General features: G+C 37.9%; 4 protein-coding genes across 5 annotated transcripts; 2 read left to right on the top strand and 2 right to left on the bottom strand.

Annotated features, from left to right (window-relative positions):
- The first annotated feature begins 10830 nt into the window (after positions 1–10830).
- On the top strand, positions 10831–27344 carry supt5h (SPT5 homolog, DSIF elongation factor subunit). The gene is made up of 30 exons (XM_066663443.1): positions 10831–10981; positions 12700–12793; positions 13469–13628; positions 13725–13790; positions 14777–14788; positions 16150–16219; positions 16315–16383; positions 17566–17631; positions 17728–17758; positions 17844–17912; positions 18013–18264; positions 18429–18518; positions 18606–18676; positions 18903–19008; positions 19118–19211; positions 19297–19433; positions 19617–19772; positions 22023–22169; positions 22315–22461; positions 22773–22898; positions 23293–23377; positions 23475–23582; positions 23713–23815; positions 23982–24109; positions 24197–24302; positions 24559–24717; positions 24812–24980; positions 25642–25845; positions 26506–26601; positions 26907–27344. Exons 2-30 carry the CDS (start codon positions 12713–12715, stop codon positions 27045–27047), a joined length of 3249 nt encoding a protein of 1082 aa, XP_066519540.1. The 5' UTR covers positions 10831–10981; positions 12700–12712; the 3' UTR covers positions 27048–27344.
- Positions 27345–27358: 14 nt separating this feature from the next.
- Positions 27359–34901, bottom strand: rnaset2l (ribonuclease T2, like). Its single transcript, XM_066663456.1, has 10 exons — positions 34604–34901; positions 34381–34480; positions 32211–32268; positions 32055–32122; positions 31845–31902; positions 31680–31747; positions 30217–30330; positions 30068–30116; positions 29886–29960; positions 27359–27701 (listed from the first exon to the last, which is right to left on the bottom strand). Exons 1-10 carry the CDS (start codon positions 34611–34613, stop codon positions 27507–27509), a joined length of 795 nt encoding a protein of 264 aa, XP_066519553.1. The 5' UTR covers positions 34614–34901; the 3' UTR covers positions 27359–27506.
- A 1512-nt stretch (positions 34902–36413) lies between these two features.
- On the top strand, positions 36414–39231 carry cox7a1 (cytochrome c oxidase subunit 7A1). The gene is made up of 4 exons (XM_066663471.1): positions 36414–36506; positions 38362–38448; positions 38693–38777; positions 39080–39231. The coding sequence occupies exons 1-4, from the start codon at positions 36492–36494 to the stop codon at positions 39139–39141; spliced, it is 249 nt and encodes an 82-aa protein (XP_066519568.1). The 5' UTR covers positions 36414–36491; the 3' UTR covers positions 39142–39231.
- Positions 39232–40573: 1342 nt separating this feature from the next.
- Positions 40574–51461, bottom strand: chp2 (calcineurin-like EF-hand protein 2). Of its 2 annotated transcripts, XM_066663423.1 has the most exons (8): positions 51417–51461; positions 50204–50261; positions 47343–47415; positions 47182–47262; positions 46686–46810; positions 45693–45754; positions 44412–44534; positions 40574–43378 (listed from the first exon to the last, which is right to left on the bottom strand). In XM_066663423.1, the coding sequence occupies exons 1-8, from the start codon at positions 51456–51458 to the stop codon at positions 43325–43327; spliced, it is 618 nt and encodes a 205-aa protein (XP_066519520.1). In that variant the 5' UTR covers positions 51459–51461; the 3' UTR covers positions 40574–43324. The 2 variants fall into 2 exon arrangements, with proteins under 2 accessions (XP_066519520.1, XP_066519527.1); XM_066663430.1 differs by lacking the exons at positions 50204–50261; positions 51417–51461 and adding an exon at positions 51143–51332 and having other exon boundaries at positions 40579–43378.
- Between the last annotated feature and the right edge of the window lie 310 nt (positions 51462–51771).

Raw genomic sequence — 51771 nt, 5'->3', positions numbered from 1 at the left:
ATATTTCATTTCATTGCCCCATTGGCACTGTTAATGCATGATCAGTGCCACCAGTTCCATATGAACTTTAAATAATACATCATTGGCAGACACAATAACACATCACAGCACCCCACTCACCTGTCCTGTCCTCTTCATACTTACAACACATTTACAGTGTGTTTCCCCAACTACTCTGCTCTCCTTATCAACAGCCACTGCCTAGACCTTTGAGCTACTTCTGATAACTCCTTCACAGTTGCCTAATGCCAAATTGCACAGACTTGGCTACAAATCCCTTAACACCTATATAATATATAACCAGGACACCACTGGTTTTACATGCGCCTGCCACCTGCAGTTTTGTACATGCATCTGCCAGCAATTTCCAGTCATGAGCTTCACCCCATTTACCAATTTTTAAAGCCTGCACACCCTCCTGACTCTCCTGACTATTTCCCCCACTCACGCACAAACCTAATCACTTTATTTCTACAACTGCTCAGCAATATATTAACCCCTAGGTGTTTGTTGTCCAATAAACATGCTAATACCCTAAGTACCTGATTATGAAAAACGAAACTTAAAAGCTAATAGAATATGCTTCAGTGTGCCAACCCCTGTGCATTACCTACAGCTAAGGTCTTCACCTACCCACTGTCCAAGATTTTGTGGAGTTGGAAGGATGTTGTAAGTTGCTCCCAGCAAAAACTTAATATGACTTGCCTTCATTGCCCACAACTCTTGCCAACTGATCTTTTGCTTTCCCCCAGTGAAGCCACTGGCATTGTTTTTCCTTTGACGCTGCTGTTGTGCACTGTGATTCCTCTTCCTTCTTGCGACTACAACTCATCCTCATCGCCTTCTTTCTGGTGATGTGGCCTTACTAGTGGCTATCCATAAATCAAGGCCTGCTCTTCCTCATTGCACTTGGCCAATTACATACCTGCCACTAATGGATTCCACTTCATTCCTGCTTTTGTGACCACTGCTGCTTTTACCACTGCATCCTTGGATCCTAACAAAATCATCTTGTGACTTACATTCGCACATTTAAATTACTCTGTGGTGGTGGATTTTTGTACACTACAATTGGAAGAATTCAAATAGACCCAGGAGCTGAATTTGAAAAGAGTAGAATAGATTTATTTATTTTGCATACAAAGGATCCTGCAGCAAGTGACATGAAAGTTGCAAGCTCAAGGATACTGATAAAAGTTCACTGTGATCTTTTATACAGCTCTAGCTCGCCCCACCTTCTCCTTTAATGCTCACACTCACAATATTTCTGCATGTGATCATGCTCTAGGGCCAATGTGTCTCTTTTAGGAGCACATTCCTAAATGTGTTTGATGGTCGTCCAAACATTACTTCAAATGGTGATTTTTGTTCTAGATGACACTCTCTGTTTCAAGCTCATGCAGATTAATGGCAGGGCTTCCACCCAATTTAACCCTGTTTTCTGACAGACTTTCATCAATTTCTGTTTGATTGTTCCATTTGTTCTCTCTATCAGACCTGCACGTTATGGGTGATGGCACGTTGAAAACTTTGAAAACATGTCAAAGATCACAACAATCTTTACACTAAACATGTAATGTTCCCCATACTCATTCCTAATGTCACAACACACGATGTTCATGTGCTTTGAGGATTATTTTACCATTTATATAATTTTTTAATGGTACAAGAATCCTCAAAGCACAGTATCGCTGCTTAATTTGGTCCTGATCGACTACATGGTCGATGCTCTTAAGTTCTTTCACTGTTCACATCCCTTTCGAGCCAGCTCTAATCGTTTGTCTACCTAGGAATCACTGGACTCGGTGCCACACCGATCCTCAGGTGTCGGGCTGCCGCGATTGGTCGACGTAGTCGATGACGTCGACGCTGAAAACACGTCGATGTCAATATTTTAAGTTGACGCATCGGTTTTGTTTTTGGTTATTTTTTTATTTTTCAGTGTTTATTAACGTTCCCTTTTGATTCCTAAAATATGTCCGCTCAAAGAAATGCTTTTCCTAAACGCGCGTGACGTCAGTGAGTCTCAAATCTCATTGGTCAGCGCCACTCAAAAAAATGGCGGCTGCAGCGGAGAAAATGACGTATAGTAAAGAGTTTCATAAAAGTTTTCAAAGACCAAAAGCGTCCAAAGTATGGAGTTACTTTAAATTGGCTGAAGACAAAAAGGTTATTTGTACACTCTGCAATTCTTTAACGGCATATCACGGCAGCACCAGCGCGATGCACGAACACCTTAAATCAGTGGCGGATGCTGGTCTTTCAAGGAGGGGAAGCTCAATTTCGGCCTACATCATAAAATGTGTCAGTTTATTTATACGTAAATTCTACCCTCCGTTCCTTTTCAAGAAAATGATGTGTGACCCTGTCGTACCAACAAGGCGTCTTTTCCAGGGACTAGTGTCCTCTCAATGGCCAGCAGAGCTAGGCTGTTTAAACGGCCTTGGCCCATGTGAAGTATGTTCGCCTGTGCTCCCACAGATCTTTAAACCAAAGGGTCGCTGATTCGCTCATTTCGCTGTCAATCAAAAAGGGATTCAGCCTCAGACAGATCATCCAATTATCATGCAGAAGCTGAGCGTCCGGGCCAGCCGAGGCCAGCCCACTGCCCCATAGACCCCCAGAGACGCTGAGCGTCCGATGGGCGGGACAAAGCCCAGCATTTATCCAATCACTCGTCTCGTTTCGCTGCACTTCGCTGCTTCGCTATTGAACTCTCACTGTTTAAATCACTGAAGCTGCGGGAAAGCCGCGTCTTTAACAGTCATAAGAAGCTGTTTCTAAACAAGAGTTGAGCGCGCTGTAGTGCATATTTAATCACTGACATGTACACACAACAGTATATATTTGATAACTTATTTTTTGACATTTTAGGGGAAGCTGAGCTTCCCTTGCCTCTGCCTTAAATGGAAGCACACGGGCGCCACCGTAAGTGTTTCTATTCATGTTTTACCATTAGCAGGGAATGTATTTTGAAATATATTGTGCGAGTAAATGCTCATTATTAAAGCCATTAAGTCATCTGACTTCTCCTTTGAATTTTCATTAAATAAGTAGCTATTTGATTAAATGTTTAGATTAGATCCTGGGCTTATTCTGTGTCCTTGGTGCATGCTGGACATGACGAGACATGTCCCTTATCTGTTTTATTTTTGTTATTATTTTAAGTACATTTAATTGGGTATGAAATGTAATAGACACAAAAAATAGTTGTAATAAATTAGATAAAAATAATTTAATTGTTAATAATAATAATATAATTCATTCATTCATTCATTATCTGTAACCGCTTATCCAGTTCAGGGTCGCGGTGGGTCCAGAGCCTACCTGGAATCATTGGGCGCAAGGCAGGAATACACCCTGGAGGGGACGCCAGTCCTTCACAGGGCAACACAGACACATTCACTCACACTTTTGAGTTGCCAATCCACCTACCAACGTGTGTATTTGGACTGTGGGAGGAAACCAGAGCACCCGGAGGAAACCCACGCGGACACGGGGAGAACACACCAACTCCTCACAGACAGTCACCCAGAGCGGGAATCGAACCCACAACCTCCAGGCCCCTGGAGGTGTGTGACTGCGACACTACCTGCTGCGCCACCGTGCCGCCCTATAATTCATTATTCATTAATAATTATTTTTTTCTCTTTTCTTTCTGTCTTGATCTTAGTATAAGGCAAAGCCAAGTGAATTAATTCCTGCAAAGCAAGGATTGCTCACCAAAATTTGCAGCAGCTCTTACTCAAAGTGTACTTAACATGATCGTCAAAGACATGAGAGCCCTGTCAGTGGTAGAAGATGAGGGTTTTTGTGCTATGCTTAAAACATTCCAACCAGGCTACATTCTCCCAAAAAGAACATGCTTCACTATCATGATGGAGAAGATGTATGAGGCTAAATACCAGAAAGTCAAACTTGCCATCTCTTCGTCCAGTTCCATGATCAGTTTAACAACATGGTCAAACAATGCCACAGAAGCATACTTGGGCATAACCAGCCATTTCATTAACAATAACTGGGAGCTCATAGGCTATAATTTGACTAGCATGCCACTCAAAGAAAGGCAAATATTGCATTTTGGATTGAAACAGCAATTGAGAAGTTTGGAATTTCTGCAAGTAAAATCCAAGCAGTGGTGCATGACAAAATAAGCATGGGCTATCTTCAATCCGCTGTGACACACACACTACAACTAGTGGTAAATCATGCACTAAAGAGTCCCCAAATTTCCAAAGCAGTTGGAACGGCAAGGTGTTTGGTGGAACATTAAAAAAAAAAAGTGAAATAGCTAGCTCAAAGCCGAAAACAAATGGGCGACCCTGAACACAAACTGACTTAAGATGTTAATGTGAGATGGAGTAGCTCTTATTACATGATCGAGGGCCTGCTAGAGCAGAGGTGGCCTATTACAGCATGTCCGTAAGGCCCAGACGTTACACAAAGAGCAAAGCACTTCCTTGACCTCAAATCTAAACAGTGGATCCTGCTGGAGGAGTTTGAACAAGCTCTCAAACCATTTGAGTGTGCTATTGTTTATCTTAAGAGGGAGTCATATGTGATTTTCTCCTCTCTGCCTGCACTCATTAAAGGACTGATGAAATCCACACAGAATGCAGCTTTTGAAAACATTCATTTACAGGCATTTCAGGCTGCTGCAGCACAGGGAATCTCAATAAGGTGGAAGGATGAGATGGCTTTCAATAATGATGCTACAAACACCAGTGTAATTGCAGCTGCCCTGGATCCTAGATTTCTCAGACTGAAATTCTTACCCTCGGTGGAATGCCTGAGACTGCAAGTGAAAGTGCAAGTCCTTCACTGGAATCAAAGAGAACTGCGAATGAACAGCTGCATCGTACCACAGAGGCCCAAACATCAGCAGATGTTATAGAGAAGAAGCTTGTGTTTTTGCTGGACACTTTGCTTGGATCAGACTCAGAAGAAACAACCAGCGTAAATGACAGTGGGGATGAGGCAGATGTTATCAGTCATTCTGTAAGGGAAGAGATTGTCGGGTATTTTGACGAACAGCCTTTGCCCAAAAGTGCAGATCCTTTGCAATGGTGGCAAGCAAATGAGGCAAGGTTTCCATCTCTGGCTGTTCTTGCAAAGGCACACCTTCTGAATGTCTCTTTTCTGCAGCTGGAAATATTGTTTTCAAGAAAAGAGCTAGCCTGAGTCCAGAACATATAGACATGTTGACGTTCTTAGATTACAACACGTCTAACAGATGTTAGATTCTAATATTTGTGATGGACTTTAACTTCATACCTTACACTCTAAACATTTTGCACTTTATATAATATTCAGACATTTCAAAGTGTTTAAAAAGAAACTTGGATTTCGGTAGAAGTTGCACAATCAATTTAAGCCAGATTTTTTTTGTTTACTATGCTGAAGATGGCAGTTAAAAAGCAGTTTGCACTTTGTTTAATATGGAAAACATAAATTTGAAAAAGGGTTTAATAGAAACATGCATTTTTTTGCAAGTTACATGACTGTTTGAATATACCCTCTTTTTTGTTTATGTTTGCTATGCTGGAAAGTAAAGTTTTGCACTTTAATATAAATCTGGTTTACATTTTGTTTTGTGCTGCATTATTATGACAGTTTGTTATCAGAATAAAATTAACTTACATGAAATTATCAGTTTTTTTTCCTTTGGAAGAAAATTAATCGTTTAGAGTAGTTGACGAATCAATAAAATAGTCAATAGTTGAATCGATAGAAAAATAGTCGTTAGTGCCAGCGCTACATAGTAGTTATATTTCTCTTATACTATAACTAATCTTTATAACTTATATTATAACTATATAACTAAATTGTTCTGACAGTTCCATCACAGATGAATTTTTCCTTAATCTATATTCTTATATATAAAATCATGCTGCTTATACAGACAGATTTTAAAAGGGATCTCTTGTGAACCGAATGCCAGATATTAAATCATTTATTTATTTAACTTCCACTTACTTCCAGGTCCGTAGATGGGTGCGTCCCTGAGCAAGCACAGTCCACTCGTCTACTCCTGTACCTAGTGCAAGATCAGATCTCCTCGAGATCTGAGCCTGTTGCTCAGTGGAGCATCCTCCTCGAACCTCTTAGCCTTGCTCGGCGGTTCGCCTCATCCTGTTTGTGACGCCAAGTTTGTCGTGGAAGTTTTGAGTGTTTAAAAGATTACTCCTATTAAATCAGCACAATAGCCAGCTTAAATGCAATGAGGAGTCTTTTATTTCTTCTACAAATGAATTACCACAAGTCTGAGAGCTGCTCTGGTCTATTGCAGGGTGGTCCACGTTTTGTACCTTTTACTTCTGTAGCCTTGTACGGATATAAAATACACTTTCATTTCTCTTTTACTGAGAACTGCCATCAACCTGTTCTGTGCATGCCGCTAACAAGTGGAACACACAGAATAAGTTCTGCTACATGTCTCACTCAGAAGCAGATAAGAACCCCCACAGACTAGAATACACTTCAAAACAAAGACACACACACACAAACAACAGAAACATTGTGTTGCACAGCACACGCCTAATTAGTTGAAAGATTCTACTGCACACATGTTATATATATATGACCAAACAAGTTTCTCCTACGTTTCCCAGACAGGTTAAAAACATTTTGAAAAATTGTGTGCATTTGAAAAACCTTTTACAAACCACTTTTGTTTTGCTGCACATTTCCCTGGAAAAAACAGATTTAGAGTGGTAATCTTTCAATGCAGTGTTGAAGAAAGATGTTGACTCAGCATAGCCTTGTGGAACACAAGTGAAAGTATACAATTTTCCCTGAAAGAAAAAAGCAAACCAAAATTGTGAATCCTTGTGCATTTAAGACTAAAGAAGGGGTTGGCCAAATCAATCACACTGAACCATTTTGAGTCTTCTGGTACTTGACCCAATATGGTATGTGGATTTGGCACCTCAGGTGCTTGAGCATGAATGGCTTTGTTTACTGCTTGAACAAATCTCCACTGTGCAGGTTCTCCTGAAGGAGTGAATTTTTTTACAGGCCAGGTTGGAGAACGATACGGTGAGTCCGGACATTCAACAATAATTCCCCTTTTTAGTAGACTACTGAAAACAGGTGTGGCACTGGGGTGCAGCAGGTAGTGTTGCAGTCACACAGCTCCAGGAACCTGGAGGTTGTAAGTTCAAGTACCGCTCCGGGTGACTGAGTTTGGTGTGTTCTCCCAGTGTCCGTGTGGGTTTCCTCCGGGTGCTCTGGTTTCCTCCCACAGTCCAAAAACACGTTGGTAGGTCGATTGGCTAACCTAAAGTGTCCATAGGTGTGAATGTGTGAGTGTGTGACTGGTGCCCCCTCCAGGGTGTGTTCCTACCTTGCAAGGTGCTTGTTTTTGAGTTGGCTCCAGACCCACGATTTCAGACAATGAATGAATGTTGAAAACGGGTTATTCCATTGAAGCCAATATTTTTTTTTCAAAGGATATTGGCTTGTGCATGGTCTATAATCACTCTTAGGTGTTATGATTAGTTCTGGAGCTCCTTTCATTAGACCTTCATCATATTTATTTTTTGACCATAGCCATGGTTCTGTTGAATCAAGGAAATCAACTTGATTTGGAATATTAGTGTGACAAAAGAGAAACAGCATGAGCTGAGAAACTGTGATCAATCAGTGTCTTATGCACTTTCAAATGATCAGAATACTCCCAATTTTCACTTCTAAATATGGCAGAATGAAGTCTTTCCACTGTTGGTTTTGTTATTTAGTTAGAGAAATATTAGATACCTCCCCTTGAAACCACAGTTGTTGGTCTGATGTTATATTAACCGTACAACTGGCCCATTGTTCCCCTTTGAGCAATGCATCAACAGAGGCAGATCTCTATTTTGGAACAAACACATCTGCTCTAAATCAAAAAGCCAATCATAGACCCTCGCAGTACAATGAAGATCATTCACATGCATTACAACACTATTAAAATTCTCTAAAATGGGAGACCAGATGTTTGATGGATGCCATCCCATCCAGACGCATGTAGAACTGGATGAAATCTGTTGCAAATTTAAAGTAGCAATTTCAACACCCTTTGTAGTACACGACAGTTGCAAATTTAATTTACACATTAAATCTCTAACCAACAAATTGACATGACAGCTTGACAATAAAAGGAAAGAATGTTGTAGTTCTGTGTTACTTTCAGCATGATAACACAATAGCCCATAAGTACAAAACACTCAATGGAATCCCACCTGCTCCGACTACAAATGTTTGCTTCCCTGATAAATGTGGCTCAGGCTGTAGAACCCTGTTTTTAATACTGATATAGTAGCCCCACTGTCTACTAAAAATGGAATAAGTTAGCTTGCAATTATCAGCTCTAATGCAGGTAAAGCAGAGGGTTTTGTTAATAACATTTGATTGTTTAGAACAGTCTTACCAGATTCATGATGTGTAAGCAGTGTGGTATCTGGGAAATTGATTTCCTGTACTCCACCCCCTCAGACGCAAACTGGATTCACAGGATTCAGCTCTGTGTGGTTTCTGGCAGTATGCCTCATTTTCTCACATGTTTAGCACAAGTATTTGGAAAGATTTCTTGATTCATCAGGGCCAGGCTTGTGAGTGTTCATCCTTCCTCGATGCGCTGACAAAGCCCCATGATGTGAGCCTGATACGGGCTTCCTGCAACTGCATCAAATATAATATCAGCTGTCAAAAGCAATGTACCTTGAACCTTTGTCCAGTCCAGTTTCAATTCCTAGGCACAAACTCTTGCTAGTTCATTTATTGAAGGCTTCCAGCCATCAATGAATAGTCTCAGCTTGACCACAAACTTGAACCCCCTTCAAAAAGATCCTCACAAACAGTTCTTATGTCTTCCATGATCTGAAAACATAGGCTGGACTGTTTGGTCCCATGACTTGAATGTTAAGCATTTGAATTTTGGAGTCAATGTCCTGAAGCAGTGCTGGAGCTGTTGGCGTTACACATGCTGTCTCTGTCATGACTTCTTGCTCTCCCTTTCTATCTCTCAACTTGTCTATTTCTTTCTGCAACTGATGTTCTTTGTCCCTCAGTCTGTGTATTTCATCATCTCTCTCACAGCTCTTTGCTCTGGATAACGCGGTGACCCCAGTTCCTTCAGTCTGGGTAGTTGGATCTAGTTGTCCTGCTTCTTCTCATTCTCTGTCCAGTTCTTCCAGATCCTCCTATTCTTCTTTTGCTGATGAGGAAAGGAAGTACTTAATCCATTCATTTATTGGAGCGCAGCTATCTGGTTCCCTTCGTCTAATTTCATTTATTAATTTGCCATAGGGTGAAACACTGCAATGCACTATTGGGACCAGGAAAGGTTTTCCTTTCACATTTTTGGAACTTCCATTCTTAACTGTTTTCTTGGAACGACAAAGTAGATTTAGGACTGACCTATATTTAGCTTAGGTACCCTTCTTATGCTAGTACTTACAATAAACCATTAACACTTAAAACTCAAATCAGCTCACTGTTTGTTGTTTAGACAAAAACCCACCAAAAATTCTTTTTGTAGATTCCAGCACGCTGGGATGGGAGTTCTCTTCTCATTTCCCTTGCTCAAACAGGTGAGTCCAGACGGGAGGGGTGGGGGTGGTGATCAGTCCCTCAGTCCCTGGAGATGTCATCCACTCTGTGACGGTGTGGAATCCTGCAGACAACGCCAAACTGTGGTGGTGGAATTTTTTACACTACAATTGGAAGAATTCAAATAGTTGGGCTGAATTTGAAAAGAGTAGAATAGATTTATTTATTTTGCATGCAAAGGATCCTGCAGCAAGTGACATGAAGGTTGCAAGCTCAAGGATACTGATAAAAGTTCACAGTGATCTTTTATACAGCTCTAGCTCGCCCCACCTTCTCCTTTAATGCTCACTCGGAGAACACTTTGTTCTCAAAACTAGCCTAGACCAGAAATTTATGAAAAGGACAAATGGGTGCTATGAAGGTGCAGTGGATACTGAACGGTACAAAATATGTTTTGTACCAGCAAAGTTGGAAACCCCTCCCTTTTGAACTGACACATCAATTAATTTATTCCCTTTCAAGTATGCAGCCAGTCTTTGTGCTATCACACCAAAGAAAATCTTACCTACACATTAAGAAGACTACATACTCTCTTCCCCTGCTTGCCTCCACTGTTTTCTAAGGGACCCTACCTCCTTTGTCTATTTCTGCTTACCACCTTGATTTCACTGTTAATTACAGTTTTTCCTTTTTCTGTAACCTACCAAATAATTCCATATTCATAAATAAATTTACATACACTATTCAACTTACTCCTAATAACCTCCTCAAACCAGTCAGTATATCTTTTGGATCATCATTTATACTCTTGCAACCTACCTTATCTGTTTATCTGTGCACCTGGCCGACGTAACTTTATTCGCTGCACAATTCCTTTATTTAAATGGGGTTCACACACTTAGGGCTCTGTGTCGTCATTGCCAAAAGCACAATTCCAGCCAGTGCTGGTGTCTGAAAAGGTACATAGTTAGTGTTCTCCAGGCATGTAGAGCTGTTCAGTGACCTTGTTTTAGAGGCATTTAAAAAAATGATTTGCTTGGCCCCACCCTCCAATTTTGGTGTACTGTGACTCTGGGAGTAAAAGAAAAAGTGAGAGACGATTAAACTGGGCAGAATACTGGATCATTTTGGGAGCATGTTTGTTAGTTCGCATTCCTGTAAAACGTATTTTGGGATAAGAATAAATAAATCAATGTTCCTTATTACTGTCCATAGTGGAGTTTCATGTAAACTGGACAGTCGCCTCTCCCTGTCCCTGTCTTTAGGGAATGTCCGTTTTTCAGCTCCAGGGCGTGAGGCAGCGCTGTTTGCACTCAGCCCCCGATTCACAGAAACAGCGAAGGAGAGAAAATAACCACCGCTCTGCAAAACACAGCAGAACAGGGGATAAATCAGCACAGAAAACCGACTGGAAGGATCTCATTCACATCTGAAGAGCTTTATTAAAACGGTGAGTACGAAATGTTTCTAGTGTATATTTTTAACATGCGCTTTTCAGTGTAGTTAACTGGGACTGCGGTAAAGTAACGGTGGCTAATCCCTCTGGGTCTTCACACACATATCAGCGCAGAAACGCTTAGGGGATTTCCAGAATGTAGCTTGATTTCCGGCTTTTTACAGTCCCGTTGTGTTGATATTTAATGATACGTAGTGGCCTTATAAACTATAAGCTCTAGATACCGTTTGCCGCTGTAATAATAGCTAAAATGGTATAGCTAACGTTAGCCAATGAGGCTTTAACGTTGACGTCTCCATTTTGTTGGTCTTCCCCAATTAATTAAAGGCTTCCAGCGTTAAAAGGGTAAATGTAACTTGACTTTACGTTTGGAGAGGTTGACCTACGGCGTAAGTAAACACATTAACTAACATGAGTCGCATTCAAAAAGCAACCTCTAGCTTGTTAGCATACCAGAAGTGAAACCCTGCTAACAACACTGGTAGCTAGCTATCAAACATTGGGGAGAGAGCTTAAAGGGCCCATACCACGGAAAAAAAGCGCTACCCTCACGTGGTTTTCCCAAATGAAATATTTTAATGTAGAAGCAAGAGTGTAAAATGCATGTAAATGTATTAACAATATATACAGTTCAGTCCATGGGGGGGGGAACCCCTGCATGTTATTTCATTTTCTATGCGACATCATTAAACCAACACTTGTGTTCACACAATCACCACATACAGAAGTGTAGCATCAACATTTCATCAAAGTAATTTTTGCCCAGTCTGCTTTTAGATTGGCATTTTTTTTTATTTCAGCATATTACGAGGCAGCCGTATTTTCAGTTAAGTCAAAGTCAAATGTATTTATACCCATCAGAAATATTTATATTATATTTTGTATTTGACCAGTTATTTTCTTCTGGCTAGAGATGACAGGAACAAATAACAGAAGTCCATATGTTGTTGTACTTGATCTGTTAATTATAATCTTGAAATATATTTACAAATAAAATTTTACTAAATGTGCCAGGTCCAGATTTATTAATAGACCTTGAAATTGTTGCACATTATTAACAATCTTCTATGCAATTCCAAAATGCTGTGGTAATCTCTACCATGTTTTAGTGTATTCTAATAAACTATAAACTAAGAACAGCAAGTGTAAACGTTCTCTGGTCTGGTACCTGTCAAATGCAAGTCATGTCTATAATAACAAATAGCTTAATGAGGGCATTTTATTATATGTTGATCTGTGAAATTTATTTGAATGTGAATTATTTAACCCCTAAAACACCATTCCTGTGCTCATACAAGCGGTGTTGGTAATGTAATGCTTTGAGGTGTTTTTCAGCCAGTATTTCAATAGTAAACATCATCATGAAAATATCAGACTACATTAATGTATTTTGCATGTATGTCTTTTACAAATGAATATCAGGTCTGGAGATTGATGTAAACACAGCTTCACTACATTTTACTGATAATATATATGTTAAATATCATAACAATCTTATACTTCTCTCTCTCTCAAATATACACATGCACAGAGAGCTCCTTATTCATCTACTAACTCTAATAATTTACAATTTATTGCAGCAAATTTTGCAATTAATGTAATTCAATTTTATATAAGGAAATTGTCTGTATAGCAGTTGTTTTTGCAAGAGGGTATAGGGGATTAATAGTGTAATTATATAAGTATAATTAGTATTTGTATCGTGTTTACAGGTAAAGCAGAGAGATGTCAGACAGCGAAGACAGTGATTTTTCAGACAACCAAAGTGAGAGGAGCAGTGAAGCTGAAGAAGTGGAGGAGAATGAGGTGACATCTTTCACTAAAGCTTTAGATTTGTTCCACATCAGTGCTGGAATAGTTACTAAAATGTTGTTACAAATAACTGTTTTCTTAACTTGTTGCTTACTGGAAACTGTAGAAACTTTCACTACTTATAACTTTAGTACCATGCTACTTTGTAGACTCATCTACTGTTCTACATTTGCAACACTTCTCTGATACTAAGTTTTTTTTCTGTTTGAAAATCATGCTTTAAGACAATTCCTTATGACATAAACTTATATAATTAAATAATTGCAGCTCTGAAAACATGTTTGAGTGTGTCACTATTTACCACCCAAAAATTAGAAGACATTTTTGTAAGTAGGCATTTCACATTACGATTTGATAGATTAGCCTATATTGTGCCTAAGAAAACATGCGATACCAAGGTAAAGAAAAGGGGAAAATTTAGTTTTTTCAAACTCTAATTATCCCTCGTCCACTGTTTCACCTTTTTTCTCCGCACTATGCTTTAGTGCTCTTTGTTGTAAAAGCACACAAAATATATTTTTGCATTTTAGTACAGTTTGCAGTGAAATGTAAGGTGTTAGATTGTAGAGCGATGTTTTTTTTTTCTTTTTAAAAGCTGCAATGTAATACGTTATTGCTCTGGAAATTTCTTTTTGAATGATTGTCAGTGAAACTGAATTTTTCTTTTAGGAGGAGGAAGGACAGGGAAGTGTGGCAGGCAGTGACAAAGCAGAAGAAGAAGGAGAGGACTTGGAGGAAGACGAGGAGGAATATGATGAAGAGGAAGAGGAAGATGATGACCGACCTAGAAAAAAACCTAGACATGGAGGATTCATTTTGGATGAAGCCGGTAAAATCTAGCACCTAAATCCAGCACTTCTTGTCAAATTCCCTGTAAAAGGAATATTTGTATTAATTAATATTCTGGTTTCTGTCTTTTGCCTAGACGTGGACGATGAATATGAAGATGAAGATCAGTGGGAGGAAGGAGCAGAAGATATTCTGGAAAAAGGTGAGCTTTGATAAAGTTTATTATGATATTTATAGGGTTTGCTTGTTTTTGTTTTTAATATACAGTAGTTCTAAATGTACTGATATTGTTCAGATATTTTATGGTAAATCCTGGGAAATGCATTTTCTTACAATTAAAATGTAATTTTATTAGGTTTTAATATGATTACATTTTCATGTTTACTTATTAAATGGATAAAGTGGCATGCTGTATATAGACCTGTAGGGCTAATATAACATCTGTAATCAAGTTATAATTACAGCCATTTTAATCAGATGTTAATATTTAGCATGTCTAGTTGTTTACACATTGTATACCTTGTACTCATAATTCTTCGTCTCTTGTGCATGCCTTCTTCAGTTAACGGTAAACCAACTCCAGATTTTTCTGATCTTTATGTTCTCCCTGTCTAATTGACTTAATTCTCATCATTTTCTCACACTCAAAATCCATACCCATAGTATGCAACCCGTATAACATGTCTGCCGTGTTGTAATGTTTTTTGTAATGTTTAATTTGCACACCTTCTAATCAAGGAGCATGGATGGCAAATACATGTTTTGGCTTTTCTCTTTGACCATGGATATAGTCTTTAACTGTTATGACTGTTATGAATGAATAAAGAACTGAATAATTAGGCATGTAAAGTTCATGGTGAGTTCTCAAGGGAAACCAATTGTGATCGTTTGCCTGAACTGCTCCTTTTGGGAGAAAAATGTAGTGAAGTCTCTACATTTCTACATGAAGTCACATGCTTATTGTATTGCATTTGCTAACAATAACATGACATTAGCATCTCATGGTTTCCATCTCTAAAGTACGTATCACCTAGTGCCTGCTCATTACTGATGACTTTCCTTTTCCTTTTCTTTTTTAAAACAAATTGTTTCTGTGTACGATCTGTGCCCTTGCCTGCAATTGCTGTGCACACATGACATTGTATTATGGCTCATGTTCCTCCTGCTACCTTCGATGGACTTGAACAGAGGAGGCTGAAGGTATGTGTTTCCTTCAAATAAAATCAATCTATAGCAACTGTGTTTTTCTTGTCATAATGCAGTATACATTATGCAACTATTTTAAATAGTTTTTTTTCTAAATAAACAATTAGTTCCTAACAACCATAGAATTCTATTGTGTGTTAGGTGTGCACCACTGATGATTTTCTTTAGACAGTTAAGTTTGAGTCAGATTCAAATAGTTTAATTCTGTTTTAACCTGATTGTTTAATGTAACTTTAGGTTCCAAATTATCTGGATTTAGATAATTTACATAATACATGCATAACCTAGATGGATTTCAAACAGATATATATTTAACTGCTCAGAACACTTTTAAGAGGTGGTTGAAAACACACACTGCTTATCTTCATACTTAGTTCTTCAACTTTCCAAATCATATTTAACAATCAAAGCCCCTCATAATACTATGATGGCATCCTTCCCCAACCATTCTACATACATAAGTAATAGACCCACTGGACTAGGATTACTAACACACTTGAGTTCTTAAAGTGAAATTTATTCAGAAGACTCAAAATAGGAAAAATCATTCACTCAAAAGTCATAGTTTTGTTTGTTTTTATTTCTCTTCACCATTACTCACTGACAGGTTTTCCATCCACCAGGTTTTTGAGAATTATGAAAATTGGGAATAACAAACTGAATGGAGGCCCAAAATTTGCAGAAAAACCCAAATATTGAAAAAAGGGTTTACTCTCAGTCGAGGTGGAAAATTTATACTATAAGTTTTTTTAAATAAACAGATATTACAGCTGATTCATGCCTAGTCCAGTACATCCAGTATATCTTTGATCAAAAAAGGCATTCTAATTAAAGTAAAACCCTAATATATCAATCTCCATTGTTTCAGTGAATCCTAAGATCATGGGGGCCTATGTCATCTGAAATTGATTTGCAAAAGTGTATGAAATCGTGACTTATTTTGCAATAATGTTTCTGCCTATATTTCTTTACTGAAATATCTCACTACAACATTATGTTCATTCTTTCAAACTGTTCAGTTTGCAAGTATAAATTTTAATATGTTCAAAATCTTATGTCACAATTTATAAACAGTTTTCTTAAAGTAAAAAGGTTCTAAAAAGTTACTCAATTTAAGTTTTGTTGAAGCTCAATTTTCAGACTATGAATGCACAAATTTGAAACATTTAGTCTGGTGGGTAGGTTTAAATCTTAACACTTGGTGAGTCTTGTAACTTGTGTTATAAAGTCTTAAGAGCTTAATGGTTTTTGCTGGTAATTTGCACACTTGTAATGTGCATGCATAACTTTATTTATTAAATACTATTAATTAATTTATTAATTATTCTCATTGAGTGTCTTTTTCTTTCTTACAGTTTCTAACCTTGATCATGTAGCTTTGGATGAGGATCACTCTGGCTCCCGTAGGCTACAGAACCTCTGGAGGTAGGAGGCCTCAACAAACCTCTCTAACCTCTGTTTAAAGACAAATCTACAAAAACATGTTAGACTTTAACATTGGATTTTCCTTTTATTTACAGAGACTCTAGGGAAGAAGCTCTGGGAGAGTACTATATGAGGAAATATGCCAAGTCCTCAGGGGGAGAACAGTAAGGAAATCATGTGGTGTTTTTGACTTATTTGGGATTTTTCTCCTTATTTACTGCAATTATCACATGTTCCCCAGGGAGCCATTTTAAGTCCTATTCTATTTAAATGATTAATATCTAAATCAAGATAAGACAGATAAAGTTATCTTTAGAAACCCACTTCTGCTAATATCATAGCTGGGTATTTGGGATCTTTATCCACAAATGTACATTCTCACTCAAAATCTGGGTGTCTTGGCATTAGTCAGTCCAGCCTCTCACATCTGCAGCTGATACAAAATGCTGCTGTGAGGAGTCTGAAGTTCATGTGAAATAGGGGGAGCCTTACTTCTATTCTGTACTCCCTGCGTTGGTTGCTAGCAATATCCCAGATCAATTTTTAATGTTAATTTATAAGGCATTAAGTTGTATGGCACCCAGCTGCATGTCTGACCTGCTTAGTCTTCACTGCCCCCTCAATCAACTTTACCTAGATGTTTCACAGTTCCAGCTAATGTTCAGTGGTGATCAATCATCACCAAAACTTTGGAACAGCCTTTCATTTTATGTAAATCTTCCCCTCCAGTAGAAATGTCTAAGGTAATTGTGAAAAATGTTATTCTCCTTCTTAGTTGTTAAATTCCATTTCAAATTACTGGAAATTTTTTGATATAATATAGTTTTGATTTTTTTTTCTTGGGTCTAAATTTGTATATTTTTTTCTTTTAATCTAATTTATATTATTTCATTCAACATTTAGATTGCATTCTTATTGTTAAAAACTTTGGCTGACACTTGCTGTCTTTTTAAATGTGCTATATATAAGTAAAGCTGCCTTGTCTTATAAAGCCAGATATAACCATATTGTTTTCTATCTAAAATGAGCAGTAAACATACAAGTGCCTTATGATGTTTTAAATGTAATGCCAATTATGGCAAATCCTATATTATCTGTGACTAAATCCATTTTGTCTAACATGTATTTAAAAAAAATTGTTTATTGCAAACCTTTTGAATAAATATGACACCATGTAACATATTTGTAATCATGCACTTCAGTAGCTGTTCTTAAAGTTGTTCTTGCATTCCTATTACTACAGTCATATCAATATAATATATATCACTTTGTTTACATCTTAAACACATTTAATATTGTAAAATACAATTCACATTCTAATCTTTTACTCATTTTTTTTTTTTTAGTTTTTATGGTGGGTCGGATGATCTCTCAGATGACATCACTCAGCAACAGTTGCTCCCAGGGGTCAAGTAGGTTCATTCACTTTTCAACTACATCAACTGTGGAATGCAATCAGGGAGAGAAACTTTTTATAGCATGGTTAAAAAAAATGCTTTTGATTTTAGGGATCCAAACTTGTGGACTGTGAAGTGTAAGGTAAGTAGTGTGTTAGAATATTCAAGTTATGAGTAAGTAGTTATTACAATGCATTTATCAAATTGATGTTTGTGTTTCTGTGTAGATTGGTGAGGAGAGAGCTACTGCCATTTCGCTGATGAGGAAATTCATTGCTTATCAGTGCACTGATACTGTAAGCTATATGAGCTGTCTTTCTATCTACCTGAGCATTTACATTATGCAAAAATATCCTAGTCATGTTGAGCCAATTCCTGTTTCCTGATTTCACACAGCCACTTCAAATCAAATCAGTGGTAGCACCTGAACATGTGAAGGGTTATATCTACATTGAAGCATATAAACAAACCCATGTGAAGTCTGCCATTGAAGGAGTTGGCAACCTGCGAATGGGCTTCTGGAACCAACAAATGGTGCCCATTAAGGAGATGACAGATGTCCTCAAAGTGGTCAAAGAAGTGACTAATCTTAAACCAAAGTCCTGGGTTCGCCTTAAGAGAGGACTGTACAAAGACGATATTGCCCAGGTGTGTTGCTTAAATGTACTAGTTTGACCTTGCATAAGAAAAAGGGAAGAAAAACTTGTTCAATCTATATTTAACACACATCCAAAAATGAATAGACATCCCACAATGTTGGCAGGTGATGGTCACTTTTTTAGCCTTTTATATTTTTACAATTCTTATTTTAGGTTGACTATGTGGAACCAAGCCAAAATACAATATCACTGAAAATGATTCCTAGAATTGACCTGGACAGAATCAAGGCAAGAATGAGCATGGTAAGGACTGAATTTTTGTTGTTATTATATCAAAACAACTAATTAAAGTTTTATCTGACCTAAAGCTTTCCTGATAATAACTTGCAGAAAGATTGGTTTGCTAAGAGAAAGAAGTTCAAGAGACCACCTCAGAGACTCTTTGATGCTGAGAAGATTAGGTAAGAGAAGGTGTAGTGTCCAGTATCTTGGCAGAATGTTTGCGGCAGTTTGAAAAAAAGAAAATGCTAGTTGGCTTCACGTATTCACAAGAAGAATTTGCTAGCTTTTACACGTCCTGGGTAAATATTAGTGAGTTTTATTCTGGAATGTTTTTGCCTTAACTTTTTGGAAGCATGATCTTTGGTTTGATTTCTGCTATGAGTGTACTACTGTATTTAATTTCAGGTCTCTGGGAGGGGAGGTTAGCCATGATGGTGATTTCATGATATTTGAAGGCAACCGCTATAGTCGCAAAGGATTCTTGTTCAAAAGCTTTGCCATGTCTGCTGTGGTAAGTGTCATATTTGCATGGTATTTTGTAGTTTCGTCTTTGTTAATATTAACACAAATGCTAGATCTGATGGAATTAATGTTAACATGTTTTCTCTGCCTGTTTGAAGATCACAGATGGGGTTAAGCCAACACTCTCAGAGTTGGAGAAGTTTGAGGATCAGCCTGAAGGCATTGATCTGGAGGTGGTCACTGAAACCACAGGTGTGTGTGTGTGTGTGTGTGTGTGTGTGTGTGTGAGAGATTTCCTTTTTCATGGTTGATCATAATTTAAATTAATTGTCATTAGGTAAGGAGCGAGAGCACAACCTCCAGGCAGGAGATAATGTGGAGGTGTGCGAAGGCGAGTTGATCAACCTTCAAGGAAAAATTCTAAGTGTGGATGGTAACAAGATCACAATCATGCCCAAACATGAAGACCTAAAGGTGTGTTTGAAGATGTATTCTTAGAGAAGTTGTTACTTCTGATGTAGATACTCTGTAAATCAAATATGAGTAAGGGTAAAACATATCTAAGCTGGAAACACAATTGCTTAATATTGCCATGTCTGTAATGTAAAGTATTTCAGCTGACCTTGGATTTATAGGTTTTCCACTTTCTGTCCTCAGGATCCATTGGAGTTTCCAGCTCATGAATTAAGGAAATATTTCCGTATGGGTGACCATGTGAAAGTTATTGCTGGTCGCTACGAGGGTGACACAGGACTTATAGTGCGTGTTGAAGAGAATTTTGTTATTCTCTTCTCTGACCTCACCATGCACGAGGTGAGCCACTTCAAACACAGCTTCCTCCTTTAGAAACAAAACTATGTCTACGTTTTAATATTCTGTTTGCAAGTATGAGGCCCCTTTTTCTAAAAGCAAGAATAATGCTGTCATGTTAAGATCAGTCACAGTTGTCAAAGCAACCCAATTTTAGTCATTATGATATAGGCAGATATTTTATTTAAATAAAATATGAGGACCCTGCAGACATTTTCAAATGGATCACTATTTCAATCCACTGCTTTTTAGTAATTTATTCATCATACTCTAAAATAATGGAATTTTTTTGACAGTCACTGGTAATATAATGGGATCTGGTTCTAATTTGTACAGTTTGAGAATGTGTTAGCATTGTTACTTGTTTTGCTATGCATTGGCAGACATGTACAACCCCAAATTAGACAAAGTTGGAACAGTTTTGAATAAGCAAATAAAAGGAAACTGTAATTACAAAGATTTTTAGAACTGATTAGAACTTATGATTATAGTGAGGCGGCGCTGTGGTGCAGCAGGTAGTGTCACTGTCGCACAGCTCCAGGGACCTGGAGGTCTGTCTGTGAAGAGTTTGGTGTGTTCTCCTCATGTCCGAGTGGGTTTCTTCCGGGTGCTCTGGTTTCCTCCCACAGTTTAGAAACACACATTGGTGGGTGGATTGGCGGCTCAAGTGTCCGTAGGTGTGAGTGTGTGTCGCCCTCTGAAGTTCCCGCCTTGCGCCCAATGATTCCGGGTAGGCTCTGGACCCACTGCAACCCTGAACTAGATAAGCGGTTTCAGACAATGAATGAATGATTATAGTGGCCAAAATGATCAGTTATCAGTATTGCCACGGTAAAGTGTGCTGCAAAATTTAAAAAGTACTGATACACAATATGGAATAATTTTACCCAGTTTTACATTCAACAACACAAAAGCTTCAATTGCAGAATATCACCAAGCACCATTTAAGGTAGAAAGAATCTCAGAACTTCAAAATTTAATGTTTTAGGGAAAGCTATCCTGAATATAATTCCATGTTGCAACTGAATCTAAGTTAATCTAAATCTAATTAGCCCATAGTTAGCCTACTTATCCACTGATTCTTCAGGAAATACAAGCCTAGGTTATGTGCTACGCAGTGTGTCTGAGAGATATAAAAGCAGCAGTGCAAGCCAACAATGCGTGAGAATAATTTTGAAATGTATAGAAGCAAAGTTCCTCAAAGAAAATTAGGAAGGTATTTGAATATTCCAACAATCTAAAGGTTCAAAGAATGTGAAGATTTTTCAGGCCCTGTCCACACGTATCTAGGTATATTTCAAAATTTGATTCAGTCTGCATTTTTTTTTATTTCCTCCACACCACCAGCATTTTTTTTTTTAGAAAATATCCATGTCTAAACGAGAACACACAGTAACTCAAAAAGCTGTTATTTCTCTTATGGCCTTTCACTCTTCTCACATCCACTCACTCATAATCCTGACATAGACAAGTATGAAATTCTGAAGATGGTTCATTCATGTAAACAGAAATATAAACATGTGACTCATAGTGTGGATCAAGGATCTTCTGCAGTATCCAGAAAATTGGCCCAGAGACAGTAAAAAGAAAGTTCATTGGAAAGTTCTCCAGGATTTTTCCTGTCATGAGGTAATGGTGAAATAAAGTGTGTGTGTGTGTTCCACAGAGAAACACTAAACTGCATGTAGTTCTGCCAAATCCAGTCTTATAATAATTAAGGAAAATGCCCATGAAAGTAATAGCTCCCCCTGCATTGAACAAATAATTTAAGGTCAAGTTTGATAATTCAGATTAGGCAGAAACGACACTATAATTAATTAAACAAAAATTTAAATGGGTGCGTGCTGCCTATTGTTATGGTTATTGCTTACATTTATAGTGCACTGAGGTGCAGCTGGTTTGTTTTTTGTAATTAAAGTTTTTATTACACACTTCATGGGGCAGTATACAAAATGTTATGGCAATTTAAAAATAAAAAAGGGCAACGTACATACTCATAAATGAGTAAAAGGACAGATGCAGATTTCTTAATATATTCATCTAGTACAGATATTTAGTTAAATGTAAAAGGTGGTGGAGATGCTGGGCTTGGACGGGGGTATTTCCGATTACATTACACCAAGTTTTATTTGCTCCCATAGGTCAAGCCTCATTTCTCATTATAGGTTTTGACATAAACCTTTTAACCCAGCATAATTGACCATAAATTATTTTAACATTTGACCAGTTGTATGTATTTCACTTGTGTTCCAGCTTAAAGTTTTGCCAAGGGACTTGCAGCTATGTTCAGAGACTGCCTCTGGGGTGGATGCAGGAGGCCAGCACGAGTGGGGTGAGCTAGTTCAGCTGGACCCCCAGACCGTGGGTGTCATAGTGCGCCTAGAGAGAGAGACTTTCCAGGTAGTGTCTATCAAATAAGTTCCATTTATAAGCGACCCAAATCTACTGCTCCTGTGCCTCTTTGTTTTCCTGAAGCTAGTATGGGTAAATGTTTAAGGCATTGTTTTTTATTCTTGTAATGTGATCTGTCTGCTGTTGATCCCAGGTTCTCAATATGCATGGGAAAGTGTTAACAGTGCGGCATCAGGCAGTGAATAGGAGGAAGGACAACCGCTTTGCTGTTGCTCTTGACTCGGAACAGAACAACATTCATGTAAAGGACATTGTAAAAGTCATAGATGGACCACATTCGGTAAGAGTTAATTTGGAGATGATGTTGCACATCATTAGAGAGCAATCTATATTTAATTTTATTTTTTATATGTGAATTGATATGTATTAAGATATTTGGGGGATGGAGTGCACATAAATTTCCCTCTGTATATGTTGTAGTGTATTTGTTGTTTAAGTTTAATAATATTTCCAAACTTAACATATAAACAAAAAATTTACCTCATGCCTTTAAGAAAGGCCAAACATTTTTCTGTGACTGTGTGTGTGTGTGTGTATATATATATATCAATCATAAATATATCTAATGAAGTGTGTTTGTGTGTGAAAAAGGGTCGCGAGGGAGAGATTCGGCACCTCTTCAGGGGTTTTGCATTCCTTCACTGTAAAAAACTGGTTGAAAATGGTGGCATGTTTGTTTGTAAGACACGTCATCTTGTGCTGGCTGGGGGTTCAAAGGTAAGCGTGTTGACATCTATACTGTGTTTTTGGTAAAAATAGCAAAGATATTTTTATAGACATCACTTTATGATGTTTATAAACTTATATTCAGTCATCATGATGCTTATAATAATTTGACTATAAAGGCTGACACAATTCTACCTAATTTCCTATTATGCCTAGTAAGTGCTTCCTGACAATTCTGTATTAATTCATTGGAAGTGTCGCTAGTGAAATATAATTCTAAATTAAATTAGACTTTCAGTATTCTTACACATTTTTACCAGTCTTATAATATGCATTTTTATTTATTATTATTTTATAGTAGTATCCAATTTTTTTTCCTTTTGCCTTTTAATAATCTTGAGAGTAATCTGGAAAACTGAATATTCTTTCTACATTTTTCTCTCAGCCTAGAGATGTGACCAATTTCACTATTGGTGGTTTTGCTCCCATGAGCCCAAGAATCAGCAGTCCAATGCATCCAGGAGGAGGGGGTAAGTGTTGCATCTTTTCTAGCAATAGGCTAGGTTAAAGTCTGACATGTGTAGAATAGTTTTAATTTATTAATTAATGTTTCCTCTGCTTATCAAGGTCAGATGCAGAGAGGTGGTGGTGGAGGCGGCATGGGGCGTGGCCGCGGTAGACGAGACAACGACCTAATTGGACAGACTGTCCGTATTTCCCAAGGACCATATAAGGGTTAGAAATATTTTATGTATTTGTATACATATATTCAAGAAATTCTTGACCTGAATAGTTGCTTAGATGAATGCCACATTCGATAATTTAGGCATGTTGTCGTCTTTGCTGAGTCTGGGTTTTATTTTAGGGTATATTGGGGTGGTTAAGGATGCTACTGAATCAACAGCAAGGGTAGAGCTGCACTCAACTTGCCAAACTATTTCTGTGGATCGCCAGCGTCTCACCAGTGTGTAAGTAATTTGTTTTAAGTTTAATGTCAGAGCTTCATTCGGGTGGTGCTGTGTTTGGACAAAAAAGAAGTTATCAGAGGTTGTGCTGATGCACAGTCAATGTAAAATCTTTGAATGAGTTTCTTCATTTTAAGGTAGCATTTCTTTTTGTCCTTTTATGTATCAGTGGTGCAAAGAGACAAGGAGGAATGACTTCCACTCATGGACGGACTCCAATGTATGGCTCCCAGACGCCCATGTATGGTTCTGGCTCCCGTACCCCCATGTATGGCAGTCAGACACCTCTGCATGATGGTGAGACTCCAGAGCAAAACTGACAAGCTATTCAGTTGAAATACGTTTCTATGTTGTTGTTGTTGTTTTATGTTTCATTCTTTACAGGAAGCAGAACCCCACATTATGGCTCTCAGACCCCCCTGCATGATGGGAGCAGAACACCTGGGCAAAGTGGAGCTTGGGACCCCAACAATCCTAACACACCCTCACGGTATTCCAGACTGATTTATCATTAGATTTCTTCCTATGCATATTTAAATGTGGGGAAAAAGGGGATATAAAAGAATAGCATGTGAGGACAGGGGGACTACTTGGCTTTAAGTTACTGTTTAAACATTTAAGCAATTGTTTAATCATTTTTACTAAAGTAATTGTACAAAACTTACTTTTACTTTAATTACTGCATCCATGTCTGCAGCGGCATTTCTTCTTGTGTTTCCACTCAATCGTTTGTATGTTTTTGACAGGCCGGATGACGATTATGAGTTTGGATATGATGATGAACCATCCCCCTCCCCTCAAGGTTATGGAGGTACACCTAATCCTCAAACTCCTGGGTATCCAGAAGTGCCCTCCCCACAGGTCAACCCCCAGTACAACCCACAAACCCCTGGAACACCTGCAATGTGAGGGACAATTATTTTTTTTATAAATGATCATTGATCATTTCAGTTTACTCAATTCCCAAATTTTACTTGTGACATTTTGACTGTACTTCAGGTACAATACAGACCAGTACTCTCCATATGCAGCACCCTCACCACAGGGCTCTTACCAACCCAGCCCCAGTCCTCAGAGTTATCACCAGGTGGCTCCTAGTCCTGTGGGCTACCAAAACACCCACTCACCTGCCAGCTACCACCCTACCCCCTCACCTATGGCATATCAGGTACCACCACTAAAAGCTAAAACTGTTTTTTTTTTTAAATGAAATATAATGTCAGTTGATGATATCATTCATTGGAATTTTTAGTCCCTTGGAATTGGAATTAGACACAGAATCTTGAGTCTGTGTGTGTCACTCCTTTTTAATAGTCCTTCTGCACATGGCAAAACATTAACCCATCCTAGTGATGTGTCAGCTCCTAAAGGACCTCAAATTAAGCAGCAAATTGTAATGATCAACTCTAGCGCCAAATTTGGGCCAATTTAACTTTTATTTTTCCATTTATTGGCAAATTTTTTGCAGTGAGATCAAAACTTATATCTCATTATTTGATGTAGTGCAGGGCTATAAAATCTCAATTTGTTTCACAATACATTTTTGCTCAGCTAAGCTTTGGTCAGTAGAGTTAAAAATCATTAATTTCTATTGCCTGTCTGTGTAAGAAGAATCAGCCTGATTATGCAACACCCCATCAGGCACATGTACTCATGCTGTTAGCGTAAATGAATGTATGAGAATGTGAGAACGTAAACTATAATATGTTTAATTCAAGAGCTTGTGTGAATGAATTATATACATTTATAGTCTCCTCTCTGCCCCCTCCACGGTGATCGATTGAATACTTCAGCTGAATTAAATTATTAACCCTGTGATTGATCCACAGGCCAGTCCGAGCCCCAGCCCTGTAGGTTACAGCCCCATGACTCCTGGGGCTCCATCTCCAGGTGGCTATAACCCCCACACGCCTGGTTCCAACATTGACCAGACTTCCAGTGACTGGGTAACCACAGACATTCTGGTGCGTGTGAAGGACACTTTCCTGGATGGAGGTGTTATTAATCAGACAGGAGTCATCCGCAGTGTGACTGTAAGTATGTCCCTTGTCAAAAATCAAAGGCAAAAACACCGGTCTCTATTTCTGCAACATTTTTGATTGGCATGTTTTTGCATTACCACAATGGTGTTTGATGTTATGATTTATTAAAGCTATCTGCCCTGACACAGAATTGTTGAGCAGCTGGCTGATTTGCATATTTTCTAGTGTTAAAAGGCTTTCATAAATCAAGAGTGCAGAAATACACCTGAGGGCTTTTCATTTTTGGTTGGCACTTGAAGTCTGGTTTATCCTCTCTACTCTGTCTCGCGCTCTCTCTCTCTCATGCGTGCACTCCTTTTATTTATTTTTTTATATATATATATACTCAGAAATATACAGTTGTAGGAAAATGGTGACCTACATGCTTATGTCTCTGACATGATAATGTTCTTGTTTATTTACTGTAGATCTTTTTTTATATCAGATATTTCACTTATTTACGCCAGAATTTGTCACTGAGGGCAAGTAGGGGAAAGTCAGCAAGTGGCTTCCAGACAACTTGGAAGATACCCACTGATGACTAAAGTTCTCTTCTACACCCTCTTTGACTCTCGTTTCATAAATCATTGAGTCATATTAGCTTTGTGGCAACAATGAAAACATAAGCTAGGGCACTGAAAGGATCTCTTCCTTTTTGTGTTTTGCACACAGGGGGGAATGTGCTCCGTGTTTATGCAGGACACTGAGAAAGTGGTCAGCATCTCGAGTGAACACCTGGAGCCTGTTACACCGACCAAAAACAATAAGGTATAGCCCCTTTCCCCTCTTGCACATCGCAATAGTTGGGCACACGTTTCAAAATCCTTTTCTGCTTTCCTTCAAGTCCCACTTTGGTAATTGATTTACTGTTTTAAAAAACATTGGCTTAATTCAGAGTAATTTTGTGTTCTTTGAGCAGTTTTCCCTGACTTAAACTAAGCTTAAATTTGGACAGAAAAGAATGTTCATTTGTCACTGCTAATGGAAACTTCTGTATTTATACTTGTGCGTTGTCTCAGTGCTGGAAAACCTTTGTCCATTGATTGATAATCTTGTGCAAATGTCACTTTTAGGTGAAGGTGATTTTGGGCGAGGACAGGGAGGCCACAGGAGTTCTCCTCAGTATTGATGGAGAGGATGGTATTGTCAGAATGGAACTGGATGAACAGCTCAAAATTCTCAATCTCCGCTTCCTTGGGAAACTGGAAGTGTGAGGAAAGTGCACTCTACGCCAGACAGAGCAGCAATGTTGTCAACAAACTTTCTTTTTCTGTTTCTGTTTCACATCAGATTTAAATCACACTGTGGAAATTCATGTGGTTTGCATTTTACAACTTTTTTTTTTTTTTTTTTTTTTTTTTTTTTTTTTTAATTATTAGTCAGAATTGTTTTAGTGGCTGTAGTTCATCTTTGTAGAAACTTCATTTTGGGCAAACGGATTCCATGTCAATAAAATGTGTACCTGCAGTGTTTCACTTTGATTTTACTTTTTAATAAGGCGTGTTGAAGTGATTTACAGTTGTTTCCAAGCAATTACGTCAAGCCAGTTTGAACATATTCTTACTATTCAGCCAAAATTTGCTGCATCTGTTATATGTTAATTACACACTTTTAAAAATTGTCAAGTGTTAATGCCTTAACTCTTTAAAACTCCTGTTTGCCAGTAGCTGGGGTCAGACACACGGTTCTGCAGGGTGTTCATAATCTATTGGGAAATAGAAGATGGCAGTGTTCTTAGGACAAGGATGCCCTGTAGAATTATTTGTGTCCGTGGCAAACTTCAGTTTGTGTTCTCTGTCCTCTTTATGGCATCCTAGAGTGATGTTCTTTGAGATGTAGATCTTTAACTGCACCAGTGCCTCTCGCTCCTAAATTGAAAATGTGGTAAAGAGTCAAAGGAGAAAAAAAAAAATCTCTCTCTCGAGAGAGTTTTTTTTAAGTACACTACAGCAAAAAGTACTTGAGCACCTAACCATTACACCTATATGTTAATTCACAAACTAAAACAAACCAAATTAATGCATTTTATCGCCACACTAAAAAGAGAAGATTTGCAGTGTGTCATTGGAAATTGTGAAATGAGAAATGGTGCGTCTATGATGCGAAGCACAGAACTACATCCACTTTTGAAGCAGTACCTAAAAATGTGTGGGTAATAGAACTCCTTATTTTGTAATTTCTCACAGAACGTGGGGTAGGTGGGGGCATTTTTCCAGTTAGGTAATGTTGGCAAGAAGGTCTAGACTCCAACTGGTATTCCAGTTTATCTTGAAAGTTTTGAGCAGGGTTAAGTCCAGGGCTCTGTCATATCATGTTTTATGATGCTTGCTCTGTATACAGTCATGCCATGCTCGTACATCCACATCCGAAGCGACATCCACAAACGTGCCACAACGTTTGAAGTTGTACATGTTTCTACATGCTGTAGCACTGTTAATAATCTTGACAATAACGTAAGGTGCAATATCCAAACCCTGGAAAATGCTGCTTCTGCCAAACAGACCTTCCAAATAGTGAAGCATGATTCTGGCCTGGATATTTTTGAGTGAATCAATAGTATCCAGTACTACATTGAGGTTTTGTGGTCTATCAATTTTTGGCTGAACAACTCTTGCTCTTTTATTCCATTTCACAAAAATGGCACTTACAGTTGACTGTGCCAGATTAAACAAGGCAGTGTTTTTATGAACTTAACCGAACTCAATGAATTCGGTCGGTTTTAAATTCCATTTGCAGGTCGGAGTTTCTCTGTGGAGACTGCTTAACGTTCTTAATTTCATGCTACTTTTTTGTAATAAATGTCTAAAACATCTACACACAGTAATCAGAGGTGTTTCCACAAATGCTGCCTGGCCAAAAAAACGGGATTGTCATTTGGATTTAAATAAGGCTGTGTTGTCAGAATTACAAGTGTTTAAAATATCTCAACAGACAACTGTTTTTGTCCTAAAATATGCTGTGTGTAGCTTATTCTTTCAATTTACAGCTGGTCTTACCTGTTGTTCTGTTATAAAGGTTGCTTATGATTTAGAGGCAATGTCACAGCAAATATATGCCATGTTCAAAAGAGATGTTATGAGATATTAGTGTGCATGGGACTTGCACTAGTGTGTCCTTTTGGCCAAATAGCAAATCAGGTCTTGCCAAGTTAGTAGGCACACCTATACTGTTCATACTGGGTTTTTTTTAAACTGAAGCATGTATAGGTGCACTTTGTAGTCACTGATTGAAGTGATTTGGACCATACTCAGTCCAGCGTTTGTAATTTGTTTGTTCCATAGGGGGAACCAGTGTATTGTTTTTTTCAATAGAGAGATGTAAATTGTCCGGGATGTTTTTTTTTGTTTTGTTTTTATTTTTAATCCTGGTATTTTCAAACATAGCTGGGTAATGCGAGGAATTCAGAGTGCCTGGTACTCCTCCCTTAATCACAGATACTACAGTTGATTGATTGAGGAGAACCCGTATCATAAACTCTAAGGCTTGGCACATGGGCAAGAGGACATTGACCTCTGGGCCATGGAGTGAGAGCTGTAAGAGAAAGTTAAAAAAGCGTACAGATCAAAATATGGTGTCGAGATGAATTTAGTACACTAAATAAATGTGTGCCTCTGTCTGAGTTTGATACAGTCCTAGAGTTAGTTTGCAGTCCAATAAACAGATGGACTACAGTATGTATTTTGTAGAGTAGCAAAGTGCAACGGTACGACCAGTGGAGCTGATAAAAATAGACAAAAAGTATAGATACAAGGAGGTGGTGTTCATGTTATGCATTATCAGTGTATTTATTCATATCCAAGGTACGTTTTGGCATTCATTTTGTAACATATCCTATGTTTTATTTAACATAAAGTACCACTCAAATGATGTGTTAGGTTGGGTGATGCTCAAACAAGGTGTTTATTCAGAGTGTAATTTAATCTTTTTTTTTTCCTGAAAAGCACTCACTAAACTAGAATAATTAACTTAATTAAGGTGTTTTTGGTTTGAAAGAGCAGTAATGTCCTATTTCCTGAACAATGACTTGCATAAATATTTATCTTTGTCCTCACCTTCTCATCCTTCACACACTGTAACACATAATTATCTCCAAGGAGGGGTCCCAATGCAGCGTCCAGGTCTTCATGCTAAAAACACAGAGTAATTAAGTAATGACTGTACAGCTTTACTGCTACTTTAATTGCTATATTACTTGACTGCTATTGAATATGGATGGTCCTATCAGCAGTATTACCTTGTACGAGATGTTGCAGGAAGGCAAGATGCCTGCACTTATCAGAACACTGTATAAAAGGATGTTATGGAAGTTACCGATAGAAATATCCAGACATTTTTAGTGTTTAAGTCTCAGGTTTGGTGTGTTTTATTGCATAGGGCACTTACGTATCAATGTTGAAGAGCATCCGAAGCTTGAGTGAAATTCCGAAATATAAAGCTGGAGAACCCATGTCCTCCACACAAGCTGCACAGGTTCCATGTTTAAACCACTCATCTTTCCTGAGCAAATGCATTAGAGATTAAAAGAATAGTTAGGATGCAAGAAAAATAATGTGATGTAATCTTCCTAAATTTACAGGTTTATTATTCAATGTACACAAATTAGCCACAAGATTAAACAATTGTATATCTAAAAATGTAATTAAATTGAGGGTGAATGGTGGTGCAGCAGGTTAGTGTCACAGTCACAAAGCTCCAGGGACCTGGAGGTTGTGGATTCAAGTCCTGCTCCAGGTGACTGTCTGTGAGGAGTTTGGTGTGTTCTCCCTGTGTCCGCGTTTGTTTCCTCCCACAGTCCAAAAACACACGTTGGTAGGTAGATTTGCGACTCAGAAAAAAAAGTGTGTAAATATATGTGTGTGTGTTGCCCTGTGAAGGACTGGCGCCCCCTCCAGGGTGTATTCCCGCCTTTCGCCCAATGATAGTCAAAAATAGTAAATAGGGTGTTTTCAGTGAAATTTCTTGTTGCCCTTTAATTGGGTTATTCTTGTGTTAATGTATATGTTGATATACAGTGTATTTGAACTATTTTTGATAATCCCAAACAAATGTGAAATTAGCAGGACTGTTGGTAATGTCCAGGTGAACCCAGTTTTCATTTAAAATTAGTTTTCATGACTGTCTTATTTGTTGATGAAGTTGAAGCAGGATCTGGGTGTGATGCAGAATAGGAAATAAGACAAATTACATCAAACTAATCACTATGCAACATCCTGATGTTTACTTTAAGGACATTCCATAAATGTAAAACAACTTGGATATATATTTATGACATGAATTTTTTCATCCAGGAGTCTTAATTCATATGATAATTACTAAAATTCTCAACCTTTAATTTTTCTGGGTCTCAGGAGGATATCCAGCATGAATATTTTCAGCAGATTTGTCAGCTACAGTATCTCTTCTATGGGATTGGACTAATCAGGGTAAACTGGGAACAACCCACAAGACCTGCCTTTTTGGAAGTGCTCTGACCAAAACATTGCCAGGTACTCTTAATGCCTGATATACTCAACCCTTTGATAGGTGCCATTGTAACAAGATAATCTGTTCATCAGCCAGTGGACATCTTGGTGTAGTTTAATGTATTTGCAAACTGCTTTGAAACTAGCCTGTAAATTACACAATGATTAATCAACTGCCTCAGACCCTCAGTAGCTAGCTGTATATGCATTTCCTGGCTGGCACACCATTAAACAATAAGGACATCTTTTGCATTCTAAATATGACCTGGAATGCTAAGAGAAACCTCAAATCCTCTCATAGACTTGGAAATTATGCCAAATAAAACCCACACAATGTTGTCAAGGTCAAAGCCAATGTAGCTGTTCAGTCATTCACTCATTTACCAGAAACCAAAATCGCTCTTTGTTTTAATCAGAGATGGCCACAGATGAGAGAGTTCAGCCTCCAGTTCCTGGCAAAAAAAAAACAAAAAACAAGACGGCATGTCACAGTCCTGTTTGTTTTAGGTCTCATAGTCTGAGGTTTACTGCCTCAAATACTCAAATTACCTGAAGATGAGAGAGAAATATTGGCCAGCAAGTACAGCAGCTTCGAGCATTCTCTGGCCTTTAGAGAAACCCCGAAAAGAACAATGCCGTTTTAAACTCTGACACAGAAACCTTATTAATCAAATGTTTCAGTTATTGTAGAGGTTTAAACTAGACAACTTTAGTAAACCATTTTAAGTCCTGTCTGGTTGGTCCATTGTATTTGTTTACCACAGGCCATGAATGGTCCAGTTGTGAATGTCCTGTGGGATCTTGCAGATATTTTTATGTTCCAGGCTCTGTGAGAAAGCAGTAGTACAGAAAATAACTCACAGATTCTCAGACACAGTAAGGGTTAAACAGAAGCATAAATAAAAGTGGACTCACCAGACAGAAGCTTCCTGGCCACTGCATTGTGAAAAGCATGCACGTCCAGTTGCAAGAGCTGTACATAGACATACTGAAGTTATAAAATGCTCTTTTACTAACTTTAATTGAAACAGCAATTACTGCTTTAACGTGGCGATTAATTACACAGTTTCCATTCATTTTTTGTGCTCAGCATAATGTTTGGGACAATGACACATTTTTCGTGAGATGCCATTCTGCTCCACTGTTTCAATTTTAAAATCACCTTAAATTTCATGGCACCAAAATGTTTGGGAAGTCAGGCTTCTCAGGTGTTAATGACTACTCAGGTGCATTCCATTGTTTCACCTATTCTTGCTTCTAGAGTTTCAAACATTCCTGTAATTGCCATTGTTCAACAACAGGATGAGTGCCAATAAAATTCAGAGTAGTTGTTATGAGGCTGAAGAACAACAGTGTGCTATATTATTAAGAGGAAAGAATGCACTTGTGAGCTGATAAATCACAAAGGTTCTTGTGGATGAAAGAAGAATCCTTCTGTGAGAATCCTATAGTAGAATCCTCTGTATGACAGACTCTCACACTCTGCAGGCATTTATTCGTGAGACTACTACCCACAGATGAATCCATGAACTGTAATACAAAGTCTACACAGCAAGAGGCAAACCACAGTAGCCACAAAATCCACTGGCCACATCGCAATCATTAAAAACAGACAGGCCAAGGCAAAGTAAGGCAAATTTATATATAGCACATTCTATAACAGGGGTAATTCAAAATATGCAACAAAATGTACAACATTTGATTCCACCTCCTATCTGCAACATGGAAGCAGCCTAAACACCGAGGCCGACCAAGTGACTTGAGCAGCTTGTACCAAAGAAAACACAGTGTCTACTACCCTATACCCTATATTATTCACTATACAGTTCACTATTATAAGGAATAATAAAATACTAAATTCAAGAGGGTCGTGAATAATTTCAAACAATACCTTGTGTGGGTTTTTACCAAACAGTGGATTATGGGTAATGTGATATCTGTTAGTGTACGTGGGTTGTACACTACTTTTTGCAGTGCACTGAGGGATTGTTTGAGTACACTTAAAATTGTCCAATATGTTTTCAGTCACTACTACAAAATGGTGGAACCCCAAAATAGTGCACTATATACTGAACAGAACATTTCTGACACAGCAATAGATTGAGGAAGTTTATTCTAGCTGAAAGCAGCATAATGTCTAAAAGCATTCACTGTTAGTTGGTCGAGCTGTAAGACTCAATTTTAGCAGCATATCAGAAATATAAGTAAAACCATGTAGTGATTTATAAACAAGAATAATATTTTAAAATCTACTCTGATACTGACAGGGAGCCAAGTACTGGTGCCATTACAACAGTCTAGCCTACTAGAAATCGTAGGCTAAAAAAGTGTGAATGGGTTTTACTAAATTTTTAGCAGTGATAAAGTCTCTTGATTTTGTTGTTTCTTACATGACAAATTGTGCTTTTGCAATGGATTTATTATGACTGTTTTGGGTAAATTTTACTTTACTTTTTGACTTGAAATGTATAATTTAAATCCTTGGATCTTTGTTTTTATTGTGTGTGTGGTTTTTTTCTTAAATTTTTTATAATTCCTGTGAACTGGATACACTGTGCTATCTCAGCCAAGTCTCCCATGAAAAAGTACATTTTAATCTCAGGGGATTTCCTGGTTAAATAAAGGTAGGCTAATTTATTTATTTATTTATTCATTCATTCATTAATATGATATTATGTCCCCTACCATTTGTTCTTCGTTTGGGGCAAACATAAGCAAGTAATGTAAATCTGGGTGTCATTTGCATAGCAGTGATTAGCAATTTTATGGTCCTGAAGTATTTGGCAGTAAGTGGTAACATGTAGAGATGCCAGAATTGATCTTTGTGCGACTCTAAGAGAAATTAGCTCAAATTGGTTGCTACCAGGTGTAATAATGTAGTCTCTAGAGCTAAGTAAGGTTTGAACCAGTTTAGGACACTTCTAGATGGTCCTACCTAGGCTTCTAATGTATATACCATAGTATACAATAGTCCACTGTATCAAAGGCCATGTGCAGCACCTGTTTAGTCAGGAAGTGTATTTCCCTTAGCAACATGCACCAGTGTAAAACTATGTTCAATTAATAAATTAATAAAACAGCTTACTGGATTGTGTCACTAGGGGTCCAGTGGTCTTCAGGACCCTGGGTGAAAACACATCCAGTCAGTAGAGCAGTGGAACAAATCCAGAAGAATGAAGGTTTACCTGAAATTTTAAGAAGAACATATGAAATTAACTTTCTAGAGTTACTGATGTCCTGCTCAAGTTAACTTTAGAGAATATGTATTCTGTTTTTCGTTTAAGAACTGTTAAGAGAGATTTACTTACAGCAGGCCATGGCAGTTCTCAGGACTCTGTAACTGATTCCTTTTTTTAATGACTTTTACAGAGCAACACTGAAGTGAAACCAACCACAACACAGATGAAAGTTCCATATTTGGACACTAGCAGAAGAAATGAAGAAGTGATACAGAAAAAGAGATTGAAAATATGGCCAGCAGCATTGTTCCAGCATCAGCACTGGGGTCATAGCTTGGGTTGGCAGAGAAACGTTACTGAGTTTGGTTTTGAACTTCTTATAACTGGGATGGGGAAACCCTTTCCCTCTGGAGACCATATCATCCCTATCCAAGTAAAAACATGTACATCCCAAAACAGTAACTTGCAGGAGAAGGAAAAAACTTTAATTTCAATGGAAGAAGAAAAAAATATTCCAAGTAATTTTGGAGCATGGTTTATTCATCATGATTCACATGATGTAAGGACAGCTGCTGGGTTAAAATGATGTAGTAAGCTAAATATCAACAAAAATGGTGGTAAATGTTTTTAACTGAAGAGCCATATTTTGTAATTGATATATTGTGCCAGAAATACCTGCGATATTATTGTAATTTAAAGACTTTTAAATGGCATTTCATGACACTAATATGATGGTAGTATGTTAATATAATATACTTAGAATATGTATACATTGTAACTGGTATATAACAAATGTTTAAATATCAAAATAAATTAAACTAAAATAAAATACATTTTAAACAAATTGACATAAGAGCTCCAGAACACATTGAGTGGATAAAAATGCTTTTGATATTCATACTTACGTGACCAAACACACTGAGTGATATTAAGGTCAACATAAATTACTGAAGGAATGTCCAGATGTTGTTAAATAAGTTGATAATGTGGGTGGCCCTGAGGCCCAGTAGGTAGTGGATTTTTGTGGCAGGCCTAGCCACAAGCTTTAACACTGTCCAGCTATTGTTTAGTTCACTGGAACAAAAATCAAACTGGGTCGTCAGATTATTTCTGAGAATGTTCAATTCTTTAAATATTGTTTTACTTGAGAAGGTCAAGGGTCTCTCCCCACATGAACCCCATTGACTTTCCTTTTAATATTAATGCCAGAGAGACAGCTATTAGGTGAAGCTGTCATCATGGTTATTACAGCCAACTGGACTGACTGTATAAAGTTGACTGTAGGGTTATATATTGCCTGCGGATCAGACCCCACCTCTGATTTAAAAGATTCCAATTGTGCTTTGTACAAAAGAAATGAGCTAAAATGCCAAATACCCCGTGTAATATTAAATGTGCATTAGTCAATGTCAGTGGTGTGTATGAGGTAGTGCATGAGTTATGGTGACCCCTAGCAGCAGATGAACCACATCAACAAAAACAGCCAATTCTCTTCCAGCACTCAATCTTTTATGGTGAATTTGTACTAGTTATAAATGTATTGTTTTTTTAACCTTTAAAAATTTCCTTCTATAAAGCTATCATATGAGATGGAGAGTTTCAGGCATTCACACTTTGGTATAATTGAATATACTATTTATAAAGAAGTCGACACATGTTTGTGAACATCCATTACGAGTCCTATCCTGTTTATTCAATGTGCACTTGTCCAAGCAGGAAATGTCAAGTGTTTATATTACAGTAATAAAAGAAAACATTTGAACAACAACAGCTGCATTCAGGCTCTTTAGCAGGGTCAGTTTCTGCACTGTTGTAGGATTGGAAAGTCAAATTCTTGAGTAGATAAGCCTCAACATCTGGAACAATGGTGAAGTCCAGTCTACTGTTAAAAGATTGTTCCCTCCAGTCCACCATAGTTGGCTTTGGTCCAGAGTGCTTAAGAGTGTGTGTGTGTGTGTCCTTGTATGGACCCTGAGCAGACAAGCAGCAGCAGGATTCACAGAGAACAGCGCTGGACATGAGGCACTTTCTGGTAAATACCTCTGTGTTTACTACTGAACTCTTTATTGGCCACTGTTTCTGTGGAGTAGTTCTTATGAGGAAAAAAGGGAACAGAAAATCACTTTAAGTAAAAGTAAAAAGTGACTCACAAGTGACAAACAAGATAATAACAACCAGATTTATGCATTTAATGACTTTGCTGGAGTTTAGCACATGTTCACTTAGTTAGCACTTAGTTTGGCACATGTTCAATTAAACAGCTTTATCTCGTTATGAACTTTGTTAGTGTAAGAACAAGCCAAGGCAGTAGATAGAAATGTGCTGGGGGGATTACAGGCCTGAAATAACCTGTCAAATGATATGCAGCCTCCTAGTCTAAGACTAAATAGCACGCTGTAGAAAAGTTTAAATGTTTTAAATCTCTTTAAATAAAGAGATAAATCTCTTCAAATATCTATTTCATTTGACCCTCAAAGGCCAAATGATTGCATTTTTTACATTTCAGCATGAGATTTATTACATCCTGAATTTTAAAAAATGCTGGGTGGTTCACATATTTATCTACAAAGTCTGGGTAGAGTTAATGCAGGTCATGGTTACTGTTACACACTCCAGGTTTAGGCTTTGTGCGTGTAGACACACACATACACAGAGGAAGAGGTCATCTTTTTGGTTCCTCCCTCTATCTCTGGACTACACTGATAGGTCATTTCTCAGTGTTGCGCAGTCCTGGTTGCGACTGACACCAAATCAAGCTCCAGTTTCACTTGCACATTTGACCTTGGGAACCGTAGAGTGCTATGTGCTTGATTAATGTGTAATATTCAGACAGAGAGCACCTCTTTCAGTGCTGAACTCAAAGTGAGAAAAAGTTAGACTCTAAAATCCTTCCCAATTTTTGGACCCTTAAAAACTTTCAACATCCAATAAAATATAATCTTACAGCACTACTTTCCTTAGAGAGGAATTTTGTTCGATTCCTATTGTGTATATATACTCTTCATAATTCAGTTTGTCACCCAAAACAAATCCTTAAAATCAATGACTTTGGGGTGGTGTTCCTGATCATTGCAGATCAGGGTCAAAGGGCATAGATGGACTATAATTTTAAATTGCATTGGCAAGTGGTAGGTGCTCCTAATCCCGTGATCATTCATTTTATATACACATGTCAGATATGTCAAAGACTGCTATGATAAGAAAATTACACTGCTTGGCCTCACTGTGCACTAAAAGATACTAACTGTCTTGACTTGAAAAGAAAATACAGGATCCAGTTTGTTGTGTAATATAAAGAGGAACATGTGAGAAAGAAATAACCTGCTCATAATCTTGCCTCATCTCAGTAGAGCTTGTAAAGCTGCCAGTGGAAGTGACTCACATATTTATGTTTGAGTATCTATTGAATGTAGGTTCAGAACTAATTCCAAAGTTTGCATAAATGTCCTAACAGCTCAGATCAAAGAGAAGACCTCAAACTCGTACATCCAATTTAAACGCCTAAAAGGCCACAAAGAAAAGAACTAATAAATATAGATTTAGGGGCGACACAATTGCAGAACATGTAGTGTCACTGTGAAATTATGGATTACATTGTATTTGCATAGAAATGCAAAGAAAAAGAGCAGTAGGACACCCTAGTTCCTTTATAGCTTCAAAATAATCATGATGCTCCACTGACCTGTAACAGGGAGAGTAAAGCCTCTGTCGTTGCTACTCTGGGCTCAGCAATTGCCCCACCCCTCATGATTTCAGGACAGTGCTATAAAAGTGAATTACACTCAGCAACTTTAGGGTTCAGGCCAGGAGCAGAATTACCAAATTTTCCGTAGTGTTCCTTTGAGATGTATGAACACTCTCTTTTCTTGTGTGGAATATTTCACCAGAGCCTTCAGCGGGTGGCCACCCGAGCCTTTAACACCACAGCCAGGCAGATGAAGAACAAAGTTCCTGAGAAGCAGAAGTTCTTCCAGGTGAGGTGCATAAGAAATACCCATCAACACAAACACACTGTTCATTGAGGTGAGGAATCTGGACTGCATGTACACTTTTAACAATATGTGCAGATCTGAAAGAGGAGACCAAATGAAATGTGGTGCAAAAGTATTAAATATGTGGATACACACTAAAAGAGAGGGACTAAGCACGCTTCACTAACCAGGGCTTAGGAGAAGAAACACTATGAAAGTATGCATAATCAGCTGTGCACTTTTTCAGGAGGACAATGGCTTGCCAGTCCACATTAAAGGGGGAACCACTGATGTGCTTCTCTATCGCTTAACCATGACGCTCACTATCGCTGGTATGATACTGCACATGATGATCCAAAAATTGGAGCAGTACAGTAGCAAGACATATTGCACATAAACATATATACATCATAAAGATAAAGTTAACAGATGATGAATAAAGTCAATATATAAAAATGTTTTACATGTGATTCACATTTATAAGATAAGCATTAGTAGGTATTGATGATCTCAAACGTTGCACTAATATCCGTGATATTTATGACAGCATCTTTATCAAGTCTGTTGGTGTAATGCTTTGCTGGAGCCTTGTATTTTTCTGCAATTGATGTCTCTCTTCTCTGTCTCTTTACAGGATCTGCACTTTCCTGTTACTGGCTCCTGGTGGCCTCTATGCCCAGGAGCAAAGCAGACTGAAAAGAGCAGATGAGAGTACTGTGTGTTTGTTATATGAATTCAATTGAATTCACTTTCATGCTTTGCAAATACAATTCCAATTAAATGTACAGGGTGTATAAATCCAATCTTGCCACTGTGCCTTTTTCATACTTCCATGCCTAAGCTCTTCAAAGTGTATCTGTGCTGTGGAGGTTTAGGCAAGACAAGGCACGTTTATTTATATAGCACCTTTCGTACGCAATGGCAATCCAAAGTGCTTTACAGTGAGATACAGAAAGATTACAGTAGAATTTAAAAAGTACGTGAAAATAAAAACAATTAGAAAATATTATATAATTATTATTATAATTACGGGCTGTTTTTGTTGAAGATAGAAATCTTCCTGAAATCAGACACCTGAATGTCCCAATTTTACAGTGATTTTGTGGGAACTGCATATTATACTCAACATACCACTGAATACTACAAATGGTGTTCTCTCTTTGGACATCAGACTGAGTAAGAGGAAGGAAAATGTCCCGCTTTTTGTGTGCTTAACCCAAGTTAAAAATGACCTGGAGGTGATTAACATTACAAGTTGCACCTGCTAACATTCTAAAATTTACTTACCATCTGCAAATGATTCATAGGCAGAACATAACAGCTTTATGATTGTTTCACCAATAAAGTCTGACACTTCATAACTATCACTTTCTAGGCAGCCACACCACCACTAAGCCATGGGTTTTGCAGTTAGATTGTTTCAGTTTAAAAGCTATATTCATCTCATTATAAAAAGCGAATATATTAATATATAAATCTCATATTGTCTCAAAGATATCCATCCTGGTTTGCGAGGCTTTTCCATATTGAATTTCTGGAATATTTCTTTAAGTCAGATAGCAACTGCACACACGACTGCATAAGAACTTTGGCACTCATTTATCAATGACGCTTAAAGACTAAACTGACTGTAATATTAGCACACACACTGGCATACCTAAAAACAATACCCATGTCTGGCACTAGCCCATATATATATATATATTTATTTATTTCAGTGTAAACGATTAAGAATGTGAAAAATATTAGCAGTTAAATAAGCAAAAATATCAACAGCTTCTATGATAATATTATAAACAAACTTTGTGAACATTACTATGCAGTACAGAAGTGAATGGAATAATTAGTTTTTTTACATGTACACTGATATAAATACTGCACCTACTCTACATTCTGATGAAAGACAGACATATTGCACTGTGCTTTTATTTACACCAATAAAACCCCCAAAACAAACAAAGCTACTGCTGTGAAAGCATATAATATATGACAATTATATGTTTATTATATTTACGCTTAAACAATATATTACTGGAATATATCCTTGTCTTAAATTTGACTCGACTGCCACCTTGTGGTCAAAGAGAATCTCTGCAGATGACTTGGTAAAAATACAGTTCAAGGGCTGACATACACAATGAGCTTAGCTTCCACGAAGTACAAACAAAGCATTGGAGCGAGTGATTATATTTCAAATCCATTCCATAAAAACAATATCATTACACAACAAAAGTAAAAATTCATTTTTATTACTTAATACCATCATTAATACAAAAGCAAAGGCTGCATTTCCAAACATGCTAATAAAGTTAGCCTGGGTGATTGGTATTCAACGTTTTACTCATAGTAGTTTTGTCCAGATGATTATAGGTCTTTAATGTCTAGTTAAGTAGAACTTCTGAGGTAGATTTTTATTCAAACATTGCACTTTGAAAGCTTTGAAAAGCTTTGAAAGTGCAAAGTTACTTGAAAATGTTCTAGTTGTAAATGCATTTGTTAGTCTCATCAATGAAACACTGTTTGTGATACATGCTCCGCCTCCAGGTCTTAAAGACCTGTTTTAGTGTAAATAAACTATTTTCCACATATAATACATTATAAGTACAAAGGTTTGTAGACTCTATATAATTCAACATATTTTCTAATATCAAATGCATTTATAGTGGATTTTGTCTCTACTGTGAAGCTTTTACACAGTATAATCTTACAGCACTACTTTCCTTAGAGAGGAACACTGCTATTTGTCTGCATTCAGAACACAGGAACATTAGCCCAGTAGTTCTGATGTTGGATGACTATATCTGGATTACAAACACCACTCCAGACACATTTGATCAATCTCAGTTGATTACATTGCTCCAATCAGCTTTTCTATGCACAGCTGAATTTGTGTCAGCAGTATGTGCGCACCTTAAAGTTACTAAATTCTTTCATTAGTGAGGGTGTCTACAGACCTCTGGACATATAACCTGCAACCTTTTAAAATGTTACTGCTTTTTCTTATTAATCATCAAGAGTTTGAAGACACCATCTTGTTGGCTGTCTAAAACATTTGAGGCAAGAAGTTGATTAGAGGATGCATAAGTGTATGCTACACAGGACGTTTTTGTGGTATCACTACAAGCACTCAGAACAAAAACAAATATGAAACCACTATTTTAACTGAAAAAATAATTGAATGCTATTAATACACAGCTGCAACATGCTACAGAGAGAGGAGCAATTTGTTACCAATGGGCATGGGTTCATGAAAGGAAAACGAATATTAAACAAATACACAAAACAATACATGGCACTAATTTATTACACTCAGTTCAGTACAAATTATGCAACACAACAACCTTGTTAGATACACCAGTCAACCTAACGTTATGACTACCTCCTTGTTTCTACAGTCACTCAGCTCCATTCTTTCAGCTCCTCTGACCATACACAAGCACTTTGTTATTCTACAATTATAGAGGGTAGCCCATCTAATGCTCTGCATACTTTGTTTGCCACCTCTTACCCTGTTTTTCAATGGCTAGGACCCCCACAAGAGCAACACAGATCAGGCACCATTTAGCTGGTGGATCCTTCTTAGCACTGCAGTGACACTGACATGGTGGTTCAAGTGTGTGTTGTGCTGGTACGAGTGGATCAAACACAGCAGTGCTGCTGGAGTTTTAAACCCCTCAGTGTCACTGCTGGACTGAGAATTGTTCAGCGATCAAAAATATCCAGCTAACAGCATCCTGTGTGTTTAGTGACCACTCAAAGAACTAGAAGACAACCAACACAAACTGCAGCAGCAGATGAGTTAGTGTCTCTGACTTTACATCTGCATGGGTGGCCAACAAGGCCTTAACTTTAACCATTAAATGGACTGAACTGCATTAAACGGTTGAAGTGACTGGCTTCTGAGGGGCAAGCTTTGAATATTGTTCTTCGTTAAACAAGATACCTAATAGTTATTTGATAACATTAAAGTGTTCAGCTCTCCTATTTCTCTGTTGCTATTTATTCCCTCCTGTCCTCCATTCTTCTCCTTGACTTTATTCCAGGGAGGAGAGGAGCAATACCAAAGAAAGGCAAGGACAGGAGGAGCAGCAAAATTTCTGGATGCAGGTTTTGAATAACTACTGATAACAGAGAAACACTTTAACTAAATAAACTACAAGATCAGTTTCTAGTAATCTTTAGGGAACTGCAATTCATTTTTTAGTAAAACTGTAAAGTCATATAATCAAAATCCTTAAGCTTTAAAATAAAGACATTTTTCAACCAAGAGGTGAGGTAGTGCAATAAAAGCTATATATGTTGCATTATTCCAAACATCTGCATTTTTAATTATTAACATTACCAAAACAGATGATGCCAATATCAGTAGCCTTAAATATTGTACAGTTATAGCAAGTTATGCTTTTGTAATATTTAGAAATTTGAAATATTAATATAAATTCTGCATTTTTATTTCAGCCTGCAGGAAAAAAGGACTAGTAACTTGGTTAACCTTCATATCCAAACTATGTAAGAATAAACATAACAGTCGGCACCACATTTAGTCCCAACTTAAGAAGCAGTTAAAAGTCTAGCATATTCACAGTAAAGCCAGGCAAAGTCAGATCACAGTAATGTTTCAAACATGTCATCAGCTTTAAAATTGTAGCTCACCAAACAAAATTATACATCACTCATATTTCCAGGCTCTGAAAGTTTCATTCCAGTAAATCTTATTTTCATAGTGCAATAAACATGGAAGTATAAAAAGGTTATAGTAGTGAAAGAGGCAAGGCAGTGTTGGAGAGTAAGGAATACCTCTGAAGACTGAATCTGTTCTCTGTGCTCTTTAATAAAAAGACGCTTCATTCCTTGGTGCTTCTTTCGAACTCACAATGGTCTATCGCAGAAAACGGATGCTCATCTTGTGGTCAATATTCACCTTGTCAAGTGACTAATGAAAATAGAATAAGATCAACTTAGTCCGATTTTTAAAACAACATTTTAGATGTGTACATCCATAATTAAATTAGATGTGTAAATCAATAATATAACTTGGTAAAATCTTTGATATATATAAATATTACATTTCTCATATGTTTTATATAATGTCTTTTTATATTTATACAAGCAGCATGCTTTTTGGGAAGACATTGGTTTAAATATATATAATTATCTTAGGTGCCTTCTGCACTGTACAGTATATATCTTGAATTTAACTGATAAATGTAAAATGTAGATGAGACCTCAGGTGGTACTGTTTGAGTAACCTTCAAGCTACTGTGATGGATACAGCCACAAAGGCTCTGGAATATCATTGTCGTTTTATACGGTCTGAACTATATTATGCAAAAAATGTAAATATATATTAAGTTATCTGAGATGAGCTGAAATGTGTTCTGTGACAGGTCAACATTTCAGCAAGTTTCTAGAAAAAAATGGGCACCATCCACACTAATAATTTTTATATATATATATATATATATATATATATATATATATATATATATATATATATATACACCCACACACACACATACATACACACACACTAGCCACCATACTAGCCATTATTGCTATGAAACCAACATGGAAGTTATGTAGTTGCAAGAAGCAGTAACTGTGGAAGCACACACAATCCTTTCCCATAATAATGGTTTTGCTAGCATAGACCACGCTCAGAGGTGAACTCAGAAAATTTGGGCTGGAGTTCGAGGTGGCTTTGAGGCGTGTAAAGGCTTAAATGGTCAGAATGAAAAAATGGGGGAGATGAGGTGGTGGTGGGTGCGATGTTGTTCGAAACCGGGATGGAGTTAGAGTGAAGGGTTATAAATGAGTCTGTGGACAGGTAATTGGGGCATGGTCTAGCTCCCAAAACTACATCACATGGTGACTTCACTAAAAGTGAAAGCACTGGAAACATCATTGCAACTATAGGTATATACTATATGCATCTGAGGTCCACAGAGGTTTTAATCATATTTCACCTTTCTAAACTCCTCAAACGATATGGCATCATCTCTGTCTAGGTCTGCTTCTTGAATGGTGCGGTCTGCTATGCTTTCCAGTTGTTCCTCTGTCACTTGCTTTTCCAGCATAGACCGTAGGACCTGCAAATCACTTTACTCTGTCATTTGCTTAAATGGAGCAGATGCATACATATTCAAGCACAGTATACAAACAGAAAAGCCATGTCTCAAGGTTAAGGCTGCATTCCATTTTAGGAAATGTACGTTTTAATAAAATGTTGAAAAATGCACTTATAAAGCTCTACTTTTAAGTGTAACATTAAAATGCACCTAATTTCTCAAGGCAGTAAGGTGGGATCTGTCAGTTGAGTTTTCTAAGACCAGTTCGACCATGTGACTGAGCACTGAAAAAGAGCAATCTGTCATTGTTTTTTTTTTGTTTTTTTTACCTTGTTTGGTTCAGACCTTCTGACTCCTAAATGTGGTCCAAACCAAAACAGAGTGTATGAAAATTGGCCAGACCAAGTGACCAGATTTGGTACGAAAAGTGGTGAAGAGTGAATGAAGATCATGTAGAGTCTGAAAACACTTGTTTGGATGGTTCAGACTTTCACAACACTAACCAGGACTTGAGGCATTATAAATCACAGAACAGAGTTGGACATGGTCACACCATTTACTCACTGCCTTCACTCCAAAAAAATTTAGAAAACATTCATTGCCATAACCATACCATGCTGCCTTAAGTGAATACTGTGTCTTCAGTAAACAGTGAACATAATTAAATATACAATTTTTAGGTGGTTAGGCAGGTTTTTATGTTCAGAGTTCAGAGTCTACATGAGGGACCATAAAATACACTGAACAATCAAAGGATTATGAATACTCACACTATCCTGTGTCTTTAGTCGTTGTCAAAAACCAAAAGTTACCAGATCAAATGTTTACAATGTAACAACCATGAATCTTGGTTCAGATGTTGGTTTGATTATTTATTAAGTAAAATAAGAAATCAGATTACTGATATGAAAGATATGGATATGAAGAGGCTTAATTTTAGACTTGTCGTTACATTTATGCATCAGATTTTGGTCAATGACAGGATTAATCTAAATTTAAAAATCTTACAGATACTAGGGAGTTCCTAAATTTTGCTACATCTTACAAAACCCATGTATTACATTAAATAAAAAAACTACATAGCCAACTTAATAAGCCTTGAGCATTCACACTTGAATACAGAAAATACTGCTTGGTAACAAAAAGTCACTGTTTCAGCAAAGATTCATATGCACTGACCTGTAAAAGTTCATGTCTGGAAATCTTGCCATCCTTGTCTTGATCATACAACTGAAAAGCAACTGTAAAACCAGCAAATTAGCAAAGAATGTACAATGATAAACCAAAACATTAAAAATGACCCGTTGCATTGTTCATTTTGCTATACTTACCACATAAGCACATTTTGTAGTTCTGCAATTAGACTGTAGTCTTTCTTTTGCTCTGCATACTTTGTTATCCTCATTTCACACTGTTCTTCAATTGTCAGGACCCCCAAAATGCAAGTATAATTTGGGTGGTGGAACATTCTTAGTGCTGCAGTCATACTGATGTGGTGGTGGTGTGTTAATGTATGTTGTGCTGGTATATGTGGCTCAGACACAGCAGTGCTGTTGGAGATTTTAAAGTGTGCCCACTCACATCTACGTCATGATTAACTTTACAGATGCAAAGTCAGAGGGTAGTAGCTCATCTGCACAGTGTGTTCATCATCCCCTAGTAGGTCATCACTGGTCACTACACTCAGAACTCAGTACATTTTTTATTTTCTAGACTATTTTCAGTCCGGCAGTGACACTAAGGTGTTTAAAACTCCAGCAGCACTGCTGTATTTGATCCATTTATACCATCACAACACACCAAAACATGCCCCTCCACGTTTCTGCAATACAGTGCTGAGAATGATCCACAAACCTACAGATACCTGCTCTGTGGGGTCCTGACCATTGAATAGGGGGCAACAAAATATGCAGAGAAACAGATGGACTACAGTCTGTACTTGTAGAATGACAAAGTTCTCCTGTACTGTTTGTCTAGTTAATAACAATAATAGATACAAGGAAGTCATTTTAATATTTTGCCTGATCTGTGTTATTATATTTGTGCCTAATACATGTCATATATTGAAACCCCTGAAAGCCATTCTTAATGTAGTTTTAAATTCCAGTAAGGTAAGACTTCACGAGTTTTGTTTTTCAGTATATAATTTTTTCACTATCCATGTAAACATACATTTAAGTTTGTTGCTCCTGCTGTTAATGGGGTCTGGTGAGTTGGGTTCTTTGGGTCGGTTCTTGTCAACGGGACGAAAATGTGCCAAGATCCTAACAAAGGATGGGAAGTCCAGTATCTCCTGTCTGAAAGGAACATAAATTAACTTTTGACCATAGGCCTGAACAACCACATTTTATTTTAAACCATGTTTATAATGAGGAACAACAATAAAGACCACTCGACTTGATCCCAAACATTCCACAGTACAACCTGAACTCATCTTTAAAACGCTGTTGAACACAGTTCTGTCTTTAAAGGACGCTACGTTTGCAGACCTGGCAACCCAGAGGGTTGGGACTGTAATATGACTGGACAGAAGGCAGATCTCAGGCTGAAATACCAGCAGAGCTAAATTTATGATAAAAACATAAATGTGCATTTTATTATTACTATTATTATTACTGTTATTCTGATTAATCCATTAAACTGATTAATCAAAAAAAAATGCTCTTACCCTGAAGTGAAGAAGGCCCCGATTATTCTATCACAAATGGGATTCATGGCCAGCTCCTTTATGGCTCCGAAATCTTGGGGACTTCGAGAACAACAGGTTGATGAGACTTTTTGGTCAGTACCATGAACTACAGCAGCTAAACTGATTCTGAAGTGTCTTACCAAAGATAACCTTTGTTGTCTTTATCCAGGGCTTGGTAGCGGTCATACAGACGAACAAGATGAGCAGAAGCAACTGCAAAAGTAACAGGACATTAAAGCAATAAAATACAACACATGCATTTTTTTTTTTTGCTGTATTAGACAAAATGCCATAATAACAGCACATAATAGAAACAGAAAATATTGATGAACTGGGTCTCAAAATGTGTAAGTCAGTTTGTAATATTTGTAAATATATGGCCTCTGTGGAGGACAAGTTTAATTCCTTTTTGCAATATCAGACATTCCATCCATCCATTATCTGTAACCGCTTATCCAATTTAGGGTCGCGGGGGGTCCAGAGCCTACCTGGAATCATCGGGCGCAAGGCGGGAATACACCCTGGAGGGGACGCCAGTCCTTCACAGGGCAACACACACACACACACATTCACTCACACCTACGGACACTTTCGAGTCGCCAATCCACCTGCAACGTGTGTTTTTGGACTGTGGGAGGAAACCGGAGCACCCGGAGGAAACCCACGCGGACACGGGGAGAACACACCAACTCCTCACAGACAGTCACCCGGAGCGGGAATCGAACCCACAACCTCCAGGCCCCTGGAGCTGTGTGACTGCGACACTACCTGCTGCGCCAGCGTGCCGCCCTCAATATCAGACATTTCAGTTAAATTGAGCGCGAGGTTTATTAAATTTAGGAAACATGTTAAGACTTTAAATATTTTTTGTCTATATTTACATCTCAGGGGCTTTGTAAAAATGCTCTACACAAAGGAAAAAAAACCTATATGGGCTTTCAACATTCAAGCAATGGTGTGCCTACTTGCCTGTCAAGTTATGTTGCATACAAAATTTTGTGACAAGACCCTTTCTGGATTTTGATAATTCATTGATTTATCCAGTTCAGGGTCAAGGTAGGTCCAGAGCCTAACTGGAATCACTGGATGCAAGACGGGACATGTTGGTAGGTGGATTGGCAAATCAAAAGCTAACAAGGTAGCTAAAATAATTATTTGCCTCAACATATTTTTTTCTAAATTTAACCACTCAAATTTTAAAGTTACCAATAGGCCAATTATTAAATCCTAAAAACTTTTTTTAATCAATAAATTAAATATATTATAGGTTATTTCAAAGAATAAAGATTGCCCAATGGGAAGCTTCTGTTGTCATTGGCTCTGTTCATAACTATTAAGGACAGAAATGTTCGGCAATGCCAAGTAGCAGAAGGTGTCTGGTTCCGTGGTCTTAGGATCCCATGTCTGCTATTTGCAGATGATGTGGTTGTGTTGGCTTCATCGAGCCAGAACCTCCAGCTCTTGATGGAGCAGTTTGCAGCCAAGTGTGAAGCAGCGGGTATGAGAATCAGCACCTCCAAATCTGAGTCCATGGTACCAAGTTGGAAAAGGGTGGAGTGCTCTCTCCAGGTTGGAAGGGAGATCCAGCTTCAAGTGGAGGAGTTCAAGTATCTCTGGGTTTTGTTCATGAGTGAGGGAAAATGGAGCAGGAGATTGACAGGCGGATCTATGTAGCACCTGCAAAAATGCAGACTCTGTACCAGTCCGTTGTGGTGAAGAGAGAGCTGAGTAGAAAAGCAAAGCTCTCGATTTACAGTTCAATCTACATCCCACCCCTCACCTATGGTCATGGGCTTTTGGTAGTGACCGAAAGAATGAGATTGTGGTACAAACAGCTGAAATGAGTTTGCTCAACGGGGTGTCTGGACTCTCCCTTAGATATAGGGTGAGGAGTTCGGACATCAAGGAGAGACTTGGAGTGGAACTGCTGCTCCTCCATGTCGAGAGGAGCCAGTTGAGGTGTTTCGGGCATTTGGTCCGGATGCCTCCTGGACGCGTTCCTGGTGTTTCGGACATGTCCAATGGGGAGGAGGCCCCAGGGAAGACCCAGAACACACCTGAGAGATTATATGTTTCGAGTGGCCTGGGAATGCCTTGGTATCCCTCCTGGAAGAGCTGGAAGAAGTGGCTAGGGTCTGGGTTTCTTTACTCTGACTGCTTCCCACACAACTTGGACCCAGATAAGCTGTGGACAATGGATGGATGGATGGATGGACAGTGCATTATTAAAAAATTAATAGCTTGGTTCTTTAGGTTTGTGATTTTATATATATCACACACACCACTGACATGGTCCGTGTACCTTTCATTAATTGGCTTTCCATTTTCATTTTTAATCCTGCAATAGAAAAATGGAGAACGGCCCATTCCCCATTTTGAATGATATAAATATCATTGATTTAAGGAAAACAACCCGTTTTCTGCAATGTAATTAAATTAAATACAACAAAACACGAAAAATGAATATGAACAAATATGAATTAAAATAACGAGCTTATTTCATTCCTGCTTGTGGCTAATTATGGGTTGGGCTGCAGATTTTAGGCAGAACCGGAAGTTTTTAACACTAATAAAACCATATATTTTGAAACAGAGGAACGTTACGCTGGTAGAGTATAGATGAGCATACTTGACCCATTTCACGATTTAATTAAAAATATGGTCTAAGACTATGCACGTTGAGACATGGAGAGGTCCGGAGAGGGTAAGTTTGCGAAACAGCAGAACGATGACGTTTATCTAGCTATATGTTATCTTCCTGTTAGGTATGAAAAAACAAAATGTCAATTTATAGTGAACTAAAAAAAAAAATCGATTCCAATATTGTCTGCATTTGTGTTTTTATGCGTTGGAAGAAAAAAGCTATAAAATCTACTATCTCTGATACTGTTGATAACATATAAATATAGTGAAATGTGTCGTTCTCGGTTTTTCTACTGCAGGATTAGAAACGGAAAACCAATTAACGAAAGATACACGGACCCGACATATTTTGTTTCACCTGAATGCGTTAGCTGGTTCACAAAATGCTGCAGTTGCTCGAGAAGAACGCACTTTACCTGATGCCAAAGCGCAAATTCAGAAAAGTAACAAATAGTCAAACTGGATTTAACGTTAGCTCATGTAAAGTTACAATGAGCTCTGAGCTCACATTCTCCACTCAGCTATCGCTAGCTAGCTCCAAAGTTAGCGAAACCACGTTTTACCAAGCCAACCGTTACTTTATCACACCAGTTAGATTCATATTCTTTTCCACTTTAAAGTAGTACAACAGATCACGCGTCCGAATGTAATGGCTGCTCCGTACAGGTTGTAAAGGGATTTCGAAAATGAATTCGGTTTCTGATTCGATTTTTGTTCCACATTAAATGCGCAGCTGTTAGCTAAATTATAATCTGTCGCCTCATCTGCTGTATAGCGGTAAGGTGGAAGAGAGTTATCCTATCAATTTCAGGACTTCTTGACTTAAAAGCTATCTCCAGCTGTGCTTTTATTCAAGCAGCTAACTACACCAAGCTGCACGGTGTTTCTATTTTTAACAGGCCAAAACTCATCCGCAGTTCGGGACCTCATTTCTCTCTTTTCAGTGAACTACCGAAAGCCGGGCTTCTGTTTCAGCAGCTGTCACTTTCCATTCACCCCCACTCTCAAAACACAGCGCTAACGATAACAGTCCATTCCCTGTGGCCTGGCGGTCACTTTATAATTACAATAAAATAGTAATAGCAATTGAAAAACCATATGATCAGTTGTGTTCTGTTAAATCAAGGCCATTATTATTCATTAAATGTTTATGGAATGGCTTGGGCAGGTATCTAATATTAAATTTGCCATCTAAAAAGCCTAGTTAAGCATTTTAAACAATCAGTGTTGGACTGTTAATAAAAACGCCCACATGACCGAAAACCAAGACCACCAACTTCAGCCCGAATTTACTCACAGCCCGTTTCTTGCATCAGAGCCTCGGCGTTGGGAATCTTTGACAGGGCAGAGCTGTTCGAACCCATTTAATATTAATCTATAGTCCGTACACGAACCCAGACGATTTCATCGAGCTCAAATCAACAAAACACTGCCCACAGACAAATCTCAGCCAAGACTACAACGGGTTCAAGCTTGTGTTCGCGGACACAGACCCCAACCAATCCGCTTCGACGCTCCAGTCTCCAACGATTAACCTGATATTGGCTTTTTTATCGCTCTCTGTTTATTACCATTTTAAAATAAACTTTACTGCAGCATTTACACTCTGGCATTTGTAGTTTATATCTACGTAAACAACGGTTGTTTATTCTGCTTGTTTTCTGAAAGGTCCCGCCTCCCTACACCATGATTGGCTGATAACATCCAGCGTCCAGCTGTAATTGGTCAGTAAGTATTTTCACTGTCCTCCTGTTTAATTTGTTAAACTTTAAGCAAAACCAGAGAAATATTTGAGACAGACAGTCGCAATGAAACATTATCCTCCAAAAATCTGTTCCACTCTCAGAGCATAGGGACAGTTGGATCAGATTAATTACCTTGTAAAGAGTGGGGGAATGTAAGACAACACTTTATTGTTCCTGAAGG

Source organism: Hoplias malabaricus, chromosome 1 (genome assembly GCF_029633855.1).
Source record: "Hoplias malabaricus isolate fHopMal1 chromosome 1, fHopMal1.hap1, whole genome shotgun sequence".
Taxonomy (NCBI): Eukaryota; Metazoa; Chordata; class Actinopteri; order Characiformes; family Erythrinidae; genus Hoplias; species Hoplias malabaricus.
This window is presented reverse-complemented; position numbering and strand designations above follow the sequence as displayed.

What these genes read in the sequence shown, in the direction of transcription:
- cox7a1 (XM_066663471.1), top strand. An exon ending in AGAAGCAGAAGTTCTTCCAG is followed by an intron (nt 38,449 to 38,692) that starts GTGAGGTGCATA and finishes GCACTTTTTCAG; the next exon opens with GAGGACAATGGCTTGCCAGT. An exon ending in CATGACGCTCACTATCGCTG is followed by an intron (nt 38,778 to 39,079) that starts GTATGATACTGC and finishes GTCTCTTTACAG; the next exon opens with GATCTGCACTTTCCTGTTAC.
- chp2 (XM_066663423.1), bottom strand. Translation starts at nt 51,458, where the DNA reads ATGCCAGAGTGTAAATGCTGCAGTAAAGTTTATTTTAAAATG. An exon ending in GTAAAGTTTATTTTAAAATG is followed by an intron (nt 50,262 to 51,416) that starts GTAATAAACAGA and finishes CTTTGGCATCAG; the next exon opens with GTAAAGTGCGTTCTTCTCGA. An exon ending in GACAACAAAGGTTATCTTTG is followed by an intron (nt 47,263 to 47,342) that starts GTAAGACACTTC and finishes TTGTTCTCGAAG; the next exon opens with TCCCCAAGATTTCGGAGCCA.
- rnaset2l (XM_066663456.1), bottom strand. An exon ending in TGGACCATTCATGGCCTGTG is followed by an intron (nt 31,903 to 32,054) that starts GTAAACAAATAC and finishes GTTTCTCTAAAG; the next exon opens with GCCAGAGAATGCTCGAAGCT. An exon ending in AAGAGCGATTTTGGTTTCTG is followed by an intron (nt 30,331 to 31,679) that starts GTAAATGAGTGA and finishes GCATTTGCTCAG; the next exon opens with GAAAGATGAGTGGTTTAAAC.
- supt5h (XM_066663443.1), top strand. Translation starts at nt 12,713, where the DNA reads ATGTCAGACAGCGAAGACAGTGATTTTTCAGACAACCAAAGTGAGAGG. An exon ending in ATTCATTTTGGATGAAGCCG is followed by an intron (nt 13,629 to 13,724) that starts GTAAAATCTAGC and finishes TCTTTTGCCTAG; the next exon opens with ACGTGGACGATGAATATGAA. An exon ending in ACAAAGACGATATTGCCCAG is followed by an intron (nt 18,265 to 18,428) that starts GTGTGTTGCTTA and finishes TTCTTATTTTAG; the next exon opens with GTTGACTATGTGGAACCAAG.